Source organism: Nicotiana tabacum, chromosome 9 (genome assembly GCF_000715075.1).
Source record: "Nicotiana tabacum cultivar K326 chromosome 9, ASM71507v2, whole genome shotgun sequence".
Classification (NCBI taxonomy): Eukaryota; Viridiplantae; Streptophyta; class Magnoliopsida; order Solanales; family Solanaceae; genus Nicotiana; species Nicotiana tabacum.
Genome location: NC_134088.1, coordinates 122,401,661 through 122,473,749, shown reverse-complemented (window position 1 = coordinate 122,473,749; position 72,089 = coordinate 122,401,661). Strand labels below are relative to the sequence as shown.

The 72,089-nt window shown below is 36.3% G+C and overlaps 4 protein-coding genes across 7 annotated transcripts in view; 1 reads left to right on the top strand and 3 right to left on the bottom strand.

Annotated features, from left to right (window-relative positions):
• The first annotated feature begins 37,593 nt into the window (after positions 1-37,593).
• On the top strand, positions 37,594-46,628 carry LOC107785699 (E3 ubiquitin-protein ligase BIG BROTHER). 3 transcript variants are annotated; one of them, XM_075222171.1, is made up of 10 exons: positions 37,594-37,828; positions 39,193-39,285; positions 40,682-40,776; positions 40,862-41,016; positions 41,666-41,903; positions 43,642-43,676; positions 44,055-44,099; positions 45,282-45,409; positions 46,041-46,149; positions 46,237-46,628. In XM_075222171.1, the coding sequence occupies exons 4-10, from the start codon at positions 40,876-40,878 to the stop codon at positions 46,285-46,287; spliced, it is 747 nt and encodes a 248-aa protein (XP_075078272.1). In that variant the 5' UTR covers positions 37,594-37,828; positions 39,193-39,285; positions 40,682-40,776; positions 40,862-40,875; the 3' UTR covers positions 46,288-46,628. The 3 variants fall into 3 exon arrangements, with proteins under 3 accessions (XP_075078272.1, XP_016462551.1, XP_016462560.1); XM_016607065.2 differs by lacking the exon at positions 37,594-37,828 and adding an exon at positions 37,939-37,960; XM_016607074.2 differs by lacking the exon at positions 37,594-37,828 and having other exon boundaries at positions 39,272-39,406.
• Positions 46,629-47,821: 1,193 nt separating this feature from the next.
• Positions 47,822-52,287, bottom strand: LOC107785689 (pentatricopeptide repeat-containing protein At2g22410, mitochondrial-like). Its single transcript, XM_016607058.2, has 2 exons — positions 49,792-52,287; positions 47,822-48,690 (listed from the first exon to the last, which is right to left on the bottom strand). The coding sequence occupies exon 1, from the start codon at positions 52,144-52,146 to the stop codon at positions 49,933-49,935; it is 2,214 nt and encodes a 737-aa protein (XP_016462544.1). The 5' UTR covers positions 52,147-52,287; the 3' UTR covers positions 47,822-48,690; positions 49,792-49,932.
• Positions 52,288-52,562: 275 nt separating this feature from the next.
• Positions 52,563-65,274, bottom strand: LOC107785684 (zinc finger CCCH domain-containing protein 19). 2 transcript variants are annotated; one of them, XM_075222170.1, is made up of 10 exons: positions 63,552-65,274; positions 63,360-63,439; positions 61,950-62,134; positions 60,102-61,020; positions 59,829-59,956; positions 57,755-57,814; positions 57,624-57,674; positions 56,542-56,621; positions 55,099-55,244; positions 52,563-55,011 (listed from the first exon to the last, which is right to left on the bottom strand). In XM_075222170.1, the coding sequence occupies exons 1-10, from the start codon at positions 65,111-65,113 to the stop codon at positions 52,925-52,927; spliced, it is 5,298 nt and encodes a 1,765-aa protein (XP_075078271.1). In that variant the 5' UTR covers positions 65,114-65,274; the 3' UTR covers positions 52,563-52,924. The 2 variants fall into 2 exon arrangements, with proteins under 2 accessions (XP_075078271.1, XP_016462533.2); XM_016607047.2 differs by having other exon boundaries at positions 55,099-55,250; positions 56,551-56,621.
• Positions 65,275-70,236: 4,962 nt separating this feature from the next.
• LOC107785678 (ADP,ATP carrier protein, mitochondrial) overlaps positions 70,237-72,089 on the bottom strand; it is a 3,618-nt gene continuing 1,765 nt past the window's right edge. Inside the window, exons 2-4 of the mRNA XM_016607035.2 lie at positions 71,643-72,089; positions 71,157-71,528; positions 70,237-70,806 (exon numbers count right to left, since the gene is read on the bottom strand). The exon at positions 71,643-72,089 is cut by the window's right edge and continues 64 nt beyond it. Of these exons, the coding sequence (XP_016462521.2) occupies positions 70,510-70,806; positions 71,157-71,528; positions 71,643-72,089 (1,116 nt within the window). The 3' untranslated portion in view covers positions 70,237-70,509. The remainder of the gene's footprint in view (positions 70,807-71,156; positions 71,529-71,642) is intronic.

Sequence of the window (72,089 nt, the reverse complement as noted above, 5' to 3'; positions counted from 1 at the left end):
CCCGGAATACCGTTCCGTAGTCTCAAAGTAAATATGCAGCGCAAACAATAGAAATACAACTACATCTTGAAATCTTATGATTTAGACTAAGTACTAGTCAAGAAAAAAGCAGGAAATCACTAAGCATGCTGCACAGAGTTCAGATAAGCAATTAAGACACGTAGACATATTGTATTAGACTAAACATGATAGCTACACATATTGGAATAACTCAATTAAGAATGAAAATATATTAATACTCATAAAATGGTATAACTCAAAATAAAAAGGAAAACAGGTTGCTGTTCAGTAAGAAAATCGAGTTTTTCCACAACTAGCATGTGTACGTACTCATCACCTCACGTACACGACTCTCATATATCAAAAACATAACAAATCCTACGGAGAGTTCCCCCGTACAAAGTTAGGCAAGCCACTTACCTCGAACAAGCTCAATCAATCGGTCACAATGCCTTTCCCATGAATATCCGGCTCTGAATGGCCCAAATCTAACCAAAAGCAATTACATATCATAAATACAACTATAATAGACTCATCTAATTAATGAAATCAACACTTTAACAAAAATTCCGAAATTAACTCAAAAATCGACTGTGGGGCTCACATCTCGGAATCGAGTAAACTTCACAAAATACGAACACCCATTCACTCACGAGTCTAACCATATAAAAATTACTCAAATCTGACCACAATTCCCCTTTCAAAACTTGAAATCTTTGTAGAAGAAGTTCTTCCAAAGTTTTTCCAATTTCAACCCCAAAATCCGAAATTAAATGATGAAATCAACCATAGATTAGTGAAATATACTCATAAAAGAGTTAAGAATCGTTACCCAATCAATATCTCTGAAAATCCCTCAATACCTCGTCCAAATTACGAGCTCCCAACTCAAGTTTTTGATAAAAATGGCAAAACCCCCGTTTTTGGAGACTTTAACAGTACCAAGTGATTCCTTAATCGCGATCGTGGAAATAGCCTCGCGATCGCGAAGAATAACTTTGCTGCCCCGGAAATTAACACTACGCAATCGCGTAACTCTCCACGCGAACGCGATGAAAAAGCTCCTCAGACTTACGCGATTGCGACTGACCTCACGCGGTCGCAAAGAACAACACCCAATTCCACTACTGCCTTATTTCTTCTTCGCGAACGCGGCCTAGCCCACGCGTTGGCGATGCATAACCTGACGAACCTACGCGATCGCGTCCTATTCTTGGCGAACGCGAAGAGATAACCCAACTGGTCTCCCAATTATTATACGCGATCATGATGAAGGAAACCAGCTGCAGAACACCGGCAAAAACTGCTAACTCTTTAAGTTCAAAAATGACCCGTTGAGCATCCGAAACATGCCCGAGGCTCCTGGGACCCCAACCAAACATACCTATCAATCCTAAAATACCATACGAACTTAGTCGAGCCCTCAAATCACATCAAACAATGCTAAAAATCGTGAATCACCCTCCAATTCAAATCTTAAGAACTTGAAACTTCAACATTTTATAATTGATGCCGAAACCGACAAAACCACGTCCCATTGACCCCAAAATTTGCACACAAGTCATATTCAACACTACGGACCTACTCCAACTTCCGGAATCGTATTCCGACCTCGATATCAAAATTTTCACTATCGGTCCAAAATTTCAAAATTTCGATTTTTGCCATTTCAAGCCAAAATGAGCTACGGGACCCAAAAACACATTTCGGACATGCTCCTGTGCCCAAAATCACCCAACGGAGCTAACAAAATCGACGGAATTCCATTTAGGGACCGTCTTCATACAGTTCCAACTACGGTTCAAATTCTAATACTTAAGCTCTCATTTAGGGATTAAGTGTCCCAAAACACTCCGAAACTCAAAACTAATTATCCCGACAAGTCGCAATAGCAGAAATAGATATAGGGAAAGCAGTTAATCGGGGTTCGGGGCCTAACTCTCAAAACAACAGTCGGGTCGTTACACTAACCATCGTCTGCAATTCATAATAATAACAATCAGTTAGAGTTCAGGTATATAGGACACAGATATATGCATGATAGTTGCAGGTCAGTTATGAAAAAAATAGAAGAGGCAGTGCGGACTGCACAAAAGTGAGTGCGACCGTAGACTACCAAGTGCGGATCGCACAAAAGTCAGTGCGGCTGTAGACTGCCAAGTACGGATAACACAAAAGTGAGTGCGGCCGCACAACCCCAGGTTCAGACTACTGGGTCTCTGATCATTTAGCAGTGCAGACCATACAATTTTGACTGTGGACCGCATAATTTTCACTGCATACAACATATATTTGAGTGCGGTCCGCACAATTCAAGCATACAGATGCCCTAACTTAGAGACTGCGGACCACACGAAAGTATGTGCGGCCGCATAATTTGGATTAATATGGCACTGCTTTACGATTCATATAAGTTTTGCAAGAATTAGACATGGCCCTAATAATCAAGCATGATTAGCTATTTACCCATACCCCAATTAACAATTATGAAGCTACCCACATGACTTTTAGCAATGATGACTAACTATTGACATTTTTAGGCATGAAATTAACCCTAGACAAAAGAACAAAACTAAGAGAAGATGAAAAATCTAAAGATGAAATGAACATACCAGTGATGGAGGATGCATAAGAGAATCTAAGAGATGAAATGCTTGAAGTTTGAGAATTAGTGGGGGATGCAGTGTGTTTGCTTAGGGCTTGAAAATTCAGAGAATGTAAAGTGTAAAAAGTTGAGAAAAGCCATATTTATACTTTGACCCGTCGGTCCCAGAACTTACCTGAGTACGGCCTCACAAATTTTAGTACGGTCCACACTCATTGCATGTTCCTTCGAAGACATTCTACGGACCGCACAAAAGTGAGTACGGCCATAGAATTTGTGCGGTCGCACTTTGTTAAGGATTTTTGACAGGCCAAACTTCAGAGAGCATGCAATTATGATATTCCATTTGTGCGACCGCACACAAAATTATGCGGCTGCAGAGTGATTGTGCGGTCCGCATAATTTTGGTATTGTCCGCACTTTTGTGATACTTAGCCAAATTTGTTTCTTGCACAGTCCCTGCAATGCACACCCATTCCTGCATACACTTCAAAACTAGTTGGCACAAAACAAAGCTATCTAACAAAGAATAAAAACAAGAAAAAGAAAAAGATACATGGGTTGCCTCCCAAGAAGCGCCTGATTTAACGTCGCGACACGATGTAAATTACCAATCATTTGAAATGAAGGACTGCCACAATGTGGCCATCATCAACCTTTCCAAGATTATGTTTAACCCGATGTCCATTGAATCTAAACATTTTGTCATTCTTATTTTTCAAATCTAAAGCACCAAAGGGGGTTACATTCACCACATCAAAGAGCCCCCTCCATTTTGACTTCAACTTGCCCGGAAACATCCGTAACCGAGAATTGAACAATATCACAAGATCACCCTCTTTAAATTCCTTGTTATGGATGTACTTATCATGGAGGTACTTCATATTCTCCTTGTAAAGGTACGATCTTGTGTAGGCATGATACCGGAATTCATCAAGCTCATTCAATTGTGACACACTTAGATTTGCCGCGACATCCCTTTTAAGGTTCAACTTCTTCAAAGCCCACATGGCCTTATGCTCAAGTTCTACCGGAAGATGGCATGCCTTCCCGAACACTAAACGGTATGGATACATCCCGATCGGTATTTTATAGGTCATTCTATAAGCCCAAAGAGCATCATCAAGTTTTCTTGACCAATCCGTCCGGTTGGCATTGACTATCTTTGACAAAATACTCTTTATCTCCCGGTTGGAAACTTCAACTTGTCTGCTTTCTTGAGAATGGTAGGGGTTTGATACTTTGTGAGTAACACCATAATTTGTGAGTAAGGTATCAAAAACCTCGTTGCAAAAATGCAAACCCCATCACTAATAATGGCTCTTGAGGTACCAAACCTCATGAAGATGTTCTTTTTCAAGAATGCCACCACACTCGTTGCTTCATTGTTAGGCAAAGCAATGGCCTCAACCCATTTAGATACATAATCCACCGCAACTATAATGTAGGTATTTTCACATGAGCTAAAAAACGGACCCATAAAATCAATACCCCACACATCGAAAATATCTATCTCCAAAATGGTGGTGAGAGGGATTTTATTCTTCTTTGAGAGCCCACCGTCCCTTTGGCATTCATCACACCGTTTGACAAGCTCACTAGCATCTTTGTAGAGAGTAGGCCAATAGAATCCACAACTTAAAACTTTTGCTGACGTTCTTACTACACCATGGTGACCACCATATGGTGAATAGTAGAAAGCCTCAAGAATACCCATTTGTTCTTCCTCCGGCACACATCGTCGGATCACACCATCGGTATATATTAGGAAAAGATACAGCTTATCCCAATAATAGTCAAGGAAATTTCGTTTGAGCTTCTTCCTTTGGTTTGAAGAGAACTCATTTGGTACAATGCAACTCACAAGATAATTGGCAAAGTCGGCGAACCATGGCATCCCGGTCAAAGAAATGGCAAGTAGTTGCTCGTCGGGAAATAAATCATTTATCTCAAGGCCATCATGTGGCATCCCCTCCTCTTCCAATCGGGACAAGTGGTCTGCCACTTGATTTTCACAACCCTTGCGGTCTTGAATCTCTAGATCAAACTCTTACAATATAAGTACCAACTGCATCAACCTTGCCTTATAATCCTTCTTGCTCATCAAATATTGAAGCGCCGCATAGTCGGTGTGAACAATCACATTTGTACCCATCAAGTATGGGCGGAACTTCTCCATAGTAAAGACAATAGCAAGGAGCTCTTTCTCGGTCACTGTGTAGTTGACTTGGGCATCATTCATGGTCTTGCTTGCATAATAGACCAGATGGAAGATTTTATTGATATGTTACCCCAACACCGCTCCAACTGCCACATCACTAGCGTCGCACATGAGCTCAAAAGGCAAGCTCCAATCAGGTGCGGTAATAATAGGAGTAGTAGTCAACTTGAATTTAAGCAACTCGAATGCCTTCATGCAATCTTCATTGAAATGGAACTTGGCGTCCTTCTCCAAAAGTTTACACAAAGGGTTCACCACCTTAGAAAAATCCTTGATGAATCGGCGATAGAACCCCACATGACCCAAGAAGCTCCTCACTCCCTTCACGGATGTAGGGGAGTTTGGAGATCACTTCAACTTTGGACTTATCAACCTCACTACCATACTTTAAAATCTTGTGACCGAGGACATTTCTCCCAATTCAAAACCAAGTTAGTTTCCTCACATCTTGACAATACCTTGTCCAAGTTGTTCAAGCAATCATCAAAATAATTCCCAACGATGGAGAAATCGTCCAAAAAGACCTCAAGAATATCTTCTACCATATCGGTGAAAATAGCCATCATACACCATTGAAAAGTCGTCGGTGCATTACATAACCCAAATGGCATCCTCGAGAATGCAAAGGTACCATATGGACAAGTGAAAGTGGTCTTCTCTTGGTCCTCATGAGCAATATGAATCTGATTGTAGCCGGAGTATCCATCTAGGAAGCAATAAAAAGCACGCCCAGCCAACCTATCCAATATTTGATCAAGAAATGTAAGCGGAAAATGATCTTTCCGAGTGACTTTGTTGAGCTTCCTATAGTCCACACACACTTTCCACCCGGTGACAGTTCTTGTGGGGATCAATTCATTCTTGTCATTAGTTATCACAGTCATGCCACCTTTCTTTGGGACACATTGCACTGGAGAAGTCCATGAGCTATTGGAAATGGGGTAAACAACCCCGGCATCCAACCATTTTATGATCTCCTTCTTCACTACCTCTAGCATTTCTTCATTCAATCTTCTTTGATGCTCCACGGAGGGTTTGGCATCCTCCTACAAAATAATTTTGTGCATGCAAAAGGCGGGGCTTATACCCCAAATATCCGCCAATGTCCAACCTATCGCCTTCTTCCTCTTTTAGAGCACCGCCAAAGTAGAATCTACCTGCACGTTAGTCAAGCAAGAGGAAGTAATAACAGGTAAAGTGGAATAAAGGCCAAGAAACTCATACTTGAGATGTGAAGGCAAAGGCTTTAACTCCAAAGTGGGAGGCTCCTCGCTTGAGGGCTTTGTTGGAGGAGTCTTCCGGTTCTCAAGATCTAAGGATAATTTTCGGGGTTCATAAGTATATGACTTCATTCCTTGCAAAGCATTGACACATTCCACAAAGCCTTCCTTCTCATCATTATCCTGATTGAGCAACACAACTTCCAAGGTATCCTCAACATTCATCACAGCATTAGCATCATCAACAATTACTTCGGTCACTAAATCCACGAATGAACAAACTTCATTCCTATTTGGTTGCCTCATCGATTTGCACACATGGAAAACCACATTTTCGTCACCCACTCGGAAAGTGAGCTCACCGTCTTCCACATCAACAAGAGCCTTCCCCGTAGCAAGGAAAGCTCTACCCAAGATAATAGGCACCTCGAAGTCAACCTCATAATAAACTTATCAACACAGACTAACACATCATCATATAATTCCCAATAGCCTCTTCATAGTCCGATCCGCCATTTGCAACCTCATAGATATGGGTCTTGGTTGCTCAATTCCCAAAGTTTTGAACACAAAGTAGGGCATCAAGTTGATACTTGACCCCAAATCACATAAAGATTTGGCAAAGTCGGCGCTCCCAATAGTGTAAGGGATTGTGAAAGCACTCGGATCTTCTAATTTTGGAGCCATTGAGTGCACAATAGCACTCACTTGATGTGTCATCTTGATAGTTTCACAATTCATCAACCTCTTCTTGGTGACCAAGTCCTTCATGAATTTTGCATAACCCAGCATTTGTTCCAATGCCTCAACTAATGGTACATTGATAGACAAACTCTTCATCATGTCAATAAACTTTTTGAATTAGTTCTCACTATTTTGCTTTTCAAGCCTTTGAGGGTATGGAGGAGGAGGCATTGGCATTGGTGCCTTAGCCTTTGGCACTACCAGTTCCGGTATGTCAAGTATGTGCTCCCTAGACAGGTTCACCTCTTCTTGCGTCTCCTCCACATTTTCATCAATATCAATTCTCATTTCGTCCTTAGCTTAAACCACATTGCTTGTAATTTCATCTTCTTGAACTATAACATCATCATCCACAATTCTTCTTTGATTTGAGATGGTTGCATCTCCACCTTTTCCACTTCTAGTAATCACGGCCATAGCGTGTCCCGTATTATTCCCCCTCTTTTGGTTCACCACCATATCACTTGGTAGTTCCCCCTTAGTACTAGTGTTCAATGCTTGTGAGATTTGGCCAAGTTGAACCTCCAAATTGCAGATTGAAGTGTTGTGGGAGGCTAATTGAGCATCAGAGTCGGCATTTTCTCCATCATTTGTCTGAACATACTTTCAATCCGTCCAATCTCATTGTTAGAAGAGCTCGGGCTCGGGCCTTGAGAAAGATAAGGGGTGGATTGCTCGGTTGTTAGAACATCGGGGGACTTTAAAAACCCGACCCTCGGTTGTTGTTGTTGTTCCACCCTCTTTGATTACCTCCCCAATTACTTAGATTGTTGCCACCCCAATTGCCTTGGCTTCCTTGATTATTCCAATTACTTTGATTGTTGTTGGCACCACTCCAATTGCCTTGGTGGCCTTGGTTGTTCCAATTTCCTTGTGATCTCCATTGTTGTTGATTTTGAGCATTGTTTCTGTGACCTTGATAATTGTTGGCGTATTGCACTTCTTCTAGCTCATTATATGAATCACCTTAGAAATACCCACTATCATCTTGTATGAATTGTTCCGGACGGCTTTGCCCTTGTTGACCTTTTTACCGTCTCTTGTTCATCATCATATTTTGCACCTTCCATCGCATTCACTTATTTCAGCCCTTGAATTTTTTACTGTTGAGCTTTGGCCAATTGGTTCATTGTGGTTGTTAACTTTGTGATAGCTTGCCCATGATCATGTAGTTCCTTGTGTAGGTGAATGACATTGGGGTCACCTTGCGGAACATTGGCCCTACTTTGCCATGCCGATGAGGTATCCGCCATCTCATCCAAAATTTCACAAGCTTCGGCATAAGGTGTGTTCATGAAATTCCCGCCGGCAAGTTGATTTATCACACATTGATTTGTTGTGTTGATCCCCATGTAGAAGGTTTGTTGGATCATTGTCACGACCCAATTTTCCCTCCGTGTGACGTCATGACGGTACCTAGTCTCTACAACTAGGTAAGAATAACACTTTGCGGAATAATAAAATAAATTATAAATTTAACCAACTATTCAACAATACACAACAATCCCCAAAAACCGGACATCGTGAATCACAAACTACAGAAGGAAAAGTCTAGTGTCTCTATACATCAGAATCTAACAAGGAAGATACAGAATATAATGGACATGAGAAAGAGTAAAAGGGGACTCCGAGGTCTGCGGACGCGGCAGATATACCTTGAAGTCTCCAAAGCTGTCCCGGCTCACTGATAGTGCGGCTGATAAGGTGCACCTAGATCTGCACATGAAAAATATGTGCAGAGAGTAGCATGAATAATAGCCCGTGTATGTACTCATCACCTCACGTACACGGTGCCCACACACCAAATAATATCAAAATATCCTAAGGGGAAAGTCCCCAACATAAGGTTAGGCAAGCCACTTACCTCGAACCAAGCTCAATCAATCGGTCACAATGCCTTTCCCACGAATATTCGGCTCTGAATGACCCAAATCTAGCCAAAAGCAATTACATATCATAATACAACCATAATAGACTCATCTAATTAATGAAATCAACATTTTAACAAAAAATTCGAAATTAACTCAAAAATAGCCCGTGGGACCCACGTCTAAAAGTCGCAAAATACGAACACCAGTTCACTCACGAGTTTACTCGTACCAAAATTGCTCAAATCTAATACCAAAATCACGATCAAAACCCCAAAATTCGGCCTAAGAATTTTTCTCAAATTTTCACCCCAAATCCAAAATTTAATGATGAATTCAAGCATAGATTAGTGTAATATAACCATAAAGGAGTTAAGAATCGTTACCCAATCTATATCTCTAAAAATCCCTCAATCCCTCGTCCAAAATCCGAGCTCCCAACTTAAGTTTTTGATAAAAATGGCATAACCTCCGTTTTTGGAACTTTAATAGTGCCCAGACGCGTCTTTTTTCGCGAATGCGGCCACACCCTCGCGTTCGCGAAGTACAATTTACTTCAGCCCAAAAATCCTCCATCGCGAACGCGATGCACATGTCACGAACGCGAAGACCACTCAGCTTGACCCATCACGAACGCGGGATCTCCATCGCGAACATGAAGCACGAAATCTCCCATGCCTCCAGTTCTTCTTCGCGAACGCGAGGACCATGTCGTGAACGCGTAGCTTCGAGGTTCCACACCTTTGCGAACGTGAGAGAGACATCGCAGACATGAAGAGTAATTCAGCTGCCCTTCCTAGATACCTTGCGCGAACGCGAGGACTCCCTCGCGAACGCGATGAAGAAAATGCCTGCAACAGAACACTAGACATCTGCTATCTTCCAAAGTCCAAAAGTGATCCGTTAAGCATCCGAAACTCACCCGAGGCCACCGGGACCTCAACCAAACATACCACCAAGTCCTAAAAAACTATACGAACTTAGTCGAGCCTTCAAACCACGTCGAACAATACCAAAATCATGAATTAAGCACGGATTCAAGCCTAAGAATTTAAAATTTTCCAAATTCTACAAACGATGCCGAACCACATCAAATCTAGTCGTAATGACCTCAAATTTTAAACACAGGTCACAATTGACATTACAAACCTACAGCCACTTTCGGAATTCCATTTCGAGCTCGATAGCAAAATTTCCACTATCGGCCGAAATCGCCGAAAAACTAACTTTCGCCAATTCATGCTTAAATCTACTACAGACCTCCAAAACACATTACAGACGCACTCCTAACCCCAAAATCACTCAGCGGAGCTAAAGGAGTCGACAGAATTTTATTCCGGATCCGTCTTCATACAGTTCCAATTATGGTCCAAACTCTAAGGCTTAAACTTACAACTAGGGACTAAGTGTCCCAAAACTCCCCGAATTCCATAACCAAACACTCCGGCAAATCCCAAAAGCTGAAACAAATATGGGGAGAGTAGATATTAGGGGATCGGGTCTCAAATTCTCAAAATGACCGGCCGGGTCGTTACAATCATGGCCTCGGTCATATCATTATTTGAGCACTCTTTAACCATGGTATGATATCTTTCCCAAATCTAATGCAATGGCTCATTGGGCTCTTGCTTTAACACTAGAATTTCATCCTGTATTGCAACCATGTGCCCCGGAGAGAAGCATTTGGCAATGAAGTTTTTGGCCAACTCATTCCATGTATGGATGGAATGATTGGGAAATCTCTCTAGCTAGTTCAATGCTTTTTCCCGTAAAGAAAAAGGAAATAGCCTCAACCCCAGCGCGTCCACAAAAACATTGGTTTGCTTGCTCCCCCAACAAGTATCAACGAACCCCTTGAGATGCTTGTAAGCGTTTTGATTTGGTACTCCAGTGAAGAATCCATGTTGCTCAAATAGTGTAAGCATCACATTGGTGATTTAGAAGTTGCTCGCCCTAATGTGGGGCGGGACTATAGCACTTGCATAACCCTTGTTCGGCAACACCCGTTGCGCTGCTGCTCTTGGTGGAGGTGGGGGAGGGACGAGAACATTATCATTAGGCGGTCGGCCTCGCCTATTTGCTTGAGGTTCGGGAAGAACCCCATCTCCTTGATCATCGTCCACTTCCTCCCCCAATGGCAAATTACCAATGGGCTCGTTGTTGAGATCCATTATTCCATTATCGTACCTATAAGCAATTCAAAAATAAAATTAGTCACTCAGAAGGAAAAGAAGACAAATCACACAAAATCTTAGATGTATAGCTAAATCCATTTAACTCCCCGGATACGGTGCCAAAAATTGATGTCGCCCAAACTCACACCACAAATATAGGTAGTGAGGCGGTCGAAGCAATAATAAAACCCAACGCAAGTCGGGGTCGAATCCTCAAGGAGTTAAAATTGGGATTAGGTATGTATTTAGTGTAATTGTACAATATGCCTTAGATTACACTTTCACATTCTTGTTTGTTGTTTCTACTTCTACTTTAAACTATTGCTTGCAATTATAAAACTAGAAGATAATTTTTTTGGTTTTGGTTATTTTCCAAATGATAAAAGATCTAGGGTCGTGACTTCCACCTAGGTGGTTACCTAATGGGTTGAAAACTCTAGGACAAGCCTGATTAGCCGGGGTTGTAATATAGCAATCACACGCAATTACCCACTCTATACCTCTCAGTAGTTTGAGTGGTTTTTCCCAATTTGACTTTCTCAAGTCCAAATGGGTATTGCACAAAATAAGTGATAACTGCTCAAGTCGGGTCTTACTATCTCTAGATTCAACCCTTTAATTGGGGCTATCAATTTATTGAGTTCACCCTAATTTCTTGTTAGCCAAGTTTTTCTAGACGTAGTCTCTCTTTCTCAAGTAGAAACTAAGTCAATTAGGCATGAATCAATATTTGAAATCATTAATTATTGAATTCAAGCAAGAACTAGGCTAAATATCACAAACTCAATCACAAACATGTCCTAAATCAAGCATCCATTAAGTACCCAAACTAGAGTTGGGCCACTGCCCTAGTTATAAATTTAGCTACTCATGAAAAATGAAGAAATACAAGAAGAAATTTAGTTATAATGCATAATAATTGATTAGGGAAAAAAAATCTAATGTTTAGAAGCTAATCTAGTACAATATTACTCAAAACAGTAAAGAAAAATGGCTCAGGTGCTCTCTCCAAAACAAAACTTACCCTAAAATTGACAAACAATTCTATTTATACTAAGCTGAAAATATCTAACAAAAATGCCCCTGCGGAGGTTGTGCGACCACATAATTATGTGTGCGGTGCGCACAACGAGACTTGGCTTGACAAGTTCCAGTCCTTCGACCGCACAATTCTGGATTGCGGCCGCACTCCTTCAACTACTGCGGACCGCACATCTGTGAGTGTGGCCGCACTCTTGATTATGCGGCCGCACAAAAATGGTGCAGTCCGCATTTCTTCTTGAACTTGAAGTCCCATCTCTCTGATCTTTGTCTTCTGGGGACTGCATAATATTGAGTGTGGCCGCACTTAACACTCTGCGGTCGCACAATTATGGTACGGTCCGCACTCCTTCAGCTTGCCCAAAACCAACTCTCTAAATCTCCTCTTCTGCAGCCGCACAATATTTGTGCGGTTCGCATACTCTGAAGAAGAACTGACATGGCTCTTCCTTTGTTTTGCGGCCACACTCAGTATTGTGTGGTCCGCATTGTGGGCCTTTTGCCTTGTTTTGGTCCTTATCCACTTTTGACTCCTTTATGAGTTGATTTTGACTCCTTTGGCTCACTTCCCAATGTTCCTGTACAAAAGCACATTTTAATAATTTTCGGGAATACCTTTAAACATTTTTGAGCTAAAACGCAAGTAAAAGAGAGAAAAATCAAAAAATAGTATACCACATATTAATATAATAATATATTTCAAGATATTGTACTATAATACTATTATATAAAACAAACGCATAAAGAAAAAATCAAAATGATTACATAATACACATGCATAAAGGAAAATTAAAAAAATTCAAGATACTATTCTATTCTACTATTACTAGAGTAAAATCAAATAGTGTACCAATTAAATGTAGCTAATACAATCAAAAAATATTCTAACAAACATATGATACCAGTATAGTATATAGCTATACCACCAGGGTATACAATTGTACGCAAAGAGTTTAAAAAATATTTTTTTAATTTAATTATTAAACTGAAATAATATCAGTAAATTATATACTGTTAAATTATATATTATATACTAAAATACTATACAATATATCAAAATAATATCTTGTATTCTTCATTCAACATTATACTATTATGGTATATTGTATACTATTACATTATATTGTTGTAGTATATTGCATACTATTATAGTATACTATTACAGTATATTATATACTATAACAATATATTATTGCAGTGTATCTATATACTCCTACAATATATTATATATCGTAGCGGTATATTGTTGGGTAACTGTGTTTTTCGATTTTCAGCAGAAAAATTTGATCTCAATCACATCAAATCAGCTCCAAATGCGATCAAATTTCAGTATAAACTTCCAGAAGGTACTATAAGCAATATTTAATAACACCTACTTTGGATTAAATAAGAAATATTCAAAATAAAAATTTTAAATTCAATACCTTCAAGCCCAACAATTGCGGATATTCAAATGCACACAAATATTCAGATTTGTGAAGCTTACTCGATGGTACTATAAGCAATATTTCATAGCACCCACTTCGAATCAAACAATAAATATTCAACATAAAATTAAAAATTCATGGAATTCAAGCTCAACAATGGTGGGTCTTCATACACACATAAAAATTAGATTTGGAAACTTTAATATATTAAGTAATCGTATGTGCTACTTAAAATAAAGAAAGACCAAATTATTTAGTTATCAAATCGTAATAGCTACTAATTAAGCTTGAAAAAATGAAGCTGGATGTCTTAATATTTTGTACTTCAAATGCGAAGGCAAATATGTACCGCAACATGAGCGAAGGTAGTTTATTGGATTATTGAGTTGATTTCATACTTTTTTACAAAGAGAAAGCTAGGGAGTTTTATTAAAAGGAAAAATGCACTGTTTGGTATGTTGAGTAAAACAAATTCAAGGGAGAAAGAGGAATGGGTAGCCGGGAAATAGATTTGGATCAAATAGGTAGAAATTATAAATAATTTTTAAATGAGCAAAAACGGGTAATTAGTTTGTGCCTCATAGGTAGGTTGTGTAGTTTCCTCTTAAATTAAGGATTTTTATTTTCCTATACACTATTTGAAATTTTATTACCCTCCATACACAAGTTTCAATTTAATTACATAGGCATATATAATTTACCAATTATATACACTTTAGAAATTAAATGAGTATCCCTTTATATTAAGAATTGAATAAAGAATCAATTATTTCCCATCCTTATTCTCTCTCCCTCATGCGCTCTCTCTCTATCTCTGTCTCTCTCTCTCTCTCTCTCTCTCTCTCTCTCTCTCTCTCTCTCTCTCTCTCTCTCTCTTGCGCTCTCTCTCTGCCTCTCAATCTTTCTTTCTTTGTTTTTTCCCCAATATTTCTTCCTTTGATGTACTATATTTTTTATCCTTTCATGTTGTATATATTTTTAATGGAATTCATCAATGGATTTCAATCGTTTTATTATAGAGTTTTAACTTAGCAACTTCCTTTCATGTTGCACAATTGGTGTTCAAATTAAAATTGTCAATCAATAAATTTTGAAGGTGTTTGACTCTCCATCATTGACAACCATTAAAAAACTTTGAAGCTTTGAATTCGAATTTGGGTTTTCAAAAACCATTATTTGTTTGGATTAGGTGTTGTTGCAAACAATTAGGAATATTGTTAGGAGTTTATATCTCAATTTTGAGGGTGTTTGGTGAAGATTCGACTTATTTTTGGCTGAGTTTTAGATTGAAACTCGAAGAAGAAGAAGAAGAACACATGACATACAATATACTTACGAAATTGTAGTAACATTGTAGTATAATTGTATGTAAGTTGTCTTCTGTTGTAGTTATATATATTTTTTAATTTGAATGTTGTATGAAAGTTGAAAAATAGTTGTATACTGTATGAATCGTTGTATAAAATTTGTATTTGAGTTATCAATACAATCTTTCTACATAAAGTTATTCATGTGTATCAAAATTGTATTAAGAGAGAAAGTTTTGATTGGAATTTTAGAGAGGAAGAACACACACCACATACAAAATACATACAAATCAGATACAAAATATACAAAAAGACATATTGTATAAAATTTATATAAAAATTGTATTTAAGTTGTATGATGTTGTAGATGTATTTTAACTGGGTGAAAATAATGTATGAAAGTTATAGATAAGTTGTAAATAAGTATATATTATATAATTAGTTGTATGAAATTTATTTTTAGTATGTATGTTGTTGTAAATATATCAATTTGTATTAAATTTGTGCGAAATTTGTTTTTAAATTTGTGTGTTGATGTACCTTCAAATTATATAATATTAATTGTAGGTACGATGTATCCATTTTAGTGCTGATTTAAATAGGTTTCGTTAATTTGTGATAGTTAGTATATTGGTTAAGTTAACTAATCAAGTGAAGCAAAATACTTTACTAGCCCCGCACGATAGTTATTAACCTCGTAAAATCTTTGGATAAATTTTGATACATATCAACAACTGTATGTAAAAAGATAGTATTGATAACTTAAATAAAAAATTTATACAACGATTCATACACTATACAACTATTTTTCAACTTTCATATAATATTCAAATAAATATATATATATATATATATATATATATATATATATATATATATATATATATATATATAACTACATATAATACAATTTACATACAATTATACTACAACTTTACTATAATTTCGTAAGTATATGGTATGTCATGTGTTCTTCTCCTTCTTGTTCGAGTTTCAATATGAAATTCATTTAAAATCAAGTCTAATCTTCACCAAACACCCTCAAAATTAAGATATAAACTCCAAACAATATTCCCAATTGCTTGCAATAATACCGAATCCAAACGAATTATAGTTTTTGAAAACCCAAATTTGAATTCAAAGCTTTTTAATGGCTGTCAATGGTGGAGAGTCAAACACCTGAATACTAAAAACACTTTACTGTTCATCATCGAGAAGGATTTTCATCCAACTCATTTCGTCCAACTCTGGACAGTAGTACAATGCTTCAACAGAGTCATTCAATGGAAAAACCAATCACCTTCAAAGAGTTCATTACCAAATTTAATTTGTGACTGGTTCAAGCATTTTGTAGCCAAAGTTTATCGTTTCGAAGCTCTCAACCTACTTGATGTTCAAGCCAATCTTACCAATCACTCAAGCTATTCCAACAACTCAGCACGATTTAGGATTGTATACTTCAGACCTACACTTTTTCGATGACAGGAGCTGCTATTGCCACCATTAGATACTCGAACGTGGTTAACACTATTGTTCCCTTCAGTTATGCCTTTTTTCAAGCAAAGAATCTCATAATTTAAGGCACTAATAATGGATTGGGAGTCTTTTAAGGCGAAATATATATAATTTATAAGTAATCCTTGTTTAGGGCGGGTTATACACAAAATTAAGACAATTTTAGTAAATAAGTTTCAAATATTGTATAGGAAGGAAAAAATCCCTTAAATTAAGGGCAAGTCACGCATTTGGTCGGTCGGCCAAAAATATTTGCACTGCTAATCAAATATACAAAAATATGATTATGTATAAAAAAAAATATGTATATTACACATTAATATAAAATAATATACATTTTGTCCGCTATTATGCAACACCTAGGTGGGATTATCATAAACAATGCATGAGATAAGGTGACCGGTTTCTACGACTATACTTATGCATCATCTCCTATCCAAGCTGAGCTACTTGCTCTAAAAGCAAGCCTCCATTTGGCATGCAAGCTTCAGCTCATTCAAATTTGAAATTGAGACAGACTCGTCAGAAGTATTCAAGGGCCTTGAACAAGGTTATATCCTTCATATGACGCTATTATTCGTGATTGCAACTTTTTAATGCTCCGATTGGAAAAGATAACGGCCAGGCATAATTTTAGGCAAGGAAATCAAGTGGCACACTTTTTGGCTATGGAAGCTTCTAAGCAATCCAACCTACATCAACCAATGTATTTTGCAGTTCCACCTTTATAAAGCCCAATATTTGGCGGATAGAGAAGGAATATATTTCATTAGACTTATTACATATAATACTTTTATTAAGTTGGCAGAACTTGGCAATCAAAATGCCCTAAAAGGAGTTTTTATGGGATGTAATGCTATTAACCAACTTTAGTATTAATATATAAGTTCATCCATTTCCCCAACGGAAAAAAAAGAATGCTAGAAATAGATTTCACCATCAGAGGCGAATCCAGCTTGGGACCTAAGAGTTCACGTGAACCCAGTAGCTTTTGTCCAAATAGTATAGTTTCAAAAATTCACTAAGTATCGATAAATGTTTGAATAGGAATCCAGTTACTACTGAAAATTTACTCGAGGTCGTTGTAGGAACCCATAAACATTAAATTCTGGATCCGCTTCTGTAATCATCGTCACCATGAACAAGGAGGGGACGAAGACATGTACCTTCTCTATATTTTTCTCATTCTTCTACCTACTCTTCGTGTAAAAGGAAAGGATTCAAATGAGAAAAGGAGAACTGAAATAGACTAGAGACATACCAAACAATTTATGGACAATATAACTAACTAAAATGGTAAGTATTCCTTCATCATTAATCTCATAGGTTTAGGATACGAGCTTTAGGTATGGAGTCGTATTTATTACGAATTATTTTACTTTTCAATGTGAAACTTTTCGACGCAAATTTAAATTTAATTATACCTTAACACAAATACCAAAACACTAAATGGGAAATAAAAAATGTATAGAGAATATAAGTGAGCTCCTTTATATCTAGAGTTGCATATGATATACATGTGATTTCGTAACTTTCATAGAATCACTGTCATGTCTGCCGACAAAAGGAATGAGGGAATATAATGACATGACAAACATTCCTTTCATTGCACGACAATTTTTGTTCTCTTCCACAGTGACAATGATTCACATTTTCGCAGGTAATATTTTTTGCCTTCTGATTGTCTAATTTATCTACCATATGCGGGTCACTTAGTTACCTTTTTTTTGTGGAGAAGAGTTTAATGGAGAAGAAAGAAAATTCAAAAGAGGAAACCATGCTTCCAAATTTCGTTTGTACTTCAATTTGTAAGTCTTTTGACGAGTTTTTATGTGGGGAAAAAAATTAGAAAGTTTATACGAAGTGATAAATCAACGAAATATATTCGTAATAAAGCAAATGGTGTAGAAAGTTGGATCATTGTGATGACCCAAAATGTCATCTTTAAATTTAATAATTAATTATGTATTCTAAGATCTCGAAAAGCATAATTTATCATTCCTCGACTTGAGTGCGCAGTTCGTATAATTTTTTAGAAAGTTTTTATGTGAAAAATGGATTAAAATGTGAAATAGAGTTTTAAAACTCAACTGAATTGACTTCAGTCAATATTTTTAGTAAACGGACCCGGATCAGTATTTTAACAGTTCTAGTAGGTCCGTATAGTGATTTGGGACTTGGGCATATGCCCAGAATAGAATTCGGAGGTTCCTAGGTCAAATTATCCCATTTAACGGAAACTAGAAATCTAAAGGCTAAATGTTTCTAAAGTTTGACCATGGTGTTGACTTTATGGATATCAGAATCAGATTGAGATTCCGAAAATTGAAATAGCTGTGTTATGTCATTTATGACTTGTGTGCCAAATTTGAAGTCATTCCGGATTCATTTAACATATTTCGACACGAGCTTTGTAAATTGAAAAGTTTAAAACTCAAAAGTTCGAATCGAGGTGTAAATTGTGATTTTGATGTTGTTTGGCGTGATTTCAAACTCCGAGTAAGTTTGTATCATGTTTCGGGACTTGTTGGTATATTTGGTTGGGGTCCCGGGGGCCTCGGGTTGATTTCGGGTGGTAACCGATCATTTTTTGACTTGGAAAACCTGCAAAAATCTGCTTCTGGTTTCCTTCTTCGCGTTCGCGAGAGAGGTCTCGCATACGCGAAGAAGACACTGGAGGCAGGCGAGGTTGTTCTTCGCGAAGGGAAAAAGGATGGCCAGGAATTTTGTCTTCGCGTTCGCGAAGGCCAAGCCACGAAAGCATCGCGTTCACGAGGTAGCCCTCGCGTTCGCGAAGGGCAATGTTGGATAGCACAAATTTGTGCTTCGCGAACGCGAGTCACTCAACGCGTTCGCGAAGAGTAAAAACCTGAAAAACAGAACTTAAGTTCTGGAAATGGGATTTCGACCCATTTTCCACCATTTTTGATTTTGAGCTCGGGTAAGACGGTTTTTGGGCGATTTTTACGGGAAAACATTGGGGTAAGTGTTCCTTATCCTATATTGATTATATTTCATGATTCCATACTCATTTACATCATGAATCCATGAATTTATGAAAGAAAATCAGATTTTTATAAAATCTTCCAAAAATATAAAATGAAGATTTGAAAGCTAATCCGCTGTCGGAATTCGATAATTTTTATATAGTTGAACTCGTATCGGAACGGGTGTTCAGATTTTGTGAGTTTTTCCGGGATTCGAGACGTGGGTCCTTGATGTGTGGCTCTAATTCCATAGTTTCGTACATTATGTACCTTGCATTTTATATGCTTTAATGATAAATTACACTTTATTTATGCATAATAGAGTATATTTTATGTGTAGGTGAATTGGAGATGAAAGTAGAGCAAAAGGGATACGTAAACATTGAGATAGAGAAGACTTAGGTAAATTTATAGGAAACGTAGCGGAAAGGATTCCGACAATTGGGAAAATCATAACTCTAGACTTCCTTAGTCTTGTCTATAATTTCATCCATGTTAGTTGATAATTTTACTGCTTTATAATATTTTCTAGTTAATTAGTAGAAATAAAAATCAAATCTTTATAACTAGAAAATTATTGGAACTCGTGTTTCTTTGCAATATTGAACAGTTGTAGCTAAGCCTTAGTTCTCTGTGGGATTCAACTTCGGACTTGTAAACCAGATTATATTTGCAACGACCGCTTAGTCCTTTTTTTTTTTTTTGTTTTACTTGTTAATGTTAAAAACATGGCATCTTAAAATTATGTGAGTTTTGTTGTTGGTAATTTTACTTTTGATCCTCCTTATGCATGTAGTGGAGGAAACCACCCTGGGCAAAATTGTTAAAATATTTCCGAGAGCGAGTTATGTGCACCAACTCAATCTTATGTGTGGAATGTGTGTGATATGTGTGGTGGTCAAGATGGTCACTTTCATTGTTATGCTTATATTTTTTATGTTCCCCCAACCCATTACTTTGATAGTTCTTCTTTTTTTTGTGAAGTTAATAGGAACAAAGAACTCAGGGATGATGACCTGAAAGAGATCAAGAATATGCAAAAGTACCTTGTGGAACAATATGATATGTTAAAGTGTCTTGTGGAACAAAATAGTAAAAGACAGTTGCAGATAGAGAGGCAAGAGGAAACTATTCACAACTTGAAAGTTCAAGTGAATCAACTGGTTGAAGATCTTAATGCTCAACAAGCCGATATTGTGAATAGTATCCAAGAAGAGCGTGAATTAGATGCAGAAATTGAGGTAACAATAAAGGTGTCTATAGTAGAACACCAACAATCAATCAGACTAGAATTTGAGGATGCTGATGTTGTAGAAGAGATACTAGAGTCAAGCAAGGACATTGATGATACATATTTAGTTGACTCTAGTGTCATTAGTGTTGAGGATGTAGACAGTCCCAATGTTCATATAGTTGAACGCATTGGTCCACACTCCAAGCATTTTTTTATATTTTTTTTGGATGATGATATAGAAATAGAGTCATCCGAGCCACTTGAGGAGTCAAGGAATGAGGAACAAGGTGCCTACATTCTGAAATTCTTCTTGCCAGAAAGTCGGGAATACACATCTCATCTAAAGACCAAGAAGTGCAGAATACTACATTGTTTTATTGGGCCAGTCAGATTCATTCCACCACCCCAGGAGCATGATCATAGAGCAGAATCAACACTTGGGATCCAATTCATAAGTTCAAAGTGGAGGCAGAAAGTGATTCGTGTCGTGCCGCGATGTTAAATCAAGGGCTTGTTGGGCGGAAACTCAGATTTACTGCTTTATTTTTATTTTATTTTTATTATTTTTGTAGTGTCAATTTTTGATTTTCTAGGAGCATGGAAAGCAAAGCTATTGGAAGGATGCAACCGCAAACCAGATGGTTGGAACTAAGTGTGAGGTACCCGCACGAAGGACCAAGCTTGGGAGAAGTCTGAGTACCCCATGAGTTGCTAGTGCTTCGGCCTTTGGCCTACCAGGGAGTTTCTTTTACCCTCTTATTAGTTATGGTGTGCATTGGGGACAATGCACAATTTTAAGTGTGGGGTGAGGAGATTGTCTGTGTGACATTCCATGCTATTTTAGTTGTGTTAGTTTAATTGAATAATTTATTTAAAAAAATAGAAAAATTGGACTCCTCCCGACGATGGATCTCCTAGATAGTTTTCTTGAGGGAAGTAAGTCTAAAGAAAATACCAAAAAGTTTTTTTTTGCTTGTGTAGGTAGTGTAGTAATTCCCCATTGGTTTTTCTTTGAGCCGCGGTTCTTTTCCAAGGATTTTGTTTGAACCGGGTGTAGTTAGTTTTATTTTTTTAGGAGTAGGAGTTAGTATGAGATGAATTGAATTGCAACGATATCTCTAGCATAAATATCTTAAATCGTAGATTCCTAATTTTGCTTAACTGTTTTGACTGAAGCGTCGCGATGAAACCAATCCCGAGTGAGTTATGTGCCATGTCTGTGTGAGGTTTTGTATGTATTCTATGCATTGCATTTAATGTCTAGAACTTACCCTGCGTGTTTGCAAAGCGAAATAGTAGTATTGTTCAGTCTAGGAAGTGATATAGGCATTTCTTTGTTAAGCCAGATATATAAAGTTTACCCACCTAAATGTTATGTACCTTAGTTAACCCTGTTGAGCCTATAATCTTGTTTCTTTGGTAACCACATTACAAGTCGTACCCCTTTGTTTTAATCGACCATATATTTGAACCTTTTCACCTCTCATTAGCACTTGAATTGTTATAAACTTTGTAAAAGTTAAAGTGTGGGGTGGTTGGTTTGGCTTTGGCGTGGAACTAATGAAATAAGGAGAAAGGTGCATTGTTTTGAAAAAGTAAGAGCCACTTGAATTGAAAAAGAAAGAAAAGAAAAATTAGTTGTATTGCTATGAAAAATATCCCTTGATAGTGGTGACTCTTGATGTAATTGTGCTTAAAGAAATATGGAGTTAATATATATTGCGGTGAAGGTAGAGTTATGATTTGACATAAGTATGGGATGTGCGTTAAAGTATATGTATTAAAGTGCTTACGGGAGGTGTAGTCACTCATATCCAAATGTATCCTACCCGACCCGCAGCCTATATTACAACCAATGAAAGTCCTACTTGATCTTAGACTGAATGAACTCGATTAGTAGAGTATTATACTACGGGCAAGCCTATGGTGCATCTTTTGTAGCATATGAATGTTATTTCTGAGAGCGAATGAATTCTTCTTATATTGAGTTCCTACGGTCTTAAAATTTATTGTGTGTGGAACTAATCTATTTTGTTGTGTGAGGGCACGTGATTCATAAAGGAAATGTAATGTTGTTGACATCCATGTTAGAGTAAGTAAGTGAATTGTGAACAAGGCATGGTATTTGTGAGTTGAATCTTGAGGCGAGGATGTCACACTTGTGTGCTTAAACTATTTTAAAAATTCTTAGTGTAATGAGTTAGGAAAATTGCTTTAAAAGGTCGTATCTATAAGTGTAGTTTGATTGCTCGAGGACGAGCAATGTTTAAGTGTGGGGTATTGATGTGTGGCTATAATTCCATAGTTTCGTACATTATGTGCCTTGCATATTACATGCTTTAATGATAAATTACTCTTTATTTGTACATAATGGAGTCTATTTTATGTGTAGGTGAATTGGAGATGAAAGTAGAGCAAAAGGGATACTTAAACGTTGAAAGTGTGCTCGAGAACAGTAAAAAGGAGAGACCTGGCGAGGCCAGCCTAAGGCCAGGCTGGACTAGGCTTTAACCTGGTGAGGCCAGCCAAATTCCAGGCGTTAGGCTAGCGACGCCAGGCTTGAGGCCAGGTCCAATCCGAGTTTTGAAGACTTATTTCGTTCCAGGTTTGACTAGGACTCGGCCCACACGTTTAAGGTTTCTTCTACACATATAAATAGACCTAAAACACCACTTGGAAGGACGGGTTTTTTTCAGCAGCCAGAGGCAATGAAAGCTGGTGGAATCACCTATTGGGAGTTAGAATCATCTATTTCTCAGGCTGGGGGAGGAGCACAAACTCCCACTACTCCCGCTCCGGAACAGATGGCTCCCCAGAATCAGGCTCCAGCAGCCCCGCCAGTTAGGGTAGTTCAACCAGTTGTTGCGACATAGACCGGTGATAGGCCCACCATATTTTTTGAGGCCTTATTGAGTCTGGATAAGTTTACTAAGCTCTTTCTAGTTCATTTCAGTGGTACACCTTCTGAGGACCCACAAGATTATCTTGATTGCTGCCATGAGGTGCTGCGGAACATGGGTATAGTTGAGACCAATGTGGTTGATTTTGTTGTATTTCAGATGACGGGTTCTGCCAAGAGGTGGTAAAAATATTATACATTGACCAGACCAGTTGGATCGCCTGCACTTACCTAAGAACAGTTCTCGCAACTATTTCTGGAGAAGTTCCTTCCTATCACACTGAGAGAGGATTACCGCAAGCAATTTGAGCGCCTACAGTAGGGAAGTATGATTGTTACTCAGTATGAGTCCCGTTTTGTGGATTTAGTCCGTCATGCTCTCCTTTTACTACCTACTAAAGGAGAGAGAGTGAGGAGGTTTATTGAGGGACTCACTCACCCTATCAGGCTTCAGATGGCAAAGGAAACCGAAAGTGAGATTTCCTTTCAGGAGGCTGCTAATGTCGCGAGGAGGATCGAGATGGTTCTTACACAGGAGAGAGGGCAAAGGTCTGACAAGAGGCCTCATCAGTTCGGTAGTTTCAGTGGTGCCTTGTCTGGAGGCTAGGGTAATTTTGGTAGGGGTCATCCTTCCAGACCATTTCATTCAGCACTTCAGACATCTCCCAATGCTTCATGGAGTCACGGTCTTATTATGCCTTACTCTGGGCAACCATCATTTAGTGCACATTCAGCTCCTATCAGTGCACCACCACTCCCGAGTCACTACGGCAGTTATCCGGCCCGTTCGGGTCAGCTTCAGCTTCAGCAACCACGACATAAGAATGGGTGTTATGAGTGTGGGAACATTGGCCACATCATGAGGTATTGCCCTAGGTTGTCGAGTAACAGATCTCGGCAGGATTCTCGTGCCATCATACTAGCACCGGTTGCTTCACCGCCTGCTCAGCCAGCTAGAGGTAGGGGTCAGACAACTAGATGTGAAGGTCAGGCCGTTAGAGGTGAAGACCAGCTAGTTAGAGGCTATCCCAAAGACTCAATTCAGAGTGGTGAGGCCCAACCCAGATTTTATGCTTTTCCAGCTAGGCCTGAGGTCGAGTCATCTGATGTTGTGATCATAGGTATTATTCCAGTTTGCCATAGAGATGTTTCAGTTCTATTTGATCCACGATCTACTTATTCCTATGTGTCCTCCTATTTTGCATCATATATGGTTGTGCCTTGTGATTCTCTGAGTGCTTCTGTGTGTATATCTACACCGGTGGGAGACTCTGTTGTAGTAGACCATATCTATCGTTCATGTGTGATTACTATTGATAGTCTTGAGACTAGTGTGGATATTTTACTTCTTGATATGGAAGATTTTTATGTCATCTTGGGTATGGATTGGTTGTCACCTTATCATGCTATATTGGATTGTCATTCCAAGACAGTGACCCTAGCCATGCCGGGGTTACCCCAGTTAGAGTGAAAAGGAACCCCTGGTTATTATACCAGCAGGGTTATTTCTTATATGAAAGCTCGGCGTATGGTCGAGAAAGGGTGTCTAGCCTATTTGGCTTATATTCGCGATCCCAGTGCGGATGTTTCTTCTATGGACTCAGTACCAGTTGTTCATGAATTTCCAAAAGTATTTCCTGCAGATTTGCCGGGAATGTCACCCGACAGAGATTTTGACTTATGTATTGATTTGGCTTCGGGCACTCAGCCCATTTCTATCCCATCATACTGTATGGCCCCGCCAGAGTTGAAAGAATTGAAGAAGCAGTTACAAGACTTGCATGATCAAGGATTCATTAGACTCAGTGTTTCGCCCTGGGTGCACTGATATTATTCGTAAATAAGAAAGATGGTTCAATGCGAATGTGTATAGATTATCGGCAGTTGAACAAGGCCACTATCAAAAACAAATATCTACTGCCAAGAATTGATGACTTATTTGATCAGCTTCAGGGTGCCAAGGTATTTTCGAAGATCGATTTGAGGTTTGGTTACCATCAGTTGAAGATTAGGGCATCTGATGTCCCTAAGATAGCTTTTCGAACTCGGTATGGGTATTACGAATTCCTAGTGATGTCATTTGGGCTGACAAATGCCCCAACAACATTTATAGATTTGACGAATCAGGTGTTCAAGCCCTATTTGGATTCTTTTATGGTTGTATTCATTGATGATATCTTGATTTACTCCAGTAGTCGAGAGGAGCATGAACAACATCTTTGGAGTGTGCTTCAGACTTTGAAGAATAATCAATTATATGCCAAATTTTCAAAATATAAATTTTTGTTAGACTCAATTGCCTTTTTGGGGCATGCTGTATCGGCAGAAGGCATAAAGTGGATCCTAAGAAGATTAAGGTTGTTCAGAATTTTCCTAGACCTACAACAGTTACAGAGATCTGGAGTTTCCTAGGTTTGGCAGGTTATTATCGTCGGTTCGTGGAAGGGTTTTCATCTATAGGCCCATTGACCATACTGACACAGAAAGTTACCCCATTCAGATAGTCAGACGAGTGTGAGTTGAGCTTTTAGAAGCTCAATACTGCTTTGACTACGGCGCCAGTGTTGGTATTACCCACAAGTTCAGGATCTTATACGGTGTATTATGATACATCTCGCATTGGGCTTAGTGCAGTATTGATGCAAGATGGTAGGGTGATTGCATATGCGTCGTGGCAGTTGAAAGTTCACGAGAAAAAATATCATGTTCATGACTTAGAATTGGCAACCATTGTTCATACACTGAAGATTTGGAGGCATTACCCCTACGGTGTCTCGTGTGAGGTATTTATTGATCATCGTAGCCTTTAGTATCTGTTCAAACAAAAAGATCTCAATTTGAGGCAGAGAATATGGTTGGAGTTGTTGAAATACTATGATATCACCATTTTGTATCACCCCGGAAAGGCTAATGTGGTGGCCGGTGCTTTGAGTAGAAAGGCTGTGAGTATGGGCAGACCTTGCTTATATTCCAGTTGGTGAGAGATCGTTAGCTGTAGATGTCCATACTTTGGCAAACCAATTCGTGAGGTTAGATGTTTCAGAGCCCAGTCGGGATTTAGCTTGCACAGTTGCTCGATCTTCTTTATATGAGCGCATTAGAGGACGTCAGTATGATGATCCTCATTTACTTGTCCTCAAGGACATGGTGTGGCACGGTGATGCCAAACAGGTTGTCGTGAGGGAAGATAGAGTTCTGCGAATGCAGGGTCGTATTTGTGTGCCTAATGTGGATGGGCTTCGTGAATTAATTCTGGAAGAGGCCCACAGTTTCAGGTATTCTATTCATCCAGGTGCCGCTAAAATGTATCAAGATTTACGGTAACATTATTGGTGGAGGAGAATGAAGAAGGATATAGTTGCATATGTAGCTCGGTGTCTAAATTGTCAATAATCAAGTACGAGCACCAGAGACCTGGTGGTTTGCTTCAGAAGTTAGAAATTCCTGAGGGGAAGTGGGAGCGTATCACTATGGATTTTGTTGTTGGGCTCCCACGGACTCAGAGAAAATTTGACGCAGTTTGGGTCATTGTGTACAGGTTGACCAAGTCAGCACATTTCATTCCAATGGCAGTTACCTATTCTTCAGAGCGGTTAGCTAAAATTTACATTCGTGAGATTGTCCGCCTTCACGGTGTGCCCGCGTATATTATTTCAGATCGAGGTACGCAGTTTACCTTACACTTTTGGAGAGATGTACAATGTGATTTAGGCACGCGGGGTGAGTTGAGTACAACATTTCATCCACAGACAGACGGACAGTCAGAGCACACTATTTAGATATTGGAAGATATGCTTCGTGCTTGTGTTATAGACTTTGGAGGTTCTTGGGATCAGTTTTTGCCACTTGAGGTGTTTGCTTATAATAATAGCTACCAGTCGATCATTTAGATGGCTCCATATGAGGTATTGTACGGAAGGTGATGTCGTTCGCCAGTTGACTAGTTCGAACCGAGAGAGGCTCGGTTGTTGGGTACCGATTTGGTACAGGATGCCTTGGATAATGTCAAGGTTATTCAAGATCGACTTCGCACAGCTCAGTCTAGGCAAAAGAGTTATGCCGACCGTAAAGTTCGTGATATTGCATTCATGGTTGGAGAAAGAATATTGCTCTGGGTTTCACCTATGAAAGGTGTAATGAGGTTCAGAAAGAAGGAAAAGTTGAGCCCTAGGTATATTGGACCCTTTGAAATTCTTGAAAGGGTGGGTGAAGTAGCCTACATGCTTACATTACCACCTAGTTTATCAGCGGTTCATCCGGTGTTCCATGTGTCTATGCTCTAGAAATATTATGGTGATCCGTCCCATGTGTTAGATTTCAGCTCAGTCCAATTGGACAAAGATTTGACTTATGAGGAGGAGCCGGTAGCTATTCTAGCCCGGCAGGTCCGGCAATTGAGGTCTAAGAGTTATCCTTCAGTTCGGGTGCAATAGAGAGGTCAGCCGGTAGAGGCATCTACCTGGGAGTCTGAGTCGGACATGATGAGTAAATATCCACACCTTTTCACCAGCTCAAGTACTTTTTCTAACTCCATTCAAGGACGAACGTTTATTTTAAAGGTGGAGAATGTGATGACCCAAAAGGTCATATTTAAATTTAATAATTAATTTTGTGTTCTAAGATCTTGAAAATCACTATTTATCATTTCTCGACTTGCGCGTGTAATCCGTATAATTTTCTGAAAAGTTTTTATGTGAAAAATAGATTAAAATATGAAATAGAGCTTTAAAACTCAATTGAGTTGACTTCGGTCAAAAGTTTTAGTAAACAGACCAGGATCAGTATTTTAACAGTTCCAGTAGGTCCGTATAGTGATTTGGGACTTGGGTGTATGCCCGAAATAGAATTCAGAGGTCCCTAGCTCAAATTATCACCATTTAACGGAAACTAAAAATCTAAAGGCTAAAGGTTTCTAAAGTTTGACCATGGGGTTTACTTTATGGATATCAGACTCGGATTGAGATTCCAAAAATTGAAATAGCTCCGTTATGTTATTTATGACTAGTGTGCCAAATTTGAACTCATTCCGGATTCATTTAACATGTTTCGACACGAGCGTTTGTAAATTGAAAAGTTTAAAACTCAAAAGTTCGAATTGAGGTGTAAATTATGATTTTGATGTTGTTTGACATGATTTGAAACCCCGAGTAAGTCTGTATCATATTTCGGGACTTGTTGGTATATTTGGTTGGGGTCCCCGGGGCCTCGGGTTGATTTCGGGTGGTTAACGGATCATTTTTGGACTTGAAAAAACTGCAGAAATCTGCTTATGGTTTCCTTCTTCGAGTTCGCGAGAGGGGTCTCGCGTTCGCGAAGAAGAAACTGGAGGCAGGCGGGGTTGTTCTTCGCGTTCGCGATAGGGCATCACGTTCGCGAAGGGAAAAAGGCTAGCCAGGAATTTTGCCTTCGCGTTCGCGAAGGCCAAGCCAGGCAAGCATCACGTTCGTGAAGTAGCCCTCGCGTTCGCGAAGGGCAATGCTCGACAACACAAATTTGTGCTTCGCGAACGCGAGGCACTAACCGCATTTGCGAAGAGTAAAAATCTCGAAAACAGAACTTAAGTTCTAGAAATGGGATTTCGACCCATTTTCCACCATTTTCGATTTTGAGCTCGGGTAAGACGATTTTTGGGAGATTTTTACGAAAAAATATTGGGATAAGTGTTCCTTATCCTATAATGATTATATTTCATGATTCCATACTCATTTACATCATGAATCCGTAAATTTATGAAAGAAAAATCAAATTTTTATAAAATCTTCCAAAAATGTAAAATGAAGATTTGAAAGTCAATCCGATGTCGGAATTCGATAATTTTTGTATGGTTGAATTCGTATCGGAACAGATATTCAGATTTCGTGAGTTTTTCCGGGATTCAAGACGTAGGTCCCACTGTCGAATATTAAAATAAATTTCGGATTTTTATCTGGAAAATTTATAAATTCATATGGAATTAATTCCTACGATTTGCATTGAGTATATTGAATTGTTTATGACTAGATTCGAGGATTTCGGACACGAATTAGCGAGGCAAAGGTTTGTTGGATTCTTGAAATTTGGTTGCAAAGTGAGGTAAGTGTCGTGGTTAACCTTGACTTGAGGGAATAGAACCCTTGAACTGTTTGCTATGTGAATTTCATGTGTAACGATGTATATGCAAGGTGACGAGTGCCTATACTTTGTCAAATTAATTTTTTGCATAATTATTAAATATTATAAATTATTTTAATACACGAATTAATTGTTATAATAATGGTTTCTCCCACATTCCGTGTTATATATTAATTCTTGAATTCATGCAATAATTGTTATATGCTTATTTGATTTATGTGTCTTAATTGCTACTTGACATTTAGCATATTAAATATTAAACTGCCTATTTTTTTTTCATGATTTCCATAATTAATTGCTACTTGTCATTGTTTGTTTCATAAATGAATTATAATTATTGTATGCCTCGATGCTTAATAATTTCTCATTGAACGTGGTATTTATTGGAGTAATCTTTGTTACATTTATGAGTTGTTAAAGTATATTGGGGATCGGGTTGCACGCCACAACATACTTATTTACAAGTTTATATTGGGGGACCGGGTTGCACGCCACAACAGAATTGATTAAAATGAATATATTGGAGGAGCGGATTGCACGCCGCAACAAAAGTAAATATGAATATATTGTGAGAGCGGGTTGCACGCTGCAACGAAAATTGATTGAAATAATAATTGGTTATGACTGTTGAGTTGGCTTCAACTATTTAAATGAGTTACCTGATTTATTTATATTATTGTAGTTATTACTATTATTGCGAACATGTTAATGTAAGTGACATGCCTTAGCCTCGTCACTACTTCATCGAGGTTAGGCTCGGCACTTACTAGTACATGGGGTCGGTTGTATTGATACTACACTCTACACTTCTTATACAGATTTCGAAGTTAGTCCCAACGACGTACCATAGACTTGCTCGGATTTCAGCTACTCAGAGGAGACTTGAGGTATAACTGCACAGCATCCGCAGTTCTGAAGTCCCCGTCTACCTTATTTTAGATGTGTGTTGGTTTCAGACAACTTTATTTTATTCAGACCTTTATTTGTATTATTCTAGAAGCTCGTGCACTTGTGACACCAATTCTGGGATGGTATTTAGACATCGCTATTATTATAGATTATTTACTACATTTCAGACTTTACTTCCGCATTGGATTTCTTGTTATTAATTAATTTAAAATTATTTTAAAATGGCTAATATTATTCTAACGTTGGCTTGCCTAGCAAGTAAAATGTTAGGCGTCATCACGATCCCGAAGGTGGGAATTTCGGGTCATGACAATCATACCAAGCAAACTTCATCTCATTTCACCGGTAGTTCTTTATTCTCCTATAAATATCACTGAATATCTTACCCCATGTTTGCATTTAATAATTGAAAAAGAAATGAAAATTTGAGGACATGTTTCGATATAGCACTTCTTTGTAATTACACGCATTTTTTTTTATTTTATTCTAGCAGCAAGAAGCATATATATAGTAGATTCATATTAATCATAAATTATCAATTAACACGGGACACTATATCAATCATGCAAAGAATGATGCAAATAGAACAAAACAATACTAAGGTACCAAAGAAAGGAGCTAGGTGTAAGGTGTAAGGCCCACATTGGTAGTTAAAAATATTAGGAGCCTACATCTAAGGTGTAAGGCCTTTTGTAAAAAATCGTGTAGGTTTAGCCCAAAGCGGATAATATCATATCATATTAAAAATAACTTTGGAAGGGTTTAGCCCAACAACTAGTATCAGAGCCTAGGTTAGGCAAGACAAGTATGCGATAGCAGCGTGAAGGTGCGGGTCGTAGTTTGCTTACCCTTACGAACTTGACCCAAAATATTAGGAGCCTAAATATAAGATGTAGACATCTCTTAATGGTGTGAGGTCTTTTGGAGAAATACGGGGTTTTGACTCAAAGTAGACAATATAACACAATGTTAAGGATATCTTTAGGTCGCGCCGGCTTAGCCCAACATATATATTCACTTTGTAACACTTGTCACACAAAGGTTTTAAGTTTTTTTCCCCTTTTCTTTAGTCGTCATTCCCCTATCATTTTAATTTATTTTCATTCTCTTCCTTATATTCTTCTAAAATTTTAAGGCTATATGAATTCCATGCATGGATTAGGATTTTGAAGCTTGTGAGTGCTCTTTTGGATTCAACGAAAATTTACTTTGTTTGTAGGGTGTCCACTGCTAATATATCACTATTTTCTAAAGATATATACATGTATACATGGTCAAACTTTATGGGTGCTGATGACCCATCTCCGTGCAGCATAGGTTCGCCTCTTACCTCTATTTGTATAGTATAGGTCCGCCCCTGATTCTTAAGATTGCTAGCGAATAGGCTATTACAAAAAAAAAAATGAAAATAAAAATAATACTGTAATATGTAATTAGTAGTTTTCCTTATAAAATTTTCTTTTAGCTACGCACTCAATGACTTCAATTAGTTGACATTTAATGTTTTGCTGAGTCGTTTTACCTAAAACGTAACCGTTAGAAGTCCAAATCATCACCTCATGATAGTCAATAATCATTTCCCAAATTTCAGTAAATAGATATGTGAAAAAACGGATCATGTTAATTAATGCTCCAATAAAAAGTTTTTACATGTCCATTGTAATTTGACCCTAATATTTTTCTAATTAAGTTACAAGCTAATCAAGGTAGACATTTACCTATTACTTATAATAATTATTAGTTTTTTTATTACATGATTATATAAATGACTTATTACATTATCAGTAAATAAAATTTAAACTCAATAATTTTTAATTCTTAACATCGACCATTGGCTTCTAGCTATGCACAAAGACCAATATATAATAACAACATACCCGGTATAATTTGACAAGTGAGGTATGGAGAATATAATGTGTATGCAGGGTCGTAGACCTTACTCCTACTTTGTCAAGATAAAAAGATTATTTTCGATATGTAAAAATATATAATCACAACAGTTTTGATTAGCTAATATGTCACATCATAATATGTCATATCTTAATTAGGAGATTAGTTACAACTAAGTATGGAAAGTTCTCCTTGAATTTGGTTAAAGCATGTGGGGCTAAATTATTAACCAACCATAACTAATTGCTAACTTACTTTTAGGCCAAGAATCATTCTTTGGTTATCTTCTTTTTCTACCATATGGTCCATATATCCCAGAAAATAAGCGCCAAGTACGCCAACCACTTATTCGAAACTTAGGATTTATTGTTGGTCCAAACCTAAAGTTGAGAATGCGAATCTTGGAATAACGATAAAGTTGTTTCGATGTAAACTATAAATTATGGGTTTGAACAGTGAAAATAGTTATTAATATTTGCATTATGATAGACTATCTACATCACGTACTTTGAAATATGATACAATCCTTTCCTGGACACTGCATAAATATAAGATACTTAGTGCACTGGTGTGCCTTTTCCAAAGCCAAAGTTGTACTACTCTTTAGTTCTTCATAGGAAATTGTTAGTCAACAATTGACTTCTCTAAAATGCAGCCCTAGCTCTCGGGAAGACTGAAGAGACAATAACAAGTTCAAATTGTGAAATTTACATTTAAAAGAGATTAACACATTCTAATATGTTATCATTATAATTAATCTGAATTTCAAACAAGTATAAATTTTGCAGACTTTTTCGTGACATTCACAACTGAACTATTCGTGAGTACCAATAGGTTGTTGGTAAGTTCGGGAAATTTGGAATTCTCATAATTCGTAAATAACAAATATTACCTATTTGAATACTACGTTTGAAAGGTCGATATTCAGAATGTACCGCTTTATTAATCTTGTACTATCTAATTTCTTCTATATTTAATTTACTCATTTCTATTTAAGATTTTCTATTTTTAAAATGAATTAGGAAAAATGATTTTCTTATAAGCTTTTGGTTAACTACTTTAATGTATTATCGAAGTTTTTTTTTCCATTAATTGATAATCCACAATAAAAATTAGTACTATGTTTTGTAGAAGTGTCATTTTCTCTTTTCCTTTTCTTCAGTCAATATGAGGTTTATAAAATCTCTTATTTTTCTTATATATATTGGACAAACCGTAAAGGCAAAGCCAAAAGATAAAGCTATAGTTTTCCACTATATGAAAGAAGTAAAGAACAAGAAACCGGTAATTGCCTTTTTCACATATTTTCTACCTTTTTTCTATGCTGCCATAAAATAATGAAGTGGGGCTAGGGACAGAGATAACATATAGGTTATGGGTTAAGGCGGACCTAGTAATTTTTTGATCGGATATTGTATATATTAACTAATCTACTAAATATGAATAAATATAAATTTTGAACCCAGTAACAAGATTCAGATTCATGATTTAAAACTTATGGGTTCAACTTTTAAGATTTTTAGTATTGAGCCCATTATATTTTTAAAGTTATGAGTTCATATCTACTATCTTTACAATTTTAATGAATTTTTACATATAATTTATTACTTCGCGTCGAAAGTTATGAGTTTAGTTGAACTTGCCGGTAGAACACTACATCCGCCTCTGCCAATAACTCAAATAGTTCGTGAGTTTAGTAGCATTTCGAACTTATACACTTCAAATCCTCGCTGGTTAGCTATTTTTTACTACATTATATTAATTTGGAAGCCGATTACTCAGTTATGAAATTAGCTCACCCACCTTTAACAAAATATATGCCGTTACCAAAAAATGACACGTGTTTCTAACACGTGATTTGATTGGTCGGTGATTTAACTGAACATGCACTGCTGTGCATGGGATACTTTCTTTTTACGTGATCGGTAACGGAGTTTGCATGCCTCTGTTAAGTTGTATTGTCCTACTGCTGAGGAAAAGACCAACACAATATATTATCTTTGGCTATAGAATTAAAGTCTATATATTCTTTCACATAAAGCACTAATAGTATATTTATTTTAACAAATTGGTGCACTTTTAGTCATAACACTGAAAAAAGCCTCAAAACATACATTATCTTTGCTTTAGACTCAAAGTCATACATATTCTTCCACATTGAGCACTAATAGTCCATTTACTTTAACAAAGTGGTGCACTTTTAGTCATAACACTAAACACATTTTAATTTTTAACAGAAATCTAAGATCTGACAAAATATTTGTTCCCTTTATTTTCTTGTTTACCGAAAGAAATAAAGATGACAGATTTATCTAGATAGCAAATAGTAAATATACATAGAATTTATTTACTATTTATCTATTTACTATACGTAAAATATACATTTTACTAAGAAATGTTAAACACCGTTAATTTTTATTTGCAATGATTTTTATCTAGATAACCTCAAATGGTATCTAGATTTTTTATTATATACATAATATTTACTATACGTTGACATAAAATAAATATACGTAAAATCATTGCTGAGAGTAAAATAAATTTTATTACTAAAATAAATATACGTAATATATATTTATTAGATTTTTTTATTTTATGGGAGTCAGCGTATAGTAAACATAATATTTATTTTTATTTTACATAAAAAAATTTATTTTATTTGCAATGATTTTTATTTAGATAACCTCAAATAGTATCTAGATTTTTTATTATATACATAATATTTACTATACGTTGACATAAAATAAATATACGTAAAATCATTGATGAGAATAAAATAAATTTAAATATTATGTTTACTATACGCTGACTCCCATAAAATAAAAAAATCTAATAAATATATATTACGTATATTTATTTTAGTAATAAAATTTATTTTATTTTATTTTATTTTATGTATATTTACTATACGCTGACTCCCATAAAATAAAAAAATCTAATAAATATATATTACGTATATTTATTTTTGTAATAAAATTTATTTTACTCTCAGCAATGATTTTACGTATATTTATTTTATGTCAACGTATAGTAAATATTATGTATATAATAAAAAATCTAGATACCATTTGAGGTTATCTAGATAAAAATTATTGCAAATAAAAATTAACGGTGTTTAATATTTCTTAGTAAAATATATATTTTACGTATAGTAAATAGATAAATAGTAAATAAATTCTATGTATATTTACTATTTGCTATCTAGATAAATCTGTCATCTTTATTTCTTTCGGTAAATAAAAAAATAAAGGGAACAAATATTTTGTCAAATCTTAGATTTCTGTTAAAAATTAAAATGTGTTTAGTGTTATGACTAAAAGTGCACCACTTTGTTAAAGTAAATGGACTATTAGTGCTCCATGTGGAAGAATATGTATGACTTTGAGTCTAAAGCCAAAGATAATGTATGTTTTTGGGCTTTTTTCAGTGTTATGACTAAAAGTGCACCACTTTGTTAAAGTAAATGTACTATTAGTGTTCCATGTGAAAGAATATGTATGACTTTGAATCTAAAGCCAAATATCATGTGAGTAGCTCACGCGTGTGTTTCAATCATCAATTGAGAAAAACAAAGGAGTAAAATATTCTATAAAATTCTGGAGGAAATTAATTTTTGTGAATTTTTATCTACACTTACATTAAATTAATGAATACAATAGATAATTTAAATCCAATGAGGTCAATAGATTTCTTTTATAATTGTGCGTTTGGACATGCAGTTTGTGCGACTTCGACTAATTTATAAATATGTCTACACGCGGAACTTTGGAGTAATGGTAAAATTGTCTTTATGTGATCTATAGGTCTTGAGTTCGAGCTGTGGAAACCTTCACTAATGCTTGCATCAAGTTAGGCTGACCTTCCCCTAGACTCTGCGTGAATGCGAAATGGTTTATGCACCGGACAAATCTCTTGATAGATATGTCCAATCACTTAATCATGGTTGAATAATGTTACATATTTTACTTTAATTTTCAATTATTAAGGTTAAATTATTTGAATTAACGCAATCACTATGTGCTTAAGTATTTACAAAAATTCTCCTATATCCTCGTGGGTGCAAAATTGTTTCCTTAATCTTCCTTTCTCACGTGGACTCAAACTCAATTTCCCAAGTTGAAGGTCTTATTTCCGCCATGGCCACGCCCTGTCACGTCCGACGTCGTGTCATGGTCACGTCCTGCCTCGTGCCATGGCGGCAAGCCACTGCCGACCTCGGCCTTGAATTGGGGTGCGATTCGTATTTTTGATGTTGTTTGATGTGATTTAAGGCCTTAACTAAGTTCGTATCGTATTTTAGGACTTGTTGGTATGTTTGGTTGAGATCCCGAGGGCCTCAAGGTTTTAACTTAGCAATTACCTTTCATATTGCACAATTGGTGTTCGAATAGAAATTGTCAATCAATAAATTTTGAAAGTATTTGATTCTTCTCCATTGACAACAATTAAAAAGCTCCAAAACTTTGAAGCTCTCAATTTATTTCATACATTACTTTCTTCTCAAGATTCGGTGCTTGAAAATGAGATCCTTGAGACCATCCCCTCTCTAGTCACATAGAAAGATAATAAGATGGTTACGAGCCCTCCTAACATGGAAGAAGTTCAAAAGGTAATAGTACCTTTTAGCCACTTATTGATTGACTTTTTCAAGTAAAAGGTGCACTATTGTTGAAGTTTTGGCATGGATTTCACCCTTCATTTACCATATATATATATTAGCATCTTCAACTAAAGATAGACAAGTTAAATCCAATGAGTTTAATAGATTTTTTAATAGCTATATATTTGGATCAGTTTATGCGCATTTTGATTAATTTTATAACACACTTTATCTTTCTACTAGCATAAGTATTTTGTAACTTTGTCCCCCAATGTATCTTTCTACTAGCATAAGTATTTTGTAACTTTGTTCCCCAAAATCTGGACAAATAAGAAAAAGTCACCTAATATTGAAAACTAAATCTTAGACCTCGTGATTCTCAACTCATTTTAAGCCTAGCTAGTGTTCAATATTACTCTCTCTATTTTAATTTATGTGAATATGACACAGAATTTAAGAAAAAATGAGAAGATTTTTGATGCACATATATTTTGTGTGATTATAAATTATTGTATATAAATAAATAATTTTCAAATATAAAAAAATGTCATTCTTTTTTACACGAACTAAAAAGGAAATATGTTAACGGATGGGGTATATGTTTAAATAAAATCATAACAATCTCTTCAAATATGAATTTGTGCCTATCTAGTCACACAATTAATTTTTGTATTATAATCCTCGTATTACTAGCACATATCCATCTTTAAAAATTAAAAAAATTAAAAAAGAGATAAGATTAAAAAAAAAATAGCAGCTATAGTACACTGCGATTTAAAGGTTGTACTTTATTCCATATAAAAGGTTGTACTTTATTCCATATCCATCTTTATAGAACTGATGAGAGAGAGAGAGGATGAAAAAATAAACTCAATTGCAACGCTGTCCTCCTCTTCTCTCTTTCATGCCATTTTCACACAAAAGAGACACAGCAAAACCGGAAACAAAAAAGAAGAGAGAGAGAGAGAGAGAGAGAGAGAGAGAGAGAGAGAGAGAGAGAGAGAGAGAGAGAGAGAGAAGAAAGAGAGTGACTTTGATGAGGAGCTTGACTACTGCGTAAAGAAGGCAAAGCAAATGTCGGTTCTCTTTATTAATTCTCACAATATATTGTTCCTTTCTTCAACTCTTTATCTTCCTTTCATTTTAATTCCATTCCATTTGATTTGATTCAGTTTTAGCTATTATTACTCGCTAGTCGCTTCTGTACGGTGAGCTCCGAATTTTCTCCTAAAATGTACAAAATGCGGTGTAAAATTCGTTCGAATTGTTTCTTGTGATCTGTTTTGTTGCTGAGAAAATGTGCCTTTTTTATGCGCATTCTGTGTTTTTTAGCAATATATAGGAATTAATGATAGGTTATGGAGCTGTTTGTTTTTTTCTCCGATTTTTTTCAAGTTAAATGTGCTGAATGCGGTGTTAATTTCGTTCGAATTGTTGTTGCAATCTGTTAAGTTGTTGAGAAAATGCTGGAAACACTCTCCACCGGAAATCGTCAAACTTTTTTAAAATTTTTTTTGTGCATTTGCGTTTTTTTATTTTTCGAGCTCCGAAAATTTTCAACTGAAATGTGCAAATGCGGTGTTAATTTCGTTTGATTTTTTTTTTTTTTTTTTTGTGATCTGTCCGAATTTCTCAACTGAAATGTGCCAAATGTGGCTTTTATATATAGCAAAATCAAGCAATTAATAGTAATATGTTATGGAGCAATTTTGGTTGTTATCAGGAGTTTCTCAAGCAAATGTGCCAAACGTGGTGTTAGTTGCGTCCGAATTGTTGTTGCCATCCGTTTGGTTGCTGAGAAAATGCTGTAAATTCTTCCCTAAAAAAGGGAAAAAGAAAAAAAAAAATTAAATTTTCGTGTGCAATCTATTTTTTTTTTTTGTGCAAAATTTAAAGAATTTTGATTTAGTTGAAATTTGTTTTGCTCCGAATTTTTTCAAGTATAATGTGCCAATATGGTGGTAAATTGCTGCGATCTGTTTGGCTACTGAGAAAAGGCTGGAAATTGTTCCAACGAAAAAAATAAAAGAGGAAAATCTTGCTGTGCATTATTTGTGTTTTTTGAAGCATTACGTTATGACTGCTTGATTTATTTGAAGTTTCTTGATATTGAGCAGTTTGCTCTTAGCGCTGAATTTCTCAAGTATAATGTGACATTATGTTGTTAATTTTAAATGAATTATTGTTGACGTGTTGCAATATATTTTGGTTACTGAGAGAGTGCTGGAAAATATTTGTACAGTTTTTGAAGAGAAGTAAGGATCAGAATAACTGTTTCCATTAGTTGTAATTTTCTGCTTTAAGAATTTAATTATAATTTTCGATATTTGTACATTTCTTGCACCTACAGCGATATAGTATATGTATTTTGTCTTCTAATCTTTTTTTGGTTTGGTTTACAAGATCATGTTAAAAGAAACTGATTGTTTTGTTTTAACAGGATTGTCAAATCTGAAGAGGACACACATCGCTTATCTTGGAATCTGAGTTTCATATGTTGATTATTCATCTCTGCTTTCCTGAAGAATTAGTGGTAAAAATGATTTATGGAGTCTTGTAGTCTTCATAGCTACTTTACCCTAAAGAGTTGATATGAAGAATATACCAATTTGATTCAGTTTTAGCTATTATTACTCGCTAGTCGCTTCTGTATGGTGAGCTCCTAATTTTCTTCTAAAAATGTACAAAATGCGGTGTAAAATTCATTCGAATTGTTTCTTGTGATCTGTTTTGTTGCTGAGAAAATGTGCCCTTTTTATGTGCATTCTGTATTTTTTTTACCAAAATCAAGGATTTAATGATAGGTTATGGAGCAGTTTGTTTTTTTCTCCGATTTTTTTCAAGTTAAATGTGCTGAATGCGGTGTTAATTCCCTTCAAATTTTGTTGCAATCTGTTAGGTTGTTGAGAAATGCTGAAACTCTTTCCACCGGAAATCGTCAAACTTTTCTTCTTTTTTTTTTTGTGCATTTGCGTTTTTTATTTTTTGAGCTCCGAAAATTTTCAACTGAAATGTGCAAATGTGGTGTTAATTTCGTTTGATTTTTTTTTTTTTTTGTGATCTGTCCGCATTTCTCAACTGAAATGTGCCAAGTGTGTTTTTTATATATAGCAAAATCATGCAATTAATAGTAATATGTTATGGAGCAATTTTGGTTGTTATCAGGAGCTTCTCAAGCAAATGTGCCAAACGTGGTGTTAGTTGCATCCGAATTGTTGTTGCCATCCGTTTGGTTGCTGAGAAAATGCTGTTAATTCTTCCCCCCCAAAAAAGAGGAAAGAAAAAAGATTAAATTTTTGTGTGCGTTCTATGTGTTCTTTTGCAAAATTTAAAGAATTTTGATTTAGCTGAAATTTGGTTTTGCTCCAAATATTTTCAAATATAATTTGCCAATATGGTGGTAATTTCAGTTGAATTGTTGTTGTGATATGTTTGGCTACTGAGAAAATGCTGGAAATTGTTCCAACAAAAAAAATAAAAACGGAAAATTTCACTGTGCATTATTTGTGTTTTTTGCAGCATTACATTATGACTGCGTGATTTATTTGAAGTTTCTTGATGTTGAGCAGTCTGCTCTTAGCTCTGAATTTCTCAAGTATAATGTGCCATTATGTTGTTAGTTTCAAATGAATTGGTGTTGAACTGTTGCAATACATTTTGGTTACTGAGAGAGTGCTGGAAAATATTTATACTGTTTTTGAAGAGAAGTAAGGATCGGAATAACTGTTTCCATTAGTTGTAATTTTCTGCTTTAAAAAGTTAATTATAATTTCTTGATATTAATTGTTTGCTTCTTCGTTTTTCTCTCTCGTTAATCTTTTACATTTCTTGTATCTACAGCGATATAGTTTATGCATTTTGTCTTCTAATCTTTTTTCGGTTTGGTTTACAGATGATGTTAAAAGAAACTGATTCTTTTGTTTTAATAGGATTGTCAAATCTGAAGAGGATCCACATCGCTTATCTTGAAATCTGAGTTTCATATATTGATTTTTCATCTCTCTGCTTTCCTGAAGAATTAGTGGTAAATATGATTTATGGAGTCTTGTAGTCTTCATAGCTACTTTACCTTAAAGAGTTGATACGAAGAATATACCAATTTGTTGCAGACTAGTAATCCACCATGAACTGGAATCAGCAAATGGAAATTCATTACACGAACGCTGCTATGCCTTATAATTCAATTGGAAGCTTTATGGATTTCTTTGGAGGTGCTACATATGACCATGTAAATTATATATTTGCCGATCCTCCATATGGTCAGGTACATTCAGTTGTTTTACAGAAATTGATCGTCTTTTCGGTCTACATCCTTGTTGTGCATTCACCTACTTTCATTCTGATCCTGCATTTCCAACTTCTGCCCTTGACCCTTGTTATGCAGGATTGTGCAAAATAACCTGTACAAATGAGGGTACAACTGGAACAATGATCAGTTTTAAATTAGTAGAATTAACTGCACGACCCTGGACATTTTGTAAATCATGATTGGATAACCAGATATTTCAAAAAGTGCTCATGAATATGAAAAAAGAAATACCGTGAGAAAGTTGAAATTTGTTTATCAAGTATGTGGTGTTGTATTATGTACATAAATTTGTCTAGTAGTGTGCAAAGAGCAGATTCAGAACCATGCCTTAGTACACAGGTACTACATGTATCAACTGCATAATTAGCAACTATGCTGCATTTAATGGACACTAGCTTTCGAATTGCTCAAGCAAACTAAGGAACTCTGCTACTAATTGCTAAGCATATGAGGACCTTAGAGGTACCTTTGGATATCATTTAACTGCAACATATACATTCTCTTCATGTATCTTTGGATTCGTCTATATCAAATTGTCAGTCACATGGAAATGTAGAGCAAGATTTTAAATGACAGTGCTATATGACTTCTCTGATCCTTGCAGGAGAGTTTATACCCATCCATCAGTACCAATCCCTACAAATTTGGGTACTCCGAAGCAGGTAGTTTCTCATATTACGAATATGGTCATGAATATGTGGTTAATGATCATGTATCTGGAATCGAGGAGCATGATAGACATTTAGAGAACCCTTCAACCGCCACCGGTGACCAGAATGTAGCTGCAAATGTGCATAGAGAAGAAATTTCAGGCTCCAATTTACGCACTAATTCTGTGGAATGTAAGTACCCTTTTCACTGTCTTTCTACTGCAGTTGATATGTACAAGTTTTTGAAAAAACCCAACAAAAGTAGAGAATGTTTTAGCACAGCCGTTGTGCTACAAATATATAATATGTCACCATTCTCAAAAAAATAGAATGTTGAAAGCCTATGTGTACGGAAACATCTTCCACAGTTTCTCTCTTTATTCTAATTGCATTCTGTATATGACTAAGTATTGTTAGGAAAATGCACCGGGAATTACCATGAATAATTTTTTTTGATTGCTAATTGATGAAAAAACACCCATGAATATCTGCATTAGTTAGCACCCTTGCAGTTCATTCCTATTGTAAAGACATCTCCCCGTGTTTTCTTGTTTTATTTATTATTAGTTTTTATTATTTAATAAACAAAAGATTACAGAATCTCAAAGCCATTTGTATACTAGGATCAACCCTTTAAAACCATAATTCTATGTCTTTACACCTTCTCCTTTACTCCTATAGCTCTGAGCATCAAGGACAGGGATCTACTGTTCTTTTGCATCTCATAGTTATATCTGGTTTAAAAGGTGAAATGACAGCACTCACCTTCCAATGGTTATCTTGCTGTCTTGAAAGCTATTGAGCTATAAGCCTCATGTTTGAACGAGTCTTCCGCAATGCCCACTCAAAGTTTATTAGTCAACCAACCAAATTTGACTTGGATGGGTTAGAAGAAGGCCATCCAACACCATAAACAAATTCCTCTAGTCTGATAACTCCTTTCATTGATTCATGCTCACATATGAGATTGGTGGTAGCCTGTAGTCTGCAGTAGTTGACTCAAGTTGATCCTCTGAAGGCATTGAGATGTTTTTCTGCTGTTTCAGTAAAAGAGACATCTGCTACAGCATTTCTGAAGACCATCTCTTTTAGTACCAATTTTGTATAGACGATAGAAATGGCTGGTCACACTGCCAACATTCTAGATGGGACAGATCATTTATCAAATTGAAGATCTGCCTGTAAATACATGTTAATAAGTCTGTGGTGAGTGATAAAATGAGTCCGTTTATGAAATAAACAAAATACTAGTACATTATACATTCCTAAGTCAAAGTGATGGTGCTAAGGTTGCTTTATTACACTCTCTAGATCCGCTTCCCTCTGTTTCTGTAGTCTCTAAAACCTTCTGCTTTGCTGCTTCAATGATAAATGTTATTCAGAAAAGCTCAGTGACATTTTCTTCTTTATGATAACTGGTTACAACTTACAAGTTTCTTTCTGTTTTCCATATATCAATTTCTGAAAGTTGTGTGTGTGGCAAAAGTAACCTAAGGAGCATATAAGATGAAGTGAGAAAATAATTGCCTAGTGCTTTTTTAAGAAGGAAGCAATGTAATGCTTATAACTGTTTAGCTGCAAATCAGACTACCCAAATAAACATAGTTTTACTTAATAATGATAGTTTCCTTCTGTAAGGCAGCTGTCTAGAAGCATGTTTTAGTACATTCCTCTATTATGCATTCTGTGCTGCAATCTGTATCGATTATACATCTGAAATTTGTGATGGAATAGAGTTTTAAAAGTAAATAGGTCGATCTGAACGCAGCAAAAATTGTATGGAATATGTCAGTGTTGGACTTATGCCTTTGAGTATTGCAGTCTCATTTGTCGTCATTTCTGTTGCTGTTGCTTGTGCTATTCATAAAGAGCTTCCTACTCTTATGATACATTAGGTTATCACTAAGCATGTCCCTTTGCTCTTTTTCAGGTCCTAGGGGTCAAATTAATACTCGTGACAGTGAGGTATGAAGCTTTATTTCAAAGTTATGTTTCTTTTCTCTTTCATGCCTTGGTCATTAGTCCAGCTGATGTATAACCACCACCTCGACTTTCTTATTCATAGTATCTGCATACTACAACAAAACTGCTCTCTGTGTTGTGGTTGTAACTATAGTAATGATTTCAAAGCAGACAAATGATATAACAGCTAGATGTTTTAAATAGTTTTAAACTACTCTTTCGACGAATAGGAAAAAGTGTAATAGTAACAAGAGGAGTCTTGCATTTTCTATTCCTGCTGATGTTTTCAGGAAGTGCTTCTGGCTGCTAAGTAAGCATGGGCCGTTGTCCTGATTAAAATTACTGACTAGTTTCATTCATCTATTTTGTAAATTAATGCAGGTTGTTTGGCAAGATAATATCGACCCTGACAACATGACCTATGAGGTTTGATTTGTAAAATTTCTGTCATCTTCACTTATTAGACTTATATTATCATTATCTTGTGCACCATCAAATAGTATCATTATCTTGTGATCCATTTGAGAGACATCGAGAATCTCATTTCGCAGTTCTTTTAGTAATGCTTTGGTTATTAGAGGGAGAGAATTAGTTGTCAAAGTTATGCAGGTTAATGTGTAATGTTTATTGCCATGAGGAGCCCTGTAAGATACGGTATATTTTATCTGGGATCTCTATCACCTACGAGTCTAGATGGAGCAAAATGGATATTAAGGATTCATCTAGTTGACCCCAGCTAGCTTGGGATCGAGAGTTAGTTGTTGTTGTTGTAGACATGTGATGTGCATCATTGACGAGAATGGTGGCTTAGTGTCGCATGACAGATGAAACTGATATTTGATACAATTTTTCGTGATTCAATATTGAAAATGTCAACACTGCTTTCTCGAGGTTGAATTGATCATCTTTATAATTCTTTTAAGGTCCTCTGAACAAAGAATTGCTCCATGCAGCCGATGACCAGCAAAGTGTAGTTTTGAGAGCTGCCCTCAAGACATGAATTGAGTGAATAAGCTTAGACCTACTAATGTTGTGGAACTTAAAGGGATAAATATCTGACCTACTAATACCCGAGCTAGTGTATGATAAGATTTCTAACTGCATCAGATCATCAGTTGATCTGCAACTTCTGAAAAATCCTTTGCATGAACTACGTGTAAAAAGAGAAAAAAAGAAGAGCAGGATTATGGAAAATCAGGAGATTATTGAGTTTATTCTTCTTTGCTAAAGAGTGTTTTGATGCTCACGGCTCCCTGTGGAAGTTTTCCTATCTGATCGTTCTCATCATTGAACCATTTTTTCGTATACAATAGTCTTGATGATGATACTATTTAAGCAAATTGATTTAGATATCATATTAGAAAATTTATAGCTGATGGGTAGTGTAACTGATGGACCTGCATTACATACTGTCCAGTGTTCACATTATTCTCTGCAGCTATTCATCGAAGAGAATAAATGATTTTTTCTTTTAATGATTGTTTCCTTTTGTTCAAGTGATGATCCGTAAGTAATGTTTTAGTTTTTCTTTACTGTGGAGTATTTGAAGATTTATGTTGGAGACCTGGTAAAACATGTAGTGTTAATTCTATGTGGATTGAATTACAGGAATTACTCGAATTGGGGGAGGCTGTTGGAGCTCAAAGCAGAGGTCTTTCCCAAGATCAGATCTCCTTTCTTCCAATCACAAAGTTTAAGTGTGGCGTATTCTCAAGAAAGAAATCAAGAAAGGAAAGGTAGAACAAACCCATCGAGAATCTCTTCCTATAAATAAGGGCAACTAATGGAAAAATGAACAATGTCTAATAATCCTAAGCTCTGACATAATAAAATTTTATTTGTATGCTTCTTGTTCTGTGCCGATTTTTATGTTTCTTCAAAGTATAATAGGCTGGTGGGTTGTCTTTCTATATGTGACTAGTTGTCTTTTATGTTTCTCATCAACAATCTTCTTCATCTGAATAGCGCATGGATTTCTACTCTTTATCTTTTTTAAGTTTAAATATAGATATTTTACCACAGTATTCTATATTACCTTGTCCCTTGGTTGGTATCATGTCCTTTTATGTTTCGCTTGCGCATATTCTTTTCCAGACTTCCTTTGAGAGATGTTATATTCTGCATATTGTGGAGTTTAATATATGTATGTGACGGTGTGTGTCTTTATTTGTTTGTTTGGTTTGTTTTTTCCCCATATGTAATTGAATTCTGAGATAACTGAATGGAAAATGTCATCTTTATTATCTATTAATTCTATCCTGAAATTATTATTATTGTCTATCGTGATTATCTTTGCCTAGTATTGTGGGCAAGGTATTGTATCAAAGGTTTTCACTGATCACAACAGATTTTCCTTCTTATTTCCAGGTGTGTCATCTGCCAGATGGAGTACAAACGAAATGACCGACAGATCACTCTTCCCTGCAAACATCTCTATCATGCTGGTTGTGGCAGCAGATGGCTAAGTATCAACAAAGTAATCAATTGAACCCTTTAAAAACAATTTCCTTATATGCATCATTTAACATGTATTCCATTGCTAAGCCATTCATTAATGTGTTAGGCTTGCCCAATTTGCTACTCGGAAGTGGCGATTGATACATCGAAGCGGTGAAGCAAATAACAAGCACCATAGGGAACTGGCTTCATATTTTTCTTCTTGGTCACAGCATTTTCCTTTTTTTCTTTTCGTTCACGTTCTCCTTATAGATCTTATTTTTCCTGTTGCTTCTGTGTTACATTAGAGAAATATAGTCTAGTGGTAAATAAGAACAGAAAGAAACACCACGTTTGACAGTTTCGTTAGATGTTGGAGCTTAGTACCACATGTTCTGTTTTGAACATTAGCCATGATCTCAGAACTTTGTCACAGAAAGAATGTCTACTTTTACTTTCACTGTCCCGATTCTATTGCCTGGGAGAAATACGAAGAGGAATGAACCTTTTGTTTTTGTTTTTCTGCCTCAAATAGATTCTTGTGAGATCTGTTATGAAAATGAGATTTTGCAGTTGAATTGCATTTCATATTGGGTAAACTCTGTTGAGCTTTACAAGGGCTTGTGTAGATGTACAGAAGCATTCGACAAAAAACATCTGTGATTGGTATGAAAGGAATTGGGGAGAAAGTAAAGAGACAACGGTCGGGTATTAGTAAATATTTGATTTTGATAAATTAACAGGCGAGGAAACACGGCAATATCCGAAATTCACTTCATTTATACTTGCAGCTTGTTGTTACGTATTGTATTGTATCGTGTTGTTACTTTAAATACGATGTTTGTTTTGATTGTTACTTATATTTTATTGTATCGTACGCCGTCTTTACGTAACGACGAAATGTGCTACTTTATGTAACGACCGATTTGGTGTGGTCGCGTCGTTACCATGTCTTTTTCTCTCATCTCGCCCTTTATTATTATTACTAAATTTTATTTTATCATTTACCCTACCTTTTTTATATAATAATTCTACCTTGTATCATAGTTTATTCTTTATATTGTTGGTGTGTTCATGAAACGACGACAATCAATACAATCTATGCAAATATTGTATTTATCAAACGATACAGTACAATACGATATGATACGTTACATTATGAAATAATATATAACAACCATCCAAAATAGGTAATTTTCGCTCTCCAGAGCTGCATTACTGGTTGTCCAAACTGAATCTGCTTATTTACCACAGAGGGATGTGGTGTACTAGTGGGATAGTTGAACTTCCTCTAAACTTAATTAGGGTTCTCGGGTTCAAGCCTTCGAAATGGAGAATGGAGAACTTTTTTATAGGGAGTGATTTACCTCTTTTGTGGACTCACTTGGCAAAATAGAATTAGTCAGACTAGCGAGCTTTGGAATTAAACCGGGAAAAAAAAAATCTTATTCCGTTTGCTTATCTAAATCAACAAGGTAAATTCTGCCAATTAGTCTCTGCGAATAAAACCTCACAATATAGTCCTCATTTAAATTCATCTTAGATCAACATTATAGTAAATAAAATTTTAAAGTATCAAAAGCTTGCTATATTTCCTACTGGCATAAGAATCTCTAATGATGCATAGGATCTAAAGTAAATGTATTACCATGACTAAACTCGCCTGTGAGCTTGTTCACATTGTCGGTCCCAAGTCCGAAAGAAGGAGGATCGGACATAAAAACTAATGAATTAATGATGTAGCCTCACAATGTCAGTAGGAAGTATGCGGGTGACTATATATTTACACCCAAATTTTACCTGAAGTCTACTAATTGTTCTTTCTCGTCGTTCATCTTGTTCCAAAATATTTTTCATTTTAAGTTCTAAGGTTTCTCAAACTTAATGATTAGTTATAATAATACAAGGACTAGTCTTCCTTGAGTTTGGGAGTTGAGTAAATGCTTATTGGCTTTAAAGTTTTCCACTAGGTCAGGGGTTCAAGACTAGTATGAAGAACCCATCAATGACTAGTAATACAAGGAAATTCATGATCTAGAAAAGCAGCACATCACATCCGAATCATCTGTAGATCGTACCATCTTTGCACGCTAAGTTCAGTTCTCTCTGATAGCGATTTAGATCACCTCTCCAAGCTTGTCTGATCTAAGTGTATGAGACAATCAATCATGACAAGTTGACCGATCCATATTATTAGCATTTGTAGATAGAATTCGTTTGTTGACCGATGAACTCATCCTCAATGACGTTTAGGCTCCCCAGTTGCTCAATTCTGCCAATTAGCCTTGTAACAGAGTCTAAATATACTAAGCGGATGGAGTGTTGAAAAACATTTGGATAGCTCCTGGACCCCTCTCGTCCACCAGCCTTTCTCATCCCATTGTGAACAGAGCCATGGTAAATTCAGGTTCTGGTATTGGATTATCATCCACTTCTGGAAATCCAGGAGTAGAAGAACTCCTTCCTTGAACTGGGTTTGTATTTGGCTGCTGCCAATATATGCTGAGAAAATGTCACAGATAAAACCTTTTAGCTCATCCGTCATCTCGTCATCCTTCTACCTGACCAGCTAACTGTGCTCCTGTTTGAAAGAAATTCAAACAATAAGTATATTTCACAGTACAACTATTCTTGTGGGATGTCAGCATTTGGTTCCAATGAAGACGGAAAAGAAAAGTTGATGGTCTATCGGAAACAGTCTCTCTACTCCCTCGAGGTAGGGGTAAGGTCTGCGTACACACTACCCTCCCCATACCCCACTTGTGGGATTTCACCGGGTTGTTGTGTTGTTGTTGTTGAAGAGGGAAAATAAAAGGGAGGGAAAAATGGTGACACAATACTTGGGCCATGTCTTGGATAGAAACAAAAGGCTATGAGATTTATTAAACCTTCATATGGCGAATGGATTGATCATATATTATACTTCTGGACGAAACAATCTTGTGACACTATATTTCCTTACAACTCTTAGGGGTCGTTTGGTACATGGGATAATGATAATAATCCCGAGATAGAATTTGAAATTGTATTTATCCCATGTTTGGTCAGAGGTATTAGCTAATATGGGGATAAATTTTACATTAAAATGGTGGGATTAGTTATTCCATATAGAAGGTGGGATAGCTAATCCCATGGTATATCCCACCCCATTCTTAAGGGGTCGTTTGGTACAATGGTGGGATATATTGTACCAGACGAACCCTTAAGAATGGCAAGCATTAGCTGCTACAATCTTTGAGACCCATTTATATATTTTCCCTAATCTAGGACGACGACACCCATAATGGCAACTATGAGAAAGAGTTTAAGAATTAAGAAAGAAACAATCGAGCTCCTTTTAAAGCTAACTTTTGATAACTTTGTCTCTCCAAATCTACAATTAAGCTACAAGATGTGATACAATAGGAGTAAACTTTTTTCACTGACTTAGCAAGAACAAAGAGTAGGATTTTGATTACATCTTCAGCTTAAAAGATCAGGATGACCACTACGCTTGAAACAATGAGTTGAGTTGCATAACTAAACCGTTAAAATATGACCTAAGAGTTGGTCAACATAACAGGAACTAATTTAGAAAGAAACAGAATTCACATCTAGCAAGATACCACCTAATATTCAGATAATATGATCTTAAAATGAGCCATGGAGTAATGCAGGAGTGTTCAAATGCAAGTCACAATACCTCCGCAGGAGAAGAAGATGATCAAGTAGTCAGGCTCATGGCCTGACGATTGCAGGTCAACTCCTGTCCCCTCCTAACCATTGGAACATGTCTGTGGGGCCAAGCTTTTATGTAGCTTAAGTAGGTTTGGCGACAGAATTCTTATATTGAGCAGTGAACATCAGTATCGAGTAGGAGGTCATATCCGGTAAATGGAAAACAATTAACTATTTCCATATGTCTCGTTAAGTGAATCAAACTTTCATAAATCTGATCGGACCGTGGATGTGTCTTGTCTCTAACAATAAACTCAAAAAGTTTTCCATTTACTTCAATGGAGCTGCAACCAGGTGTTTTTTCTAATCCTCTTTCATCCATCATCTTCCTAACATCTCGTGCCTTAAACCGCATATTTGCTTCAACATACATATTAGCAAGTAAGACATAAGTTCCACTATCACCAGGATCAAACTCAAGAAGTTTCAGAGCTGCCTTTTCCCCCATCTCGACGTTCCCATGAACTCGACAAGCAAAAAACAGTGCTCCCCATATTGAAGCATCAGCCGCCATTGGCATTCTCTGGACAAACTCATAAACTTCATGCAAAAGCCCTGCCCTGCCCAAAAGGTCCACCATACAACAGTAATGTTTAGATTTAGGAGGAATTTTGAAATTTGCACTCATTTCAGCAAAAAGCTTTTGCCCTTCTTCAACCAAACCTCCATGACAACAAGCTGATAAGACCCCGAGAAATGTGACATCATCTGGTATCAGGCCACCGTCAACCATCTTCGAAAAATATGACAAAGCATCACGTCCATTTCCATGAAATGCTAAGGCACCAATTGCAGCTGTCCAAGTCAATGAGTTTTTCACGGGCATCTCATGAAAAATTTGAAGTGCCTTTTCCACATTACCACATTTGGCATACATATCAACAAGCGCGGTTCCCAGTGAAACAGTTAGACAAAGCTTATGTTTTTTGATGTAGTGGTGAATCCAAAACCCAATATCAAGTGCGCCAAGCTGCGCACAAGCTGATAGGCAACTAACCATAGTCACTTCATCAGGTTTTACATTCATGGTTTGCATTTCGTGAAACAAAGCCAGTGCCTCTTTACCACACTTAGCTTGGACATAACCTCCGATCAAGGCATTCCACTGTACAATAGCTTTCTCTGGCATCTCATTAAAAAGCCTCCTCGCTGCATCCAAAAGGCCTAATTTAGCAAACCCACTAATCATTGTAGTCCAACTTACCATAGTCCTCTCCTCCATCCTATCAAACAAAGCCTTTGCTTCGTGTACACTCTCATTCTTCACATACATGTCTATGAGTGCATTGCAAAGTGGTACGTGAATATTCAAGCCTGTATCCATAACATAGCTATGTAACCTCCTCCCTAGCTCCAAATTCTTAAGCTGACCACACGCCCCTACTATCCCAATAATAGTAACTTCATCGGGCTCCACAGATGCCATTTTCATCTTCTCAAATACCATCAACGCCTCCCTCGGTCTCCCAGTCCTAACATAACCATTAATCAGTGAATTCCAAGAAACTAGGTCCCTCATAGAACTTTCATCAAACAGCTTATTTGCATCCTCCAACTTCCCACAAGAAACCAAAAAATGAATCATTGCATTGTGCACAAACACATCTTGATCATGACCAAACCTCAAAATATGCACAAGAATCTCTTGACCCATATAATACAAATCCAATCTAGAGCATATCTTAAGCAACAAAGGAAAAGTATGATTATCAGGCTTCAAACAAATACATTCACTCCCTTTAGTTATAAGCATCTGTTTGTTCAAAAAAATGGAATCTTTGGGGTTTTCACTTACACTACAACCCCTTATATCCATATTCCAAGAAAATGTATTTGTGTTTTCCATGTTAAGCATTTGTTTGTACAAAAATATCGCATCTTTGGGGTTTTCACTTTCACCACAGCCCCTTATAGCCATATTCCAAGAAAATGTATTTGGGTTTTCCATATTATACAAAATCTTTTTACAATAATTAAGATTACCCTTTTCTGAGAGGGCACAAAAGGCTATTAAACGACTTGAAGCAAACCCATCTGAGAATAGGCCAGTGATAATCATCTGAGACTGAATTTGTTTGAGTTGAGTCATGTATTTGCATTTGATTTCTAAAAGAGACAGTAGTGCATTGGTTTGGACAAAAATATGATTTGTCCTCCATTTGCATTGGGATATTTCAAGTTTGGTTTTGTAGTGGGGTAATTTAGAGCAGGGGAGTATAGAAGAAGAATAAAAAGAAAGGATTTTGGAGAGTGGTTTTAGTCTCAAATGGTTTAGAGATTTGCAGCAGTTGATGTTGAAGGATGTAGAAATGATGTGCATCTTGGGAAGATTAATACTTTAGCCATATGCAGCTAGAAGAAGAATCAAGACAGATTTTATAGGACAAAGTTGGAAATTTTGGTAACAGAAGAACAAATATTCAGAAGGATTGCAATTTGTTGAAAAGGAATCTGTAAAAAAGAAGGGTGTTTTAAACGACATTTTGGTTGGTTAAAAAAGAAGGGTGTTTTAAACGACATTTTGGTTCTTTGTCCTCAAATGAAAATAGAGGTTTTTTCTACTCTTGGAGAGAATTGTCAAGATAGAAATCTAATCAACTAAAGTCGAAACAGAGAAGTCTATCCTCTTTCATATCCTTGGATAAGCCAGGCGTTTCTTACATTTTTATAATCTGCAGTACAAGTTGATGATAAAATGGTCAAATAAGTTTTCAAACAGATAAGTCTACTATTGCCTTTTTGTGCTAGCTTAAACTTCATGGTTTAACTTGTATGGATTTTGTGTGTTAACCGAAACTTTCCAAGTACAAAACATAGTACAACAGGGACACAAGGAAACTAGGAGAATATATGGCATAAAGCTCACCTGTGGCTTTATTAGAAGCTGATAACAAAAAATTAAAAAAAAAACTGATATGGAAGCAGGTTGACTCTAGCTACTGGAAAAGCTTGTATCAGATCAGATGAGAGCTGACCTACTAATCTGCACAAGTTTTACAAATATAGAACACCAAAATTGCCTATATACTAAAGAAAACAGAGACGAAATCACTGTACAAAATCACCTTTCTCCTACTATTACTACTTGTTCCTCCTGTTTAGTTATGAAGAAAATTGCATCTAGGACCCTTTATACATCGACCACTCGGATAATATGGGCAGGGCTTATTCCTGTTGAAGCCACCTCTAGATGAACCTCCAGGCCCTCTACTTCCAGAAGAGGGTTGCCTATCCCAGTTCCTACTATTGTAACCAGAATTACTACCATGAGATCCTTTGTCCCTCTGACCCGAGAATCTCCCATCTTCATGGTGATCATTATTTCTTGTCCCCCGACTTCCACTAGGTGCACCCCTACCTTGATTTGAATCTCCTTGAGATGGTCCTTGGATATGTGCTCCAGGATTTCCAGTTCCTATAGCAGCCCACCCATTACCAGATGTAGGTGCTTGAATAGTTGATCCTGAGCTCACTGTTGGAGCGACCCAACCTGGATTGGCATTTCCAGGCGCCACGCCCTGAACACCAGGATTCCCTGATTGTGCAACCCATCCGGGGTTCGGATTCCCAGGAAGTGGCCCAGTGGGAACCCACCCAGGATTTGGGTTCCCTTGAGGCATTGCTTGAACAGTCGCTCCCCAGTTCACATTCATGATTGCTGGTACAGGTCCACCCCAGCCCACATTTGGAGTTCCTGGCATCATACCCCAGCCATTGTTATTTTCAGGCCTTAACGCTGAAGCAGAACTCATATTCTCTTGCAAACCACCCCATGGAACATTAAGCATAGTTGTAGGCTGTATGTTCTGTTGGCTGCCTTGAGCTGGAGCTCTCCAATAATCAGGTTGAGGCAAAACTGAGGCACCTGCATTTGAATAATTTCCAGCAACATTCTGAACAGATGACGACGTAGTACCCCAGTTACCATATCCCTGTGGCTGCCCTGGTGCCAGAACAGAAACATTTGGCTCTCCCTTGGAAGGTGCAGCTGCAACCCAAGTATTGACATCCACATTAGGGTTCTGCATATCAAGAGATTCTGCTTGGAGAGCTGCTGCATCCCATGCACCAAATTGGCTATTCATCACTGCTGTATGTTGTTCGCTACTAGCAGCAAATGACTGAGCATTTTGCAAAGAATATCCAGACTGTGCAGCAGTTACCTGCTCAGAAGTGGGCGCTAGACCAAAATCACTACCAGAATTCACATTATTACTATCCAATCCCCTAACTGAATGCACACCAGAATTTTGAACAGAAGTAGACATATGAATCCCACCATCTGGTGGAGCGGGAGGAGATTGGAGAACTCTGTTACCACTAGGATACAAATTTGCAGCTGTAACAGCAGATCCATCTCCTCCAACCCAACCGGCATTATTTTGCTTTGGAGTGGGAGAAGGGAGATTCATAGAATCACTGTTACTCCAATTCTCCGTAGAAAGAGCAGAAACTTCACCAGAAGAAGTCATTCCACCTCCAGAGGGAACCAAACGACGAGAATTCTGAGATCCAATATTCTGGTCGACTTGAGGTCTCTCTCCATCTTGTTTTTGCAGAACAGTTGTTGAAAGTATATTGTCAACTGCTGATGGCACTTTCTCAAACCTCCCTGCCAATGCATCAGTCAAAAGAATAGATTCCTCTTGTTTATCCGTAGTTTTCCATATTTTCAATTCAGCAGGGAAGTATCCTGTATTGCTCCATTTACGCAACTGAACCATAGAAAATGGTCCCTGTATTTTACCAGAAGGATCCTTGTAATGCCACATTTTTTCAGCTTCGTTGATCTTGATGGAAGTTTCTGCAACCTTACTCTGGAGTATAGCTGGAGAGCCTACCGATGACACACCAGAAAATGATTCCGTTCTTGACAAAAATTGGCTATTCCGTCCAGTTGGGTCGGAATTAGCAGCAGACGACGGCTTCTCCAGATTCTTAGATTCTGTCTCCCTATCCCTTCCTTCATTCCATGTATCTTCATTCAGTCCCCCTCCAGAATGCGCACCATCTTCACTTCTGCTCAAAACGTTTTTACCAGAGGAACTCCTGTTTAATTCCAAGTTCTTTGAAGAAACTTTTCCTACAGCCCCCCAGGATTCTTTTGGAGAAAAGTTGCTTCTTGGAGAAACTGGCGCACGTCCTCTCCGGCTAAAACTTGAATCTCTAGACCTCATGTAAACATCTGCATGCAGAAGCAGCAACTTCCAAATTATACACAGCAAGGTGTATTAACTATAACAGATGAAGAAGAAAAAGGAACTAACAGAACCTCGTCTATCATTACTTTCACTATCCTCATCCTCGGACTCGTAGCTTGGGTCCATTTTTGGATCCGCATGTATTTCTGGAACTTCCTCAAGTCTACGCTGACGCTCATCGGGAGTCTTCAAGAGCTGTAGTTTCTCTACACATTCTCTAAGTGTAATCATTAGTTAAGGAGTATATAAGAGTGACTGATTCAGCCCAAGCGACAAGAAGCAAAGACTAATAGAAGGGGGATGGGAGAATTGCTTCTAAAGGTGCCATCTTCTGTTGTATTGGTGGATCTCTCTATATTTGATCTGGACAAAACAATATTCAAGGTCCAAAATTCAAACAACGCCAAAGTGAGGATAAGTTTATTAAACAACATAAAGTTTATTAACACTATGTTTGGATCATTGTTACCCATCGTTTTATAATGTATTGTATTGTACTGTATTGTATTGTATTGTTTTATGGATACAACGTTTGAATAGATTGTATCGTTTGCGGTTGTTAAATAATATTTTTGTTATTTGGTTTGACTATATCGTTCAGTAGTGTAACTGATAAGTTCACTACAAAACCCGCAATTGTTTTAAATAAAATCTATCAAGAATTACACACAAAAATAATTTAAGAAAACCTCTTTCTACTAATTTATCATTAATTACGTAGCTTGGAAACAAGAGCAAAAACCTGGGGAAAAAAAGGTTAATTAATATTAGCAACACCAAAAAAATATCAAAACGATGAAAAGAGACAAAGAATCGAATGGAGACTTGGATAATAAAAAGAACGGGGCAAACCAACTCTAGAAAAGATGGAAGAAGACAAAGTAGGTGAATAGGTCAGAGATTTGGAGTTAAAATAAAATAAAAATTAAATGATGAATTAGAATTATGGAGTAATAAGTAAGGGCATAATTAGAAAAGAAAATAGGAAACGATCCCACCACACCAAATCGGTTGTTTCATAAAATGGGGCTTTTGGTTGTTCCGAAATAATGGATTTAACAATACGATACAATCAATTTTAAATAAACAATCAAAACAAACATTGTTTTGGGATAACAATATAATACGATACAATAGGTAACAACCAACCAAACAAGCTGTAAACAACATAAAATAACAATTAAAAGGAAGTTTTTTTTTTTAAAAAGGAAACACATGAATTACTGCAAGAGCACAGAACATTCATAACCTAGAGATTGAATCCTAATGCAAACCAAGCATATGCTAAAAAAAGCAATAATTTTGATAAGCAAACTTTATTCATCCTCTGATATAAAGGAAAATTTATTATCAGGCCCAGCACTGCACACAATTTTTGGCCCTAACAGTCCTGCTACAGAGAAAAAAATGAAAACCAATGAATACTTTTATCTTTCAAGCAAAATATTGCATTGCAGTTTGATAATGGCAGGAGGGAAAGGGAAGCGAATAGAAATGACAAATTTTTGGCGAACAAAGGATATTCCTTCTTGCGTCCTTTCTCACTTGCTCGATCACGAAGATGACTGAGACGGAGTATCTCTGACTCCAGCCACTGAACATCAGCAAAAAGAACCAGGCAAGATATATTAGAACAACTTAGGAACCCAATAGAGGATGGCTAGAAGCAGAAAGAATCCATCAGAAGTGCAAAACAAAGAACAAAATCAGTACAGAGCATAACCTGACACAATTCTTTTCACACCAAGAGGAATAGAACATTTTATGCTAAAGACCCTCAAAAAATAGTCAACTTTTAAAAAGTTCATAAAAAGATATTTTGACGCCTAACCATTAACGCTTATATAGGTTGAGACTGGGTAACTGAACTCCATAAGGTTTATGGTAGCCAACAAATGAGTGCATCTCTGAATTCTTATAGAGGTCAATAACCATGGCCGGTATATGTGTTGACGAGACTTCTCCAATCCTCAAAATGCTAAAGGGTAAGTACAAAGATCTAAAACCTACAAATTTCCCTCTTCCACTTACAATATCGCTTTCAATATGCCTTTTCTATTTTCTCTCCTAAATGTCCTAGCACAATAGTAGCATCTGCAATGCTTAATCTGCAAAGTGCTGACTGCCAAAACTACTTTTCTTTAATAAGGTAAAGATGTTATTGATAGATAGGGGCATAAATTCCAGTATACAAGAGGTATACAAAAAATAAAGAATACTACACCAATAGCTATTTGTGTAGATAAAAATGCATCTAAAGGACCAGGCACTGCAGGTCAAATAAACAGTCATCGTCATGTCTGAATAGCTAGTCCAAAAAGGGGCACATAGCTTATACATAGAATTTCCACAAGCTAAATCATGAAGATTGCACATGCACCCAGAGACAGAGGAGACAGCCACATAGAAAGAGACAGAGATCCACTTCATTCCAAGTTTTAAGAATGTAATAGAAGAAATAATCTGCCAAAAAGGAATTTCACTCCAACTGCTGAATTACTTTCTTTCAACCTTACTAATCACTGGCAGATCTCTAAATGACAATCCTATGCACATTGATAGAACTATTCAAAAGAAACTTTTCGGTTTAACTTACATCATTAACTCTTGCTGCATGTATTTCCATGGCCTTGTCAAGAATGTCACGCTGTGAATAAACCAATTTAATCAGCATAACAAGAATAAGTGCAAACCAGAAGTATTTATCGATATCAAGCTGCAGCATACCACTTTTGGTCTATCAATGAGTCCACATCTCATACTCTGGCGCAGACGCTTGCATTCTTCCTAACAAGTCATAAGAGATACATATGAACAGCTTGGACAGAAGACAATACTTTTCTTCCGATAAGTACGATTTCATTAAATGCATCAAGAAGGTGCTAATATGTATGAACAGAAGACAACCAGCTTTAAGATCATTGCTTCTTTTCTAAGGGGTGACAGGTGAATAATACTAAGAATACCATGCACGAGTACAACATGGATGAAGCAATACCGTCAGTTACGCAAAAAAAAAAAAAAATTCTTTTCGGGAGCCTTGTTTTTTTTGGGGGGGGGGGGGGGTGCAAACCGAGACTTTTGTTGGATAACTAATCAAACATGGAGTATTTAATCGTGCTTGTACTCCAAAGCAACCCAAACACCAATGTAGGAGGCAAACTCTGGTTGAATATAACCCCTTCCCTCTTGTTTCCACGTTTTCCTTTCTGCCTGCAAAACCCCTACCCTCGTCTTCAGCGTTTTCCTTTATGCAGCGTCCGGTTTCCAGGGTTCTACTGAGGAATGGAGAAGTAATTGCTCCCAACAAAAGGTCTTTTAAGTGTTTAGATTATATAGGAAAACTAGAAAAAGGCAGGGAAAACAGTGGTTGATTCCAAGTACAGCATTGTCCATACAAAAGCACGAGGAGAAAGGAGATATGGTCGAGGTAAACTTAATCAAGGGTGAACCTCAAACCCTCTAGTACTCCAATAACCCCCTCTCTCTTCAGTCGTCAGTCAACAACGCAAACAGCAGTCGAACATCAATGGTGACCTTCCAAGCATTGCTTTTAAAAAGCTTCACTATATTGTGATAAGAACTTCTGTGACCTTGATTCCATTGCTTTCACTTCTATCTTAGATAAAATTTAGGCTTAATACACAAAAAATTCTTCTAGACTTTGCTCGTTTGCAACTTGAGCACTTAGACTATCCCGGGCTTCTGTTACCCTTGAATTACAATTTTTGATGTCTATTACTACTCTGGACAAAAATTTGGGGGAATGTTCTCCACACATGTAGAATTTCTTACATTGAACAAAGTTCTAATTTTTTTAAACTCACATTTTTGGGAGCACTTCTTTTCCAGCCAAACTATAAAAAGGTTGGCCGATAATCCATTCTTTAGGAGTAGTAACAGTTCTAAATTTTAAGCACATCGCGTTTTACTTCAAATTAACTTAATTCTGTTTAAGCTCGCGCATTTTTCGCAATCCATGTAACAAGCATGACTGGAACTCATTATTTCCCAACATACTATTTTTTCAGTTTAAACTTGCTCATTTTTTGAGAATCTGTTTGGCTGGAACTCTATTTATTTTCTGGCATAACTACAGCTACAAATTTTAAACAAGCTGCATTTATTTTAAATAAAACTATTCTTTCTTTTACAGTTGCGCATTTTTGGAACTCCATTTCTCGTCTAGATTGGTAACAAGTTTGGCTGCAACTCTTATTTTTGGGTTCAATCCAATGTTCTAAACAAAAAGAAGAAACAACTGAAGAGGAAAAAAGAACATATAAAAAGAAAAATACAGTCAAAACAACTAGTAATGGTACATGATCATGTGACAATTAGTTGATGGAACAAATAGCCATGTGGAGGCTTATTTACACTCTGTGCTCATGCACCAACAGAGAACTGAAACCACTCTTCCAGCAACCTAGCACGTTAGGGCGAAAATAGACGCTAGAAATTGTAATTAAGGGGAAAACAAAAACCTCTCACAATTCAGGTGTGGCAAGTTGCAAACTAAGCCAACTTTAGGAATTTTTTTGCAGTAAGCCCAAAATTTACCAAAAAATGTGTTTTTAATTAGTCTATTTGTAATAAAAACCTTGTGATATGGAAACAAGAAAAAACAATTTCGTGACAAATTTCTTTCTTTGTTCTTTTGAATTATTTATCAGGATTTCAATTATTTTGATATATTTTTCTTTCCCACAGCTTTTCTCATCTTCACCAATTTCATAATGCCAAACTAGGTGTTTCAAACTATATTTTCATGATGTAGCACATGAAGCGCATATTCAATCACCTCTGTGAAATCTTGATTTGAGATTGTATCTATTGATAAAATCTCTGTCTTGTTCAGATTTAAGATCTCCAGCACAATATCAGTTGTCCTCTTGCCAAGTTTGTATGGTTCGGCAGCTTTGCTTGTACCTGCAGCCACAACCACATTGTTCAGAAAGAGAAGTTGAGCTTCAAATAATTTGCATGTAATGATAACATAAAAGCAAAAAGAAAAAATAAGGAAAGAAAAAAAGAGGTAAAAGCAAGCAATGTCCTGAAAGCTACATGTAATTACCTACAACTTGCACCAGCCTATAAAGGTCCTGCTTCTGAACGTTACCAGAAATTCGTATTCTCACAAAGGTTCCAATAATTTTATCACGAAATTTGTCATCCTCTTCAAAAAGGTCCTCCACCAACTTCCGTCGTAGGTAAATTAAGCTGATGTTATGCACATCAATAGCCGCATACTCATCAAGATTTGACTGAGGTCCCCTGTTTTCACCTTTCTTACGTTTACGTTTCTTGTCTTTGACTGCCCTTGTAGGAGTTTCAGCATTTGCATCAGCTTCAAATTGATTAAATTCTGTATCAACTACACTACCTTGAACATCATCAGTCTGAGAATCCTCTTTCATAAGAAAATGAGACTCAAGTAGTTTTAACATCTCAAAGTGCCCAACTCGTGGTTTACCAAATAATCTTTCAAGTCTTGAATCACATATAATTTGACTTTTACGACGAGGATCACGCAGTTTGTTTGTTTTGATATATTCGAGCAACAGAGCTTGCACATCAAATTGAGAAAGAACAGAAGTGTCACCACTTTTCATGTGCTTAACAAATTCAAGCAGCTCTTTTGATGCCCACTCAGTGGTGCCAGCTGTGGAGAAGCCTTCGCTAATAGTAACAGCCGTAGTTGTTGCATCCTCTTCATTTCTGACCGGTTTTGAACGCTTTCTTAGCTTTCTTTTTTTAGTTTTACTGGCTTCCAATGTCTCAGTGGAAGCATCTGAACCAGAACCTGCATCATCATTATTGTCAAATTGTGCCTCAGCCAGTTCTTGTTTAGAAGCTGACACATTAGCCCCTTTCCAAGGACTTTTGGCATCAGCTATTTCATCTGAAGATAAAGATAGCTTCGTTTTTAAATCCATTAAGTAGTCCTTGAACAGATACTCAAAGCTACTCTTGTCATCAAAATCTACCGGACCCTGGGCCAGCAAAGAGTAACAAGATCAGAAATGTGCTACAGGTTTAGATAAAAAACCCTACCATTTTAAAGAAGAAGAAATTAGAATCATCAATCAATTACCACTAGAAAAACAGAAACTAGAAACACAGAATTGTCCATGTTGCTAGCAACCATATAAAAGAGAACTTAGATACTAGTCAAACCTCTCTATAAGGGCCTCGTTTGTTCCGATATTTTTTGGTTGTTATAGTGAAGTGTTGTTATAACAACAACAATAATAACATACCCAGTATTACCCCACACCGTGAGGTCTGGGGAGGGTAATGTGTACCTTACCCCTACCTTGTGAGGCTAGAGAGGTTGTTTCCAATAGACCCTCGGCTCAGTGAAGTGTTGTTATAGAGGACATATATTATAACATAACATAAAAATCAATTCCGAGAAAAACTTGGCTTTTATAGTGAATGAGTGTTATATAGATATGTTGTTATAGAGAGGTTATTCTATTTATATATATATTAGATGATATTTAAGATATTTAATTTAATCAAACAACCCAAAATTGGTCTCAATATCTATATCACTATATGCCTACTAAATCACTCATAAACCCAACCCCACTTAAGAGTATTAACTTGCTCTCTCGTTACTATTTTGATATAGCATAAAAGTTTATAACCAAAGTTTCTATGCTCTTAAATGGCTTGGATAATTAGATATGATAGGGCTAACTTTTCCCATGCCCAACTTCCTTACTTTTTAACCAATGTCGCCAATCATTATGTTTCTTTATGCACTTTTTCCAATTACAGCAACTTATATTTAAATTGAACGTTAAACGACGTCAAAAAGATGCACATCCATAGGGTGTGCAACGACCTTGGTTGAGAATAGCTTAAATCCAATCAACAGATCAAGAGGATAGCAAGGTATAGTAGAACTACATACATCATTGTCTTCTTTACCGAGGCCTTCTATTAGCTTGACAGTTCTCATGCAGATCTTGCAAAAACCCTTGCTTCCTCTTACACATAGGATGACATCGTCTTTGATGCACCCCTTGCATAATGAAAATGTACATGTGTAGCACATATAGTAAGCATTCTTCTGACAAATAGTACACTGATGCCAACCTGAAAAAAGTACAAAAAGAGCTGCAATGTAAAAGCAAAAGGCAAGTAGACAAAGAAGCATGTTTCAAAGTTCTAATAAACTATGATAGAAGATAGCAGTTTATTCTTTCACATCCTGAATAGTATAAATAAGAAAGTGCAAGTAGAAGAAGAAACATGTTTGAAAGTTCTAATATACTATGATAGAAGATAGCAGTTTATTCTTCCACATCCTGAATAGTACAAATAAAGTAGTAAAGGTAATATTTTAGTTCTCAAAGATTGAACTTTTTTTCTAATCGAACTTCTCAATCTAATAGTGTGCTAATGAATTTTTTCATACAGTACTATAAAAAGCACAAGCCAATAGAAGTTACCGTCAACTGAAAGAAACGCAGAAGCTATGAACCAGATGGCAGAAGTGAACAATACAACTCTAACAACTTTTCATGTTCCCAAAAGTCATCATCTCTCTACTAGACTCAGTGTAACAATTATTGTTCACTACCCAGCGGAAGAAAAATAGAACCCAATCTATGCTCAAAAATTGACACTGGCCCCACTCTAGTTTAATTAACTTCAGGACAGCTCCATTCCATCTTAAGATATTTACAATCACCTCGTATAAAAATGGAAATATATTTGATTAATGCATCCTAAATGTATCAGTTATCCACACTTCCTCTATATCATATACAGGATTCAGCTGCAACTGCACAATCCTATGTCAAAGAAAAAAATCCACCTTTCTCTTTGTTCATTCCCTTCTATTCTATTGTTAGTTTGACACCAAATACCACCTCTCTTTCTTTGTCATTCCCAATCTTCTGTATTTGTTTTCACATATTTCTAGGTGCGCAGAAGATTCCTAAATGTATAAATGACTGGGATAGCTTGACAGATACTTGTGGTTAAATCACTTTCACAACTCCACAAGGAAAGAAAAAAAATCACTTTCACAACTTGTATATAGTTTTCACACCATCTTGGTATGTTATTAATGAATGAAGTTTGAGTTATAGGCGGAAAAATTGTCCCACAAAGCATTTATTTGTAATTTCCAAATATTGAGTCGTGTTGGCTTAGACGTTCACCTTCTAGAGAAGACTTTGGAAATAAATCGAAGTGTGAAAGACATATCAATGTGTATTTCTATCTTTACAAAACTAATACCAGAGAACTTTGTGGTACATGTTACTCAATAAAGTCAGATGAGTTTAGCAAAGAGGCAAAATAGAGCACTCACCACAATTCCAGCGACCCTTGGCACGGAAAAATTCCTCGTCCCTATCAATACATGAAGGATGATATGCTTTGGTACAACCCCTAGAAAGTAAAGAGCACCAAAGAGGCACCACGTGAGCAAATTCCATGAATTGTGAACAAAGCAAAATCATATTTTTAACATACATATGTTTCTAAAACAAACAAACTTTACCTACGGTCACATAGCACCAAAGCCCCTCCATCAAAGCAAATGAAGCAAACATCCTCTCCAATAGCTTTCTTACTTGAAGTTCTTCCTCCAGACTTGGACTTCCCAGTACTCTTAGTAATTTTTCTCTTCCTCTTTCCTCCAAAAGCTTTCCCTGACTCTGTCATGTCAGTTTCAGTCTCTATTTCAGTAGTAGTTGCATTAGCAGCCTCGTCCTCAGCACCCGTCTCTTCATCCTCCTCTTCGTCTAGAGAAACATGTTCCACTTCTTCATGCTTCATTTCATGCGTTTCCACATCTTTCTCTGACTCTATTCTAGCTTCAACAGCTGTAATATCTACCCCTGATGCCATTTCATCATCTCCCTTGTTTCGAGTCACAACTTTCTCCCCATTAGCAGCACCCGTCCCTTCATCCTCCTCTAGAGGAACAGGTTCCCCTTCTTCATGCTTCATTGTATCCATTTCCACATCTTTCTCCGACTCTATCCTAGCTTCAACAGCTGAAGTATCTACCTGTGTAACCATTTCATTATTTCCTTCTTTTCGAGTCACAACCACTTTCTCCCCAGTAGCAGCCTCGCCCTCAGCACCAGTCCCTTCGTCATGCTTCGTTGTACCCATTTCCACATCTTTCTCCAACTCTATTCCAGCTTCAGCAGCTGAAATATCTATCCCTGATGCCATTTTATCATTTTCCTCATTTTGAGTCACAACCACTTTCTCCTCATTAGCAGTTTTCTCATCATCAGCATCCATTGTTTCATCTTCTTTTTCTAGAGTGACCCCCCCTAAATCATCTAACACAATAGGAGGAATTTCCACTTCCTCGCTCTTTATTGCCTCCATTTCTCCATCTTTCCCTAACCCTAGACTACTACTAGCTTCAACAGTTAAAACATTTGCCTCTGTCACTATTTCACCATTCTCCATATTATCATTTCTAGTCACATTTTTTGTTGCACCATTCTCCATATTATCATTTCTAGTCACAATTTTTGTTTCACCATTCTCCGCGTCCTCCAACTTTTTTCTGTCTTCAACAATTGAAATATTTGCCTCCCCCATTGTTTCATCATTCTCATTCTCATTTTCATTTCTCGTCATAACCACTGTCTCATCAACAGTACCAGCTGGCAAACAACTGCTAGCTTCCTCCTTCGTCACATTCACTGCCTCTGCCACCTCATCTTTCACCAACGCCGTTACATTTTCCTCTCCCACTACTTTGTTCTCCTCATTTTCCGTCCCTGTAACCATTGGTTCTTTCATAGGCGGGCTCGCCTCAGCCACTACTTCTCCTTCTACCATTGCTTCATCATTCTCCCCATTTTCAGCTACTCCAACGTTAGCATCACCACCGCCACTGTGCTGACAACTGTCTCCGGCAACCTCTGATTCTACCACCGGTGGGCCCACCTCCGACTCCGGAACCGGCAAAATCGTATTACTCTCAACTACCGGTGTCGGTGACGTGGCACTCGATTCAATAACAGGTTCGGGTTTTAGCTCGTCGGTCATGATTGGGTTATTCACATTGGAAATTGATTCTTCATCTTCCGCCATGAAAGGGGATTACAACCAAACCCTAACCCTAGGTTTTTTTCTTCTTTCTTTTTTCTTGTCTGTGATTAAATAGAGAAAAAAGTATTATAAACTGCTGCTGATGCGAGTACTACATATATGTTTATGAATGTATAAAATAAAATCGGTTAAATTGTATTGAGAAAAAGTGAATTTGGATTTGTCTTTTTATCGGCGTTATATGAAGAACTGTTTTCTTGACCCGGGGGGGGGGGGAGAGGCTATGGAGTTTGGGCTAAAGGACTAAACAAGAAAATGTATATGGACTAGACTTTGTACAGATGAAGAAGCACAGTTGAAGGCCCAACTTGGACTATTTCTTAAATGTGATCTTTACACAAAGAGTCTGTTGAATTGAGTATTTACTTTTGAAATTTTTACATTCCTATACACTATTTGAAATTTTATTACTCTTCCTACTTAAGTTTTAATTTAATTACATACTATATACAAATTTACCAATTATATACACTTTAGAAATTAAATGAGTATCTCTTTATATTGTGAATCAATTATTTCTCATCTTTATTCTCTCTCCCTCTTATATACAAACTTACCAATTATTTTAATTTAGTTCTGCAAAAAGGGACCCGTGTTTAAACTTTTGGGTTGTTGCCTTGATGGAACTGGGTTTCACCAATTGTTTTGGTGAAGATTAGACTTGACTTTGGCTCAATGTCAGATTGAAACTCGAAGAAGAAAAAGAAAAAGAAGACATGACATACGTTATACTTACGAAATTGTAGTAGACGTGTAGTAAAATTGTAGAAAAATTATATTATGTTGTTTATATATATATTTTTATTTAAATATTATATGAAAGTTTAACAATATTGCATAAAAATTGTATTTAAGTTGTATGATATTGTAGTTGTATATAACTGGGTAGAAATAATGTCTGAAAGTTGTAGATAAGTTGTACATAAGTTGTAGATAAGTTGTATAATATATAATTAGTTGTATAAAATTTATTTTTACTATGTATAAATCAGATAAAAAATATACAAAAGACATATTGTATAAAAATTGTATTTAAGTTGTATTATATTGTAGTTGTATATAACTGGGTAAAAATAATGTATGAAAGTTGTAGATAAGTTGTACATAAGTTGTATAATATATAATTAGTTATATAAATTTTATTTTTACTATGTATAAATCATATATAATTAAATACAAAAGACATATTGTATAAAAATTATATTTAAGTGGTATGATATTGTAATTGTGTATAACTGAGTAGAAAATGGCACCTAGCTCCGGTTAGTTAATATAGGTTTGACCTTGATTCTATCATATACTGTATCTTTGTACAATTTTAAGTACCTTTTCCACTTTTGATGTTAAAAGTCGAAAAATACCTCATTTTGAACTTGTATGCATATAAACCTTCTTCCTTTTTTGGATAGTTACTATCCCAAAAAAACCTTTTTCATTCTTTTGTAAAGATGTTACTATATCTACTTTGACAGAGTATCTTTTGATTCCCAGTTACAAAAATATAGATTGACTTAGTGTTTTGTAATTTGATTGAAAAGTAGCCATAATTATATTTTCGTAATTGAGTACTTTTTTGTCATCTAGCAAAGTAGTTGACGAAGATGCAAAGACTTTCTTAAACATATAATTATCCATTATGAAAGAGCAACTTTTGGGTGCAACTTCTTAATTAAATATAACATAGTCAAAAAATACCAGATTTTTGACATTTATGGTTGATTTGGATTAATTTTCATATAACTCTAAATATAATATATTATTTCTTTCGAGATGATATACACGAGACAAAATATCTGGAGCCCATTTAACAACAAGACAAGGCCTTGACCAAAAATCCTTGCTAGTGGGCTCAAGGAGAAATTAGTTACTAAAGTCCAATTTGCTTTTTGACTTCATTTCTAGCCAAACACTCTTTATATCCTGTTTCGAAAGTCACATAGTAATTGAATTTGAAAATAATTATTCTCTTTAATTATAATGTAGTATAACTTTTCCATTTTTTTCTTTTTCCATTATATTAGTTATTATTCTCTTTACAATATGTATTTTCTATTTTTAATATTCTCATTTTTTAACGAGGAAAAGACCAAAACAATACATCATCTTTGGCCGTAGAATAAAAGTCATACATATTCTTTCACGTGGATCACTAATAATACATTTACTTTAACAAAGTGGTGCACTTTTAGTCATAACACCGAAAAAAAACCAAAAAACATACATTATCTTTGGCTTAGACTCAAAGTCATACATATTCTTCTACATGGAGCACTAATAGTCCATTTACTTTAACAAAGTAGTACACTTTTAGTCATAACACTAAACACATTTTATTTTTTAACAGAAATCTAATATCTGACAAAATATATGTTCACTTTATTTTTTTGTTTACCGAAAGAAATAAAGATGACAGATTTATCTAGATAGCAAATAGTAAATATACATAAATTTTATTAACTATTTATCTATTTACTATACGTAAAATGTACATTTTACTAAGAAATATTAAACACCGTTAATTTTTATTTCCAATGATTTTTATCTAGATAACCTCAAATGTTATCTAGATTTTTTTATTATATATACATAAAATAAAAATAAATATTATGTTTACTATACGCTGACTCACATAAAATAAAAAAATATAATAAATATATATTACGTATATTTATTTTAGTAATAAAATTTATTTTACTCTCAGCAATGATTTTACGTATATTTATTTTATGCCAACGTATAGTAAATATTATGTATATAATAAAAAATCTAGATAACATTTGAGGTTATCTAGATTAGGAATCATTGCAAATAAAAATTAACGGTGTTTAACATTTCTTAATAAAATATATATTTTAAGTATAGTAAATAGTTAAATAGTAAATAAATTCTATGTATATTTGTAATTTGTTATCTAGATAAATCTGTCATCTTTATTTCTTTCGGTAAACAAGAAAATAAAGGGAACAGATATTTTGTCAAATCTTAAATTTCTGTTAAAAATTAAAATGTGTTTAGTGTTATGACTAAAAGTGCACCACTTTGTTAAAGTAAACGGACTATTAGTGCTCCATGTGGAAGAATATGTATGACTTTGAATCTAAAGCTAAAGATAATTTATGTTTTTGGGCTTTTTTCAGTGTTATGACTAAAAGTGCACTAATTTGTTAAAGTAAACATACTATTAATGCTCAATGTGAAATAATATGTATGACTTTCATTATAAAGTCAAAAATAATGTATTGTTTTGGTCTTTTCCTCTTTTTTAACCTTTCAACATGATGCCTATAGTGCGCTTCCATATAACTTTATAACTTCTCACATTTTGCTTCTTCTTTTTCTATTTATTATTATTTTTCTTAGTTGTTAAACACAATTTCATATTTTACTAGCTTTGATTTTTATTCATTAGTATAAAATAAATATTACTAAAAAATATCTCAAACTCATATTTTAAGGTATTATTTAAAAAGTGCAGCAAATCTTAAATTTCATATTTTACTCATATGAGTTGGTAAAAAAATTAAATTCATAATTGAAACATTTATCAGTTATTTTCAATTAAGATATTATTTATTTGAAAGGTAGTCAAGATGCCAATTTCTTTTTCCTGATATTAGTTACCAATTTATAATTTTTTATTTTTTTATTTTTTTAAATATAGTTTTAATATCTTGATTATAAATAATATTTAACATTTTTTATACGTACACGTATTTATAACACATTAATAAGTTAGTAAAAAATTAAAATTGTCATCGCAATTTTGATTAATCTATTCAAGTAATAATATTATTTATTTGAAAAAATATTATTTATCGTTTATAATTATATAATATTTCAATAGGTTCATCTGAAAAAAATACTTATTTAACTATGGAATTACACTTGTCCAATCAAACATGACAGTGAGAATTATATTATGGTAAATAAACAGGTCAGTTTAATTACAATACTATGTAATTACCAGGGTGTGTAATTACTACCCTAGTAATTATACAGCCTGATATAATTATACAGCCTGATAATTACACATGGCTTTCCTGATATACCCTTATTGTAAATTTTGGGTGGCCTATTCGCTTTTTGGACCGTTGTTTAAAGTTTAGCCCTCGACTAAAATGTAATTGAAATATAATAACTTTTAAATTTGAATAAACAAACTTATGCGTAAAATATAGAAAAACTCAAGTACAATGTGTCATAATTCCATACACCAAGGCTTATAAGTAAATCACACTATTTATACTGTAAATGCACTATTTTTATGAATAGTTACTTGTCGCTGCAGGTCAATTTAATATGGTACTGTAAAAAAATGTATACAAAGTCAATGCACATAAGTTAAACTTGTTCATGAAACATCCATATTAAGCAGTAATAACAAGTACGCTTTATTCTAACCCTGCTACCGCTCAATATTGGAGGTAGTCCTGTTAAAAAATTCAGTCACTTGATAATTGAGATTCTTCGCTTGTTTTAAGTTTTAACCACCCATTAACCAAGAGTGATTTTTCAATAGAAAAATGCAGCTTTGCAGTAGTGGACAAAGTTCGTTTTTCAATTCTCCTATGTACCTTTCAACAGTATTTAATTTATTACCACTCTCTATTACTGCCTGGTTATCCCACATAGAACGTCACAAAGAGCAAGAAAAGAAAACTACAAAAACAGAATAAATCTTCAGTTTACATTGTACAATTGCTGAATCCCTCGTCTCAAACTCGTTTTTATTAGTTTTTGTAGCTTCTTGTTCATAAACTGAGAATTCCACAATATTCGGGATTAATATAGGCGCTCCCAAAGCTGACTCACTATTGCTCATTCACAAAATATAGTTGAATTATAATTCTAATAGAAAGAAGCTTCTCTTCTAATGTTCGATTCAGCAACCATAGAGGTAACTGCTACTCTGCTAGTGTGGTGTAAGAATAGTTACACTCATGTCTCATGTGTACTGTTCTAATACCATAGCCATCTATAAAGCAGATTCGAGTTATGTAGGCTCAGATGTCTTCCTATAAAGCAAAGTTACCAATGACCAAGAATATAATAGAAACAAGATGGGAATTTTTGAAAGAAAAAATGTGGTATACCAGACTCAAACATTAGTCTCAACTGATCCACATTTGTAATTTATCAAAGATCCCAATGAGAACTTGTAACCTCTGCAGTGTATTAAGATCCGCCAAAACAAGAGTAAAACCCATTCAACAAGAGAAAGGGGAGTGGGGTTTCAAAGATTTAACCCGCTCTAAAATTTTAAATTATTACACAAGGCAAAGGAAAAACGGTAATTGTCTCCCCAAATGAATCCTCAAACGTAACTCCAAAAAGATTTTCATCACCATCTAATTCTAAAAGGATGTTTAGAGGCTGACTTAGGCACCACCGGATCCGTATTTCTTTCCAAAAACAATGACCTGAAGCTTGTCGTATCCGGCCAACACACCAGCACCAGCAACAGCACGAAGGATGTTTGCACCAGCACCCTTGAACAGGGATTTGGGACCCTCGTTCTTAACAATCTGGGAGAATGCATCGAACGAACTCTTGTACTTAACGGCCTCACCAGACGTCATCATCATTCTTCTTCTGACTGTATCAATTGGGTAGGAAGCAAGACCAGCACCATTGGTGATGAGCCAACCAAGACCAAAGCTAGCAAAGAAACTATCCTGTATACATAGAGTCCATGGGTCAGTCACTCCACAATTTTCATACTAAAAAGTCTATCTATCCATGTAATGTAATAACTAAGCCTCAAAATCCCAAGTATTTATCCACCCTTAAAGCAAACAACTCGAGCAACATGAAAATATCAGCTGAAATTAAAGATCTTCACCCAAATATAGTGAGTTCTTATCACTACCCAAATAAGTTCTCAACATCCACTTTAACACGAAAACATTTATATAGCCAAAAAATGATACACCCAACTAACATTATGGCAAGGAAGGCAAAAAACTTAGAATAGCAGAAAGGTTGAACTAGCAGTGCAAACACACCAACAGATTAAAACACTAACCTGCAGGTTTCCAGTCAAGAGAACAGGCTTCAAAGAGTCGTACATTCCAAAGTACAAACCACGGTAAACAATGATACCAACACATGAAATGTTGAATCCACGGTAGAGACCAGCAATTCCATCAGATTTGAGTGTCTTCCTGTAGACATCAACCAAACCGTTGAACTGCCTCTCACCTCCCTTCTTTGAGGCCTTGGCATCATTAGCAAGACGGGTACGAGCATAGTCCAAGGAGTAGACAAAGAGCAATGAAGAAGCACCAGCAGCACCACCAGATGCAAGGTTGCCGGCAAACCACTTCCAGTAGCCATCACGGTCCTTCTTGAAATTGAAGAGTCTCTTGAAGTAGTCCTTAAATGCAAAGTTCAAGGCCTGTGGAACACATAGTATCAGTCAGTCAATGCTTGACTTAAACAAACAGAACAGCCAAGGTGTGTGCATCTCATAAATTTCACTCATCAAAATGAAGAGAGATAGATGGTAAACCTGAGTGGGGAAATAACGGATAACATTAGCAGTGTTTCCTCTCCATAAAGACCCAAACCCTTCTTCCTTGATTGTCCTCCCAAAACAATCGCCAATTCCCTTGTATGGTTCTGAGAGCCTACCAGCCTTGAGCATCTCATCTTGATTTTGGATCAAAAGTTTAACACGTTCAATGGGGGCAGCAGCGGTCTTTGACACAGCAGCAGAAACTCCACCCATGAGGAAGTCAGTGGCAAAAGCTGCAAGTCCTTTCTCTTGAGGAGCCTGCACAAACACTGGTGAAGCATTTGAGGTGATCAATGATAGATCCTGAGTGGCTTGGCATGTTTGTAGTCCAGCATTGGAGTAGTTGCCATAAGCAAAACGCCTTTGGTAAACAGCAGGCTGCACGCCCCCATGGCGAGCATGGACATCTTGGGACAGACTTGAGCTCAGGTGTAGCTGGTT

Excerpts from the sequence above, each read along its gene's own strand:
- LOC107785689 (XM_016607058.2), bottom strand. The coding sequence starts at position 52,146 with ATGCACATCATTTCTACATCCTTCAACATCAACTGCTGCAAATCTCTA.
- LOC107785699 (XM_075222171.1), top strand. The coding sequence starts at position 40,876 with ATGAACTGGAATCAGCAAATGGAAATTCATTACACGAACGCTGCTATG. Across the intron at positions 45,410-46,040 it reads AAGAAATCAAGAAAGGAAAG|GTGTGTCATCTGCCAGATGG; the intron begins GTAGAACAAACC and ends TCTTATTTCCAG. Across the intron at positions 46,150-46,236 it reads GATGGCTAAGTATCAACAAA|GCTTGCCCAATTTGCTACTC; the intron begins GTAATCAATTGA and ends TTAATGTGTTAG.
- LOC107785684 (XM_075222170.1), bottom strand. The coding sequence starts at position 65,113 with ATGGCGGAAGATGAAGAATCAATTTCCAATGTGAATAACCCAATCATG. Across the intron at positions 61,021-61,949 it reads TCGGTAAAGAAGACAATGAT|GGTCCGGTAGATTTTGATGA; the intron begins GTATGTAGTTCT and ends TTGCTGGCCCAG. Across the intron at positions 57,815-59,828 it reads CAAATCAAGATTTCACAGAG|GAAGAATGCAAGCGTCTGCG; the intron begins GTGATTGAATAT and ends ATGACTTGTTAG.